At 45.0% G+C, this 72089-nt stretch overlaps 2 protein-coding genes and 1 pseudogene across 4 annotated transcripts; 2 read left to right on the top strand and 1 right to left on the bottom strand.

The window, feature by feature from the left end:
* Positions 1-34779: 34779 nt before the first annotated feature.
* On the bottom strand, positions 34780-38127 carry LOC136500615 (uncharacterized). 3 transcript variants are annotated; one of them, XM_066496011.1, is made up of 6 exons: positions 37999-38127; positions 36617-36816; positions 36259-36535; positions 35971-36189; positions 35575-35890; positions 34780-35486 (listed from the first exon to the last, which is right to left on the bottom strand). In XM_066496011.1, the coding sequence occupies exons 4-6, from the start codon at positions 36061-36063 to the stop codon at positions 35329-35331; spliced, it is 567 nt and encodes a 188-aa protein (XP_066352108.1). In that variant the 5' UTR covers positions 36064-36189; positions 36259-36535; positions 36617-36816; positions 37999-38127; the 3' UTR covers positions 34780-35328. The 3 variants fall into 3 exon arrangements, with proteins under 3 accessions (XP_066352108.1, XP_066352110.1, XP_066352109.1); XM_066496013.1 differs by having other exon boundaries at positions 36617-36809; positions 37999-38097; XM_066496012.1 differs by lacking the exon at positions 37999-38127 and adding an exon at positions 37116-37488.
* LOC136500026 (DEAD-box ATP-dependent RNA helicase 21-like) lies at positions 37364-39869 on the top strand (annotated as a pseudogene).
* Positions 39870-58790: 18921 nt separating this feature from the next.
* On the top strand, positions 58791-65960 carry LOC136500609 (fatty acyl-CoA reductase 1-like). Its single transcript, XM_066496004.1, has 6 exons — positions 58791-59149; positions 59297-59400; positions 63628-63827; positions 63967-64831; positions 64958-65085; positions 65547-65960. Exons 1-6 carry the CDS (start codon positions 59056-59058, stop codon positions 65698-65700), a joined length of 1545 nt encoding a protein of 514 aa, XP_066352101.1. The 5' UTR covers positions 58791-59055; the 3' UTR covers positions 65701-65960.
* Positions 65961-72089: the final 6129 nt, after the last annotated feature.

Raw genomic sequence — 72089 nt, 5'->3', positions numbered from 1 at the left:
TCAAAGCTAGCTCCTGAAATCCTAGCTCTTAGGATTTACCATGAGAAAAGAGGGCAGGCATAGAGAATGTTCGCAGGATAAATGTACTCATACCAGCCTCTGAGTGAGGCCCGACCCCTCACATTTGTAGGGGTCGGATGTCACAAAAGATCAGAGATTTTGATGACAAAACTGATAAGAGGAAGTATGCGTTTATTTATGGGTAAAAATGATGTAGCTGCTCGATGTTCTAGGCATTGGTGAAGATCTTGCCGTCGATGGTTTTGAGCTTTTAGGCGCCTAGATGAAGCACCTCCACAACCACGTACGGTCCCTCCCATGGCAGGAAGAGCTTGTGGCAATCCTTGTTGCTCTAGACGAGGCGAAGGACCAGGTCCCGATGTTTAAGGCCCGTCCCCGCACTTGTCGGCTATGGTACCATCGCAACGCCTACTGGTACTTGGTTGAGCAAAGGAGGGCGACATCACACACTTCATCTAGCTGCTCCATGGTGTTCTCGAGGGCCGCCTTGGCTCCCTATTCATCATATGCCTTTGTCCTTGGTGCTCCATAGTCAAGGTCGGTTGGGAGGACGGCCTCAGAACCATAGACCATGAAGAAGGGTGTGTAGCCTCCATCAGATATGAGCGGGATCCTATCTGCTCCCTACCCATTCCTCGGCCATGGCTAAGCCATCTGGTCGACTTGTGTTACCTACCCAGGCAAGACTTTCCTGCCTAGGCAAGACTTTCCTGTGGAGATAAAGGATGAGGACATCCTGTGCAAGATTTTAGTTAGGTAGATATGCCTAGCGGAGAAAACTTGTAACAAATGGACAAGCTCTTGAATTTCGGTGTAGCAAACGATCTCTTAGCTCTTCTCCCCTTTTTGTAGAAAGAGTTAGTGCATTCTGACCCTTTCTGTCATTAAGGTCGTAAAAGCTCGGAGTGTGGGCGAGCCAATTCTGATCACGCTCTTGAGCAAAGACACCATAGCCACTGGGGCATAGGTATCCCACAGTCCGACCAGTTATACTCAGAGCTTGTGCCCATAAACCTAGGTCCTAGGTCTTAATGTGAAATGGGGGGCATGCATAGAGAATGTTTGCCGGATGGATATGCTCATTTTAGCCCCCGAGTGAGGCCCGACCCTTTACCGTTGCTAGGGTCAAATGTCACGAAAGATTAGGGAGTTTGATTACAAAACTGATAAGAGAAAGTGTGCATTTATTAAGGGTAAAAGCAACATAGCTGCTCGATGTTCTAGGCATTGATGAAGACTTCACCGTTGATGGTCTTGAGCTTGCAGGCGCCTGGCCGGAGCATCTCCATGATGACATACGGTCCCTCCTACGGCGGGGAGAAGCTTGTGGCGGTCCTTGTGTACTTGTCCAAGCAAAGGAGGGTGCCATCACGTGCTTCATCTAGCTAGGCTCCATTCTCTACTCCCCCTTGTCGGAGCCTCCAAACAAGAACCACTTCACAAGGATGTAGTCTTTGTATAGGTGCTTGATGAGGAAAGCATGGTTCAGGCATAGCCCTTCAAGTAGCCTCTCTAAGTGGCCTAGGGTACCCTTCGCGGGCTTCTAGCCCCCTTGCGATCAGTGTTGGCCATGAGCGAGCCCTCGCATCGCTGTTTGTTCTTCTTCTTGTTGGGATAGTTGGAGGTGCCCTCGCCGACGTCCTCGTCCTGCTTTGCCTTGCCTTTGAGGACGTGTTTGCCAAAGGCCTGAGGTCTCAAGAAGCTAGGGCTCAGACTTTGGTCCTTGCTGCTATCGTAGTGTCTGCCATGATGTGGGTGGTAGCCACAGCTAGCCCCCTCCCTTGCCTATGGGTGTTGAGAACATTACGTGCATCGCGGTGAGGGCCAAGATGCTCATGCACTAGAACCGCGATGCTTGACCCACATGGGAGCGTGGTCAGGATGCTCCGGATGAGGTATTCTAGAGAGAGCGGCTCTCCTCCGGCAAGTCATGTCATGATGTTGGTGAGTGAAAAAGTGAGGTCACGCAGGTCCTCCTAGGATGGTTGGGGTCCCAGGAAGGCACTGAGCTGGCGCTCTAGCTTCCTATAGTTGAAGTTGAGGAGCTGGTTGCTTCTGGCAGTGCGAACCTCTGGTGCATGCAGCTGTAGTTCCTCTAGTGCCTTGGCAATTGCATTGAGACCGGTGGAGCGAAGAGGTTGGGAGGCGGCAGGGGTCCGCGCCAACTCTCCTTCCACCATGGCAATGAAGTTTAGGTACCCGAAGCGCACATGCGCGCCCGGGACCCAGCTATCATTGTGATTAGCCATCCAAGGCCTGGTGTTGATGTCAGAATGCGCAAAAGGTCCCTACCTGGCGCGCCAACTGTCGGTGTTTCGAGTAAACACCAATGAGTAAATTTGTATTATTATGCATTAGGCCCGGATGGTATGCTAAAAAGACACAAGGTTTATACTGGTTCGGGCAGAATGTCCCTACATTCAGTTCATGGTTGCTGCTCATGTTATTTGCACTAAAAGGTTCATAGTAGGGGTTACAAACAGGCGAGAGATGGATAGGTCCCAAGTCTCTGAAAGGTTGAACGAGCGCTGAGAGCTTGGTTGCTGCTCAGCTATGTGTGAAGTGGTGCGTGATGTGTTGAATTGATCTGTCCCCTTAGTGAGGTGCCCTGCCCTCCCTTTTATAGATCAAGAGGGAGCAAGGATTACAGATGGGAGAAAGAAGAAAAACTAGAGGCAAAGAAGGTCCTTCGATGGTGCCGAGTCTTCCTTTTCCTTTGAGCCTGCCCTGCTGACATGGTAGATGGTGCCAGGGATAGCACGTTCGGTGATCTTGATAGGGCCGTGCTTTGGCTTTGTTCAGCAAGTGGTCACGTCCCATCCCGCCCCATTGGGCATCGCAACGCACCAGGGTGCTGAGTTGTGACCCTACGAGGAGCTAGGGGCGTAGAGGCCCCACATTTGTTACTGTAGATGACATGAGTTTCCTCCTGGACCATAGTGGTTGTCATTTGTTTCCATCAGGATTCATGTCCGAGGGCAAATGCCGGCGCCCATAACACTGTAGGACAAATATCGGTGCCCATAACACTATTTGGGCTCTGACATGCCTGGAAGGGCTTAAAGTGCCTGTCTGGTCATATCCTGATGGTACTTTCCTATAGGTCTGTAGGGTATGGTCCTCGGTATTGCGGTTGACTTGAGTGCCCCGCCTTATCTACATGTGTAGTTATGAAGGAGTAGCGCATAGACATTGGGCGAGGCAGAGTCTGCCCTTAGACATCGAGCAAGGTGAAGTCTGCCCCTAGACGTCGGGCAAGGTAGAGTCTACCCCTAGACATCGAGCGAGGCGAAGCCCAGCCCCTGGACGTTAGGCGAGGTGGAGCCTAGCCCCTAGACGTCGGGTAGGGCAGAGCCAGCCCTCGGACATCGAGCGAGGCAGAGCCTGCCCCTAGATGTCAAGCAAGGCGAAGCCAGCCCTCGAACGTCGAGCGAGGTGGAGCCTGCCCTCAGACATCGGGTGAGGCAGAGCCAGCCCTCAGTCGTCGGGCGAGGCAAAGTCTGCCCCCAGACATCGGGCGAGGCGGAGGTCCTGCCCTCAAAGGTCGAGTGAGGCAGAGCTAGCCCTCGGACATTGAGTGAGGTGGAGTCTACCCCCAGACGTTGGGCGAGGCGAAGTCCATCCCTCAGGGGTCGGGCGAGGCGGAGCCAACCTTCGGTCGATGGGCAAGAAGTGTAGTTGCGTTCTTGTCTGTTTAGAAGCATCAACGTTTGATGGTTATTAGCTCCTCCTCTTTGGGTACCCCAGTATTCGGTCCCCGATAATAATATTGTCATGTACATAGTTTTAAAAGCCATGTTTTGGTTTTAAAAAGCCTATTTTGACTAAAACTTTAGCTACAGGCAAATTTGTCAAAACTCATTTGCAAAACTATGCTAGTGACATCCTCCGTTATGCCTAGTTAAGGACTATTAGGTGGCTATCTAAGTACTAACATGGGGGTTTTACTTTCATCGTCCATACAGCGTGCTATTGTATGGATGCCATTCACTTGAATGGTAATGTATGGATCAATTGCCTCTATGCCAAGGTAAGTGTGAGTTGTGAGAGCATGACCGTCCAACTATCGGTCTAGGGGAGAGTTAGCTGTGGTTACTGGAATATTTACATGTTATACACATGTATATATGAAGGTACTTAATTGTGGGTATATCTATTGGGTAGCTATGTATACCGAAGTATATATATCTAAGGATGTATATATGGAGAGTATCTTAGTTTACTGCTTTTATTGTGTGCTTATTTATCTCTTGTGGGGATGGGCTGCAATGAATTTGCCTATAGGTACGCTAACCACAAATGCGTAGATTGAATGTAGCTGACGACTAGCTATATATCGAGAGAGTACGTGTTATGCCACCGACATAAAACATGATTGCCACCTTAGGCAGGCAATTTCATGAGAACGAATAGGATGAGCATGCATCATGATTGTGCTTGTGCATAAATATGCTTCCCTCACATTGTTCTAATACTAAGTAACTTGTAATCAATGTGATGTTACTATCTTCCCTGTGTGAAGCTAGGCAAAATGCCTTGTTCCATGCCGCTTGAATAGCTATGCTTGAAGATAGTGTGTGATTAGCTTTGCCTTGTATGTTTGCTTCCAAAGGAAATAGATCGCAAGTTAGTAGTTAGCAAAAACTTCATCCCTTCGAAAACTAATTTGCTAAGTATAAGTAAATCTTGTTCCGAAGATATGTTCACCTACTTAGTAAAAGGAAATAAAAGATAACAGTGCCTTACCACCATGTTTTGCATGATATGTGTAGTGGTGTTGCTGTAGGTGACTGTTTGTTGTGTGCGAGCTTTGTGCTTAGTAATAGTCACTTAAGCTAATTGGATAGAGTGTTTCGAAATGCTCGCTTAAGACCATGATGTAGGTGTGGATGCTCGTTATCTAGTTAGTGCCATAGCTATCACCCATTTTGTCCTCGATAAGCATACGAGTGTGGAAGAGCGCTATCCTGGAATAGCGTCCAAGTTTTGATAATCTCATGGTTGTCGTCTCCAATTAAGTTCTCTCTTAGGAGACCGAGCCTATACACGTGGTTGCTAGCTCTTGAATGTTGCGCTTCGAAGACCTTTATCTATGCCTTTGCTTGACCTTAGACCCAATCTTAGTGCCCTTGAAGGCTTGCATGTTTCGGGGTTGTCCCGCTCCTGTGTGGGAGGACCCTACTCAAAAATCCTTGTCAGACCTTATTGCTCCTTCACCTACAGATGATCTAGTGCAACGCTAATCGCTATCTACCCTGCTTTGGAACCTTTTCCTCATAGATTATGTCATTGCTTTATCAACTGAATCCCTAGTCAGTGCATTGGCTCTGTCCCTCGAATCTTATTTGTTTTGTCTCCAACTCTTTCAAGTCTCTGGATGTTTATCAGTCTTGATCTCATGTTGCTGCTCAGCAAGACCAAATCTCATGTTAATCTTTACCTGGTAATCACCTTGGTGGACACAAGGCATATATGGAAATTAAGCAAGAGTCCCCTGCTTAGCTGGGTTTGGCAATTAGGCTATGTTCTATTGTGCTGTGTTTTAATCTTTGGATCACCTCCTTGTTGACTCCTAACCTTGTGACTACCTTTATTTACTATCCCTCCTTCGCATGGTGCTTGCTCCTATGCAACCAAATTTGTGCCACGTGAAAATTCTTGTGGGTTGTATGTTCAGTAATAGTGCCACGATTAGCGATCTATGGTGCCACGATGAAACTAAGAGCCTCCTATGGGTGCACACACAAGGCTGTGCTGCTCGACATGCGCTGGTATTGGGTTCCTAGTCATGATCCATTGCAGAACTACACTGATGTGTTATTTTCACGTAAGCTCCTCCTTTGTTGTCTCTCCTTATCTTGTCAGAAGATCTGTATGTTGAACCAGATACAATAGGATTTTCCTTCTAGAGTCATCCAAAGGATAACCTTTGAAGAATATGTCACTGACATGAACATAAACAGACTGCAAGAGATGGTAGACAAGTGACTCTACTTGGCTATCCCTATAATGACATCGGTCAACTAGTGAGCAGCTTATGTCATTCTCGTTGGATCAGAAAGATGCACCACACTTAAGGTTGAACAAGTTATCAGTCAGATGATAAATGGACCAGGATATTATGTGCTGTAATAGGTCACCTGATACTCATGAGTTTCCTGTCCAAGTTCTCAATCTTTAGGTGCATAAGGATCATGTAGACAAACCGACCTTCTTCGGTGTTGCCCCTTTTCTGCTGACTTCTAGGGTGACTGTTTGTTTGCACATCCACTACAATTGTTGCCGTCAAAAAGAAGTTTTGAAGCTTTTATATGTTGAGAGGCAACTACTTGGTTACCAATAGGAAAGTTAGTCTCTAGCTAGGTAATAACTCCTTGGTAGCTCCAAAGGATATGTCTCACATGACAATGCTAAGCGAAGAAACAGCAAAGCCGGTCAGCAATGCTAGTACTGCTTTCTTCTCCAAGCTCTATGTCATCAAGTCAATTCCATCTTGGACAAACACACGGGTAGTGCAAGATGCTGCATCAGCTAAGTAAAGAGCTAGAGGAAGCACGTCCTTAGCTTCGGTCAGCATCATTATGTACATGGTGTTATCAAAGGATTTATTCAAGACCCTATTGGAGGAAGTATAGAAGGGTAGTTGTAAATGGTCCCTTATCCTATAGGACTGCCCCTCCATGTGAAGTATGCATTGTGCCCTGCAAAAATAGGGCACCAGTCCAATGCTGGAGGAGTCAAGGTGTTCTACAAGTCAATTTGTGCCATTACGAGTAAAAACAATTCAAAAAAGTGTCAAACAATAGATTTTAGACTTTGATTTTGAGTTGTTGATTGACATTAGACAGGAAGCCTCAATGTCAAAAGTGGTCCAACCGGCTAATTTTGCAATAGTGCAAGTCAACCCAACTTACTGTGCCACTACACCATGAAGGCAAATTGTGCTCAACCTGCTAAGTAGTGTACTATTTTTCCCATTGATGTATACTTGCAACTTTCGTTGACCTTTAGACCTCGCTATCATCCTTCTTCAGCAATGTTTTCCAAGGTGGACTTGTCCTTGGTACATTCTATGTGTTTTTACCCAAGAGGTTACCTTAGATTCAACCCAGATAGCTGTTGCCACTTGGATATGAGGATTCCCTCAAATAATGATCGTAAAAATGATGGGTCAACAGAGTCAGCTATCACATTCACCGCTCACTCAATGGACTCAGATAATACAGTGTTATCATTAGAGAAAGAGAACCGCACACATGGAACATTATGTAGTTTTCCATTAGTTGGCATCTGAGTGATTGAATGGTTACGACCGGCATAGATATTGTATATTGGTTACTCAGTTTCTCACAACCTTAGAGGATGTTTACCCCGTCTGTGATCTCATCCCTTATGAAAGGTTGTACTCAAGCTACTTTGATAGAGGACTGCTTTTCAAACTTTGTGAATGAACATGGAACCATTGTAATGAGTAGCTTTCAGAAGCTTGCAGTCTAGTGCAAAGTTCACATGGTCCAGGCTATATTCACTAGGGAAATAGAGATTATGGGTAATTAGTTTATGCTCCGTAGTACTCTCCGGATCCTAAGAACAAAGTGTTGTGCTGTCTTGGATTCCTCCCAAAGTAACAATGCTTCATAAAAACCAGCGAAGGAAATTCTTCAAACAAAACTTACTATGAAGGGCAAGTATCAAAAAGTGTCTTGACCAAATTAGCATCTCTGATACCCCGAAGTTAAGTAGCCTAAGGCTATCACTGATGTTGGAAAATGGATGACATGCTTCTCTTCCCTTAAAAGTCTTTCACACCGAATCTTGGGGCAAGATTCTCGTAAGGGGGGAGGGCTGTAACACCCCAGATGTTTGTCACTAGTTAAGCAATGGGTTTGAGCTCAAACATGACATGTTAAGTCGTGATGAAGGTGAAAGATCAAATCTACAAGAGTGAGCTCCAACTTAAACTTGGACAACACACCTTTACTTACATGTGGACCCTTGTTAAGATTATGCAAGAGTAATGTTAAACATGCTTATTTCATGTACATTACATCAACATGCATCCATCTTGACCCGTGGAAAAGTTTCATAAAGTTTGGAATCAAGAAGTCACATGAAATGATAAGTTATAATCTTTCTTGGATTGCTTTATTAAGTGAATGGAATTATAGATCATCAACCAAACCTTGATACCTTGCTCAAATGACTCTAATTGAACTCTACAATAAAAGTCATGAAGGGTTCGTGTCGATCAAAGGTCAAGAAAATGCCTCAATCGGTCTAACTCTAATTTAAGCTTTACCATTATGCTATTTTGACCGGTGTTGCCCAATCGCTTACATTACTTGCATGGAGTTGCACCTTAAATAAAAGTTGAAGTTTGAGTGGAGTAGAATAAACTTTGTTTTTGGACCAAGAGCTAGATCAACTTGAAACTAAGTCAAACAAAGGCTTGAAGATTGAATCAGCTACTGTCTTAGGCTCTCAGAAAAATATTCTAAGTCCCCGATTGACAACAGCAAGTTGACATGTTTGTGAATTTTTATCCTCCAAATTCATGTGGTAGCTCAATTGGATTCCTTAAGATGAGTTGAAGTACTTTTCATGGTGAAAACAATAGATTAGGTCTCATCAAATTTGGAGTTCATTTCAATCTTCAAAAATAGTTTCCAAAACAGCAAAGGTTTACTTTGTCACTTAACTAACATCGACATTAGCATTCTGTGTTCTCCAAATTTTGTTAAACAACTCGATTTGGTGCAAAGATAAAAGTTGGAGTATACATTGTGGAGAAGAGCATATAAAAAGTTGGACTAAGTTTGACTCTATTTTGGTCCTCAATCTTGGGTTTACTTAACCGTTGTCAACACACCGACACTGTCACATTGGGGCTTAATTACCCACTAACCTGTAGCCCTAATGGCTAGTTACCCTTAACAAAAGTTGGAGAGGACTTAGAGAGAAACAACTTTAGTACAGGTACCCAGGTCTGAATCCAAGTGGAATATGCCAAAAACAGGATCCAAAGTAGGCCGGTTTGCGCACACCAGGTGTTCGATGAATTGCCTTCGTGGCGACCATGCACCGGTCATGCCCCCACCATTGTTGCTGCGTGCCCTGTGCCCCAACACTGATTGGGAGACACCCGAGCGCTCTCTCCTCACTTGCCCTCACTCCCTACTCCCTGGCGCTCGCTCTCGCCTCTTGCTCGCCCACCCTTGCCTCTACCGAGCGCGTAGAGCGCGCACAACCATGGCCACCCCCGAGCTTAGCTCTACATCCATCATGTCCCTTTGCAATAGCCCTCTAGTGCTGCCACCGAGTATGCCTTCGGCTCTGTGACCGCCTCCCCAAATCCTAGGCAGAGCCAAGACCCACCGTGCGCTATCATCTGCCGTCGCCGTCATTCTGGCCGTCTGGCCATCTGGCCGCCTGCCGCCATGGCCCTACCACTGCTGGCTACAGCCGGCTAAGCAAGGGTCTGGCGCGGCCATAGCTGGACATGGATGAGCCCGACCAGCACCTCCCCGTCGCTGCCGGTTCTCACGGCCAAGCCCGGCTGGCCCCAAGCAATGTGCTGCTCCCTTGCTGTAATGAAGAGAGAGCGAAAGACAGTGGACGGGAATTCGAAGAAGTGGGAGGGCCTAAGTGCGAGGCCATGACTTAGAGGAATAGTACTGAGAAGGGCCGGTTCGCTGATGTTTGATTTATGTTTTCTGCAGGGACCCCAGTGCAAAAGCGTTTTCCTTTTCTTTTTCATTATATGCATATAATCAACTAAATTTTGGAAAATTGTAGTAAACTGTAGAAAAAATCCAAATATAGCAAATGAGGACTTTTTGGAATCCTTGTGAAATTATCTATGCAGTAGATCTATAATATGGCATGATTTTGTTTAAAGTTTTTGTTGTAAAAATCAATTTATGCAGTTAGGTTTTTAATACTAGTTGTGTTTTGTCTTTTTCATAACTGCAGTTGGTGTGCTCAAATAAATGTGAAATTTTTATGGAGTTCTACTCAGGTGATGGTTGATGTCTGGTAAAAATTTTAGAAGTTTAGTCTTGATAGTTTAAGAGCTATAAAAATAACAAATGCCATGTATTGCTTTTCTCCTATTCTGAATAGGACTGCATGTTTGTATTAATTGGCTCAGTTAAGTTATGAATCATGACTTAATGACAATACATTAGTTGTATTACTTTTATTAATATTTTCAACAAGCTAAATATCATAATTTTTGGTTAAGTAGATTTTTAGTTATTGTTGCTTAAATTTATGTGGTTGTCTCTGCTCAAACCCAGACAGGGTTGCCTTGTTGGTATTATGGGGACTTTTTAATAGTAGAATTAGCTTTATGTGTTTATAACAAAGTTGTTTATAATTTGCTAAGATTTCTAAAAAGTCTAGAACTACATTTATTGGACATGTAGAACTCTACTTATAACTGTTTAAAGTGGTATTTCAGATTCTGTCCATGTTTTGGACAAAGATGCAATTATAGGATTAATTGACCTTGTTAACTGTAGAATAATCTTAATATAAGAATAATAAAGTTGTAGGTAACTTCATAATATTTTCAAAAAGTTATTATTTAGGTTTGTTGGAGGTCTAGAACTCCAGTTATACTTCTCTAAAGTTCCTATCAGTTTTCTGTACCACTGCTGCTTGGGCTGCATGTGCAGTTTTGCTTTTACAATTATTTTCATGGTGTAAATGATGTTTGCTGTGGTTGTGGTGAATACCAAAGTTTCAGGTAACTTCATAATCTAGATTTTTTTAAATTTTCAAGACCATAGCCTGATAATTTAGGGGCTATAGATTTTATAATTTCCCTTTCAGGTTTTGCATGCTCTCTGTACAGATCTGAATGATTGTGTTGTTTGACCCAACTAAGCTTTGAATCATGTCTTGGATATAATATAAGTGTATTGCTTTTCATGAGCTTTCCAAATTGTTAAATATCACTCCTTTTGGTGGTCTAAATCTCCAATTATAAGCATGTGAAGTTGCATGGTAGAATCTGCCAAGTCTGGACAGTGGTGCTCAATTGTGCTTGATTGACCATGTTGATGGTGGAATCATCTAGTGACAGTAATAAACATGTTTTATATAATTTAATAAGCTTTCTAGAAAGTTAAGGTTCATGCTTGTTTGATGTCTGTAGCTCTAGTTATGCCATTTTGAAACTACTACTACTTTTCTATCTTAGTTCTGTGCAGATCTGAAACATTGGCATGTTTGACCTTGTTAGCTTTGGAATAAGCTTTTGGTGATAATAACAATGTTGTAGGAAATTTCATTAGCTTTCCATAAAGTCTAGGATCACCTTATTTGGATGTTTGGATCTCCAGTTATAGATAAAACAAGTGACCGCTATGCTACTGTCTAGATTTCTATACATGTACTAGGTGATTGCTTTAGCTTGCTCTTGTTTTGGCCAAACATGTTGGTTAGTTCTTGATCGATGCATGTGTGCAATATCTGAACTTAAGTACACTTGTGTGCCATGCCTAATATGCCTGCTATCCCTCTATAATAGGTTGTGTGATGTTTAGTTAAATAACTCTATGTGCCTATGTCTTGCATGATCTTATGTTTGCCTTGAATGCTATTATGTGATGCATCTCATATTACCATTCTTCATATTCATGCACTTGCATCTTGCATCTCATCTAGGTATGCTAGATGGACCACATGAAGGACATGATGTTGGAGCTAAACCCAAAGACAGTGTATGGCGGACCTATCCTGAAGATGAAAGGACTAGACAAGTGCTAGGATGGGAGATACTCACCAAGCGAGTGTTATCTAACAAACACTAACCTAGTGTTGGATTCTAGGCAAGCCCCGAAGCATTCTAAGCCTCCTACATTTTTATAAAAATCACTTGAGTTCTTTATATTTGATGCATTAGGTTATAAGAGTTGATTGGAACCACTTGATGCATAGAACTACCTTGTCCAGAAATATACCTTAAATCCTATGTAGGTCCAGGATCGAATGTATGCTTAGCGATGCTTAGACTGGTAGAAGTCGGGTGATTTCCTGTCACCTACGAGATATAGGTGGATACTAAAGCACGGTTGGCTATATTTGCTATCGTGGAAATAACCATGTGTTAAAAATAAATGGAGACAGGGCGGGATGTCAATAGAGAAGCAACAAGACATGGAGGTCTTGGGTGTGGATCTATCCCCGTCTGTGTTGTTTAAGGACCGAAGCGTTGTACGTCCTCATGTCATGTTGAACGCATGCCTATCACTTAGTTGGCCGGATAACTCATTCCAACCATGAAGCCGAGTAGCTCAACTCAGGCCGGAAGCCGAGAAGTGAAAGTGCACACTCTGGCGATAGTAAGGATGTGTGGAGAGCCATTGGTGTAAGTCCAAAGGAGAGATTGACCTCCTGATAGAGTGGACACCTTGAGAGTGCGGCGCTGCACAGACCCATGAATTTGTTCCTGAGTTGTACCAAAGGTGACCCGAGGCAACCACTTATCAGGTTGATTGAGTTTGTGTTAGGAATAATTCCCCAGCTGGGTAGGAATCAATTCAAACCGCCGTCTCTCCCGGATAGTGAGAACTAGACTGAGCAGCAGCAATGTAGAGACACTTAATTGAACTTGATGGTTATAATGATGATGATGATGTTACAAAATTGTACCGGCTATGGTTACTATTGCCTGTTACTAAATGATATCCCACATGTTTGGCATAGGTTAGTTGCTAATCTAGAGATGAATAGCTATAATTAACTTGGTTACTGAATTGTAAAAATGTATAGCTCAACTCTTGGCTTTTATGCAAAATGTTGTCAAGCTAGCTCCACCTATAAAGCCTTGCATACTCTTTGGTGTCACATTATTTCTGGTTTGTGACGGGTAAGTCTAGCTGAGTACAATCGAGTACTCAGGGTTTATCCCACCATGTTATAGGTGAAGTTCTCGGCCTGCTGAAGAAGGTGGCTAACCGCCGGTGGGCTCGGTGACTCTATATTTATTTCTCATATATATGCTTTTGTCAGAGGATGTCACTTATGCTAGCAATGTATTTGGAATTTATATTAATGTAATCATTTGAAAGCTATGTTGTAATCACGAATCGGTTTTGAAACCCAAACTTGTACTATTATTTGTGAACCCATTTGTAATAGTATTTCCGCTGCAACTCTACGTATGTGATGTGTATTTGCTTAATCACGCGATCTTGGTTGTGATGTTGATTTACCGAGGTCCTTCGTGACACTCGGTGGACTACCGGGTTTATATAAGTGAAAGTATGTGCATGTCAACGTGTTAGCGGGGATAGCTGTACTTGATCTTGTATAAATTGGGTGGTTCTACCACAAGTTTCATTCAACTCCAGTAGTGTAACGACCCAAAAATCTATACACTAAAAAAATACCAACTATAAAAAATTTTCCTAAAAACTCCCATGTGTTGATGAGTGTCATGTATAGAAACCCAACCTAAGAGATGCATTAGGTATAACCCCAACCCAGGTCAACACATAAGCATGGCATGTCAATTGTTAGTTATGTTTATTAATTTCCAACAAATAAAGTGTTGCATACATTGTTAACTCAAATTGTGATTTGGATTTCCATTTGCTTTATGTTATGCTTAACAACTCCTTTAAAGAAATACACCATAAAGTAATTATTACTCAAACCAAAGAATAAAGGTTTAAAGAGAAAACTAATTCTATTTTTGTATAACAAAACCACACCTATTTTTGTTATACAAAATAGCTAAATAAATTCCTAATATTTATAAAAGAATGTTGTGGGCCTCATATCTAAAACTCCAATGAATAAGGTGCACCAATTTGGAATTCAAATTTCAAACCAAATTTGAATTCAAACAAAGGAGAAGAGAAATAAAATAGAAAAAGAAAAAGAAGAGGGAGGCCTTGCAAGCCGCCTCGGCCTGCTCGGCTTCACGGCCTAGTCAGCCCAACCGCACCTGCCATCCACCCAACGCACACGTGCGGCCCAGCTTGCAGCCCAGCATGTCACCCATGCCCGCGTGCCTCCCCGCTCCCCTGCTGCCGCTGCCACTGGACCCCACCTGTCAGCCTTCCAGTTCATCTTCTCCGCCCACACCTCAACTGCCGCACAACCGGAGGCCAACAACACTGGCAGGAGCAGGCCAGGGGGTCACACCCAGGGCATGGCCCTGTCCCCATGGCGCCGCGCCCACGCAACCACGCGTGGGCCATTGGATGCAATGCACGTGCCTCCGATCGCCCCTCGATCTCCATCCACTGTTCACCAAGCTCCATGGCTGAGCTTTGGCTATAAAAGCCCTGGCCCTGGGTGCCCCTGAGCTCTCTCATCGCCCCGCCACCACATTGTGGCTATCCACAGCACACCTGAGCCAAGAGAGAAGAGGGAGAAGAGGAAGAAGAAGGGGGAGCGCCAAAGCCGCACGACGTCGCCGGTGTCGCCGGAGCAGAGGACATCGCCCCGATCAAGCACGTCGACGCCACGCTACACTGCACTACACTGCGCTACTTCTGGAGCTACATGGCCACAACTCGCCACTGCATCAACATCCTATCTTCCACGACACCAAAGGTGAGCCCTGGTTTTCCCCTGCTCGCCGCTGGACCTCGCTGTGTCGGCCATGGTGCTCCACACTGGGAGCGCGTAGGCCAAGGCCGTCTTCGGCCTCTGGGTACACACGCACCCACATGCACATCTGCGACCACACCGTGACCACCCCACCGGTGCCCCGTAGTGCTCCTACGTGCCTCACCGTCGCCACCATGCCACCATGGACGCCATGGAGCCCCTACCAGTCACATAAGGACCTGAAGCCCCACCTTGAGCCCTAGACGCCCTCGCCGTGCTCCCACAGACCCATAGAAGCCTTATCCACCCAGCCAAGTCACTAGGAAGCCTGCACATGTGACCTCACCATCGGCGAGCACCGCCGAGCCGCTGACCGTCGTGGCCAGTGCCCTGGAAAGCCCCGACTGCCACCTAGACACCACCATCATGTTCGCCATGGCCTGGGGAAGCTTTCCCCCACTTTAATTGGATGCCAGCGCTGTCGTAGGACCACACCGGTGAGCACATCACCGGTGGGAGCGCGCTAGGGACAGAAGCAGAGTCCTCCCCTCACCGACCGCATGCGCCTGCACCTGGTACACGTAGACCACAGAGAGGAGAAAGGAAGGGTGGACACGGTTCACCGGAAGGAGATGCGGTCCACCGTAGACCAGCGCTTGCGCCCACCGTGGACCATGCCTGTGAACCAAGCCCAGTGGAGGCCCACAGCTATGATGTGGCAGCGCCACAGCTTGCCATGTGTCCGGGCTGGCCCAGCCCAAAACCAGCCCAGTCGAGGCCCAATCTAGTTGACCATTGACCGGTCAACGTTGACGGTTGACCTGGCCCCACATGTCAGTGTCACAAAGACTCCGGACCCACTCGTCGGTGATTGACGTCATGCGGGCGTCATGACGACGTCACGCGGGTCCCACCTGTCAGTATCAACACAGCCGAGGTGACGTCATGATCATGTCAGCTGCTAACGTCCACAGCATTGGCCCCACACATCAGTGACCCTGATCCATTGACTGTTGACTCACCCGTTGACTTGATGTTGACTTTGACCGGACCCACATGTCAGTGACCTAAGAGCCCCTGGTCCCACCTGTCGGAACTGATGACGTTGATGACGTTATGCTGACGTCATGATGACATCAGCAGGACCCCCCCACTTATCAGCTTAGAGCCAAGCCAATGATGTCATGCTAACATCAGCATGCCACGTGGACCAGTCACAGCGTGACACGTGTCAGCCTAGGATTAATTCAGCCTTTTCCATTTTCAGAAATGATTTAAACTTTAGAAATTCATAACTAATTCATACGAACTCAAAAAAATGCAAGACTAGGACCAAAATTCATCTAAAATCAAGCTCTACGCAATGAACCCATGTTTAAGTGCATTTGGCTCCTTTGAATTTTCATTGCTTCTTTATGCTATTCTATAGACGTCGCTAACGTGACTATAATGCGATCGTTTGCAGACTCGAAGGAGAACCAGACGGACGAGGATCGTGAGTACCGTGACGAGTACAGAGACGACTACATTGAAGGTGCCACATCCCACCCAATCTCGTAACACCTATTACGCATGGCTAATATAGAACCGCTATTGCTTTACTTTACTGCTATAATCATACTATGATAGGACTTGCATGGTAGTATGCTTACTTGAAGGCCTTTACCATGACGCAACCTTACCCCTGCATACCCTGCTATTAGGTTAGACACACGCTTACTGCTATATTTCATTTGCTTGTACTTCTACTATGCTTATACTACATTAATGCATGGTGTATTCTGGACTACGGGGAGAGTGCTGCGTGTGTGACTTGGGTGTGTAGAGGGTGAGGGTTGTGTTGACCATGTTGGAGTATATGATGAGCCTAGGGCAAGTCTTGCCATGTGGTGCTACCTAGGCACCCCTGGAAATGGATACCTGTGGTGGGTAAATGGTATATGAGGTGGTCCTAGGTGTGAACCTATGATGGGAGGAGCCCGAGGTGGAGGTGCTATGGTGGCACGACAAATGGAAACCCTGATGAATACATTCTGGCTTGGTCAACCCTAAGGACTTACTAGTACTCAGATTCACCGGGAAGCCTTACGTACCACTCGCCCTATATGGTGCGGGATGGCTGGACTACTTGGTAGGATATTGCCACTACTGCTAGGTTGATAGCGGATAGTGTAAGGAGGTACGGGGCGCGGAGGATTTCCCCCACACCCTTCCAAGACTTCATGGAGACCTTGTGGACCCAGTTCATGACTCATAGTTTCAGCCACCCCCGACTAAACTTGGGGTGTACCAGGGCTGAATGGTAGGGTGGCATTATCCTTGGCTAGAAAGCGGCCGAAATCAGCCCAGTTGATGATGGTCAGCGAGGAAGGTGGATCTTGTGGTTATGTAAAACCTCTGCAGAGTGTATGGTTGATCGATCGATACATGTGCCGACTTGTCAGCTATGGACCTTTCCTAGGTTTCGCTTAAACTAGATAGCGAGATGAGTCCTTCTCTTCTTCCCCCGTGAGAGAGTGTTGGTTGTAGCCAGGGGCTACGGGCCTTGAGATAGTGCCGAGAGGGAGTTGGCCTGTCGACTGAGCGATGGTATTATGGTGATGTGGTGATGACATGGAGATAGTGGTATATTGGTCCCAGGATCGAAACCTGGCTCTAGACAGGAATGGGGAGGAATGTGTGGGAATGGTGTTAAAACTTGACTATACTATTATGTACTTGATATACTAATATATATATATATAGGAAACCCTATCCTTATAGGTTCCTTTTGATTATATCCAACTTGCATCCAATTTCCACAAAGCAATGCTCATGGGGTGGGAGTGGCTAGTACAAATCGTATTGATAAATTTTGGCACACAGGTTCTGCTGAGGAGTATAGCTCCGAGGAGTTTGATGGTTGTGGGGTTCGTGCCTACGCTCGAGTTTGGCGATCTTATCTTCAAGCTATTCTGAATGAATGCTACTTTTGATTCCGCCAATGTGGTGATGTAATAAATTATGTAATTCCGCACTATTTGTACTCTGATATTATCATTGTATAGATATGGTATTCGACTAGAAATTTGGGTAATATGATCTACAACGGTCTTATTACACTTCGACTCTGTGGGTTCCCCTTCATGGAAATCAGGTCATTTTAGTTGGTATCAGAGCCATACTTGACCATAGGACGAAACCCTTAGAAATGGATGATAGAATAGGACGTGAACAACCCTTCTTTCGGTTATATACCGACCCTGCATTTACTTTTATGCAAGGCTTATCTATTATTGACCTGCTAACACCTATTCCTTAAAATATGCAGATGGCAACGAACGTCGATGGGCCACCTCTAGGACCGCTACCTCTGGACCACGCCAAGCTCACCTTCGACCTATGTGAGCTCGGGGGTTTTGCATAGACCCTCTCCCGAGTTCTCGTCACGTTAGGTGTCCTCGACAAGCTTGTTAAGGTCACCTGCACCAGGAAGCCTGCTCAGGAAGGAGGAATCGAAGGAATGATTGTCACCTCAGTCGAGTTCCTAGCTAGCACTACCTTACCTTCTGTCCCAGCTTTCACCGAGTTGACTATAGAGGACACAATCGAGGAGGGACTGCAAGCTATCGCACATAAGGCACTTCATAGAGTGATGAGGGACCACTACGAGCACTTGAAGATGACAGAGTTCCATCTACTTCCCCAGGCCCTCGACCCTAGCCTTACCCCTAGTGAGTAGAGTTTTGTAGCCGGCAGAGTTATCTTTGCCAAGGAGGATAGATGCCTTCGTGTCTCAGCTATCCACCTACTGGAGCAGGACAGGTACATGACCCAGCTGGAGCAGAGGAGACGTCAGGACCAGGCCCTTTTGTGGGAATACCAAGAGCGAGACTCATAGGGAGCACAAGAGCGAGCTAGTCTACTTGAGACAGTCGCCAAGCTGCAGGACAAGCTCAACCGTTGTGAAGAAGTCCACAGAACCGAGGTCGCTAACTTATAGGACAAAGCCACTGACCTAGGCAATAGGAACTGCTACCTCGACAGCAAGGTCTTGGAGTTGCAGAGAGAGTTGGACGACAAGAAGGCCGAGTTCAACCGTAGAGGAGACAGAGAGAGATCCAAGGGGATTGATATGCTGAAAATCCAATCTCGGAATAAGACCATGACTCATGAGTTAGAGGAATTCAGGAGGAAGGTCGTTCGCAACCAGGGTCACCTGATCGAGGCACTTAGGCAGACTAAGTACCTACAGGACAAGTGTGAGAGGACATGGCAGGCTTGGTAGAAGTCTAACAGGAAGCGCCTTAGGGAGATGAAGGGTATGTGGGATCAGCTGCCCAAGGAGATTCGTAGCAAGACGAAGCCTAGGATAGAGGAGTTTGAGTTAGCCTCGACTCGCCTCAACCTAGATGCCTGCCCAACCCTACCTAGAGCCAAGCCTACTAAGGAGCTCACCGAGGCCTTGAAGTACGTGTCCTGACTTCACAAGTCTAACGAGGAGATCGAGATCGAGAACAGTCGTATCCCAGCTGCAGTGTACAAGTTAGAGTAGAATGACCCTGCGTGGTCATGAGTCATGTCAGTAGCTTCCGTAAGTTGTACCCCATGATGTACCCCTTATGAGATGTATTATGAGGCATTATGCGTAGTACGATTCTCGCACGTCTTCAAGTGTAACTACTGGAGATGATGCTATGTAATAAAACCCATGTAATGAATGTTTTGGATCTTATTGCATCTTATGAATCTTATTGCTTCTTTGTAATGAGTGTTGGATAGTATAAATGTTTTTATTTAAATCATCAAAATCATGTAATCATATTGAATTATAAGCACTTATGGCACAAACACTAAATTCTCTATGATCCGTGTTGCAGATGCCGAACCATCGATCTAATCGCCTAATGAACTGTGGATGTGCGCCCACCCCCGAACCAGTCGAACCAAATGGGGGGCGTGGTGGCAACAACCATGGCCGTAGCCATGGCCATGGACGTGGAGGGATACCCTTCAACCTAGAGAGTACCCCACCGCTTGAGGAGAACCTTCCTCCGCCACCACCACCAAACCTGGCAGAAGTGATGGCACAATAGACCCAACTTCTTGCAGCTTTGGTTAACGAAGCAAACCATCGCTAGGGAGGTTAGCAGAATGACTTCCAAAGGAAGCTGGAAGGATTCCTAAAGCTAAGCCCACCTACCTATGATGGCACCGACCCTGACCCGCTTATAGCCGATGACTGGCTCAAGGAGATAGAGAAGAAGCTTGACCTCACTACTTTCACCGACGATGAGTGTGTTGGAGCAGTCGCACACCAGCTCATAGGTGCAGCACACGCCTGGTGGGACAGTTTTAGTGATTCCCATGAGGACCCTGCTAACATCTTGTGGGATGAGTTCGCTGAAGCATTCATTGAGTATCACATTCCTAAGGGTATCATGGAGGCCAAAGCTGAGGAGTTCTGCAACATCAAGATGGGAAAGGACAGGGTGACTGAGTACACTACTTGTTTTACCAATCTTCTTCACTATGCACCTTCCTATGTTGTGAACTCTGAGAAGGAGAAGTTGTACTATTACCGCAAGGGACTTAACCCGCACATCAAGCTGAAGTTTGGCGGTATTGAGAGTAACACGTTGCATGCTCTGGTGGATTGCTGCATCTAGATCGAGAAAGATCATGCTGAAGCTGGAGAGGAGTACAGGGAGAGGAAGCATAAGCCTGAGGAGTCCTTCCATGGCCATGATCGCAAGAGGTTCTACAGAGATGCACCATCCAAGGAACGCTCTCGCCATAATAGGGATGACAACCCTAGATCAAGTAGGGGTAGTGGAGGCTACACCACCAAATACTCCCGCCCTGCTTAGGATCGTTACACCCAGGACCGTTATGCTCAGGACCGCAACACTCAGGACCATTTAAACCATTCCCGCTCTATGAATGAACGCCCAGCACAGAACCACTTCGCACCAAGCACTGGAAACTGGAAGGCAGCCGCACCAACCCCTACAGGCGGTACGCCTTTCACCTGCTTTGCTTGTGGCCAATCGGGTCACAAAGCCGCTGAGTGTCCTCAAAACTCAGCTACTCAAAAGTCTCAGTTCAAGAGATCTACTACTCGTGGATGTCTCAACCATCTAGACGCCGAGGAAGTATAGGCTGCCCCTAACATTGTGTACGGTATGTTTTTAGTTAATGGCAATACTGCATCAGTTCTATTTGACTCTGGAGCAACTTGTTCTTACATATCATCCAAGTTTGCATGAGAGCATGACCTGCCTGTAACCCCATGCGAGAAGCCTATCATCACCAACTCACCTTTAGGAGACCTAAAGTGCACCCACATCTGTAAGGGAGTGAGTCTTACCATTGAGGGTCTTATCTTTAAAGCTAACCTAACCTTGTTACCTTCCACAAACCTAGATGTCATCTTAGGTATGGATTGGTTAACCATTCACTGAGGTATTATATCATGTTCACCTAGATACGTCCAAGTGACCCACCCATCAGGCCAAGTTATTAGATGTGAACCCCAGTCCGAAAAGTCTACTTCTATCTTGTGTGCCCTTAAAGCGAGTTTAGAATCACAGAAAGAGGAGAAGATAGTTCATGATGTGCCTATGGTCAGAGACTATCCCAATGTATTCCCTGAAGAATTATTGGGCATGCCACCAGACTGTGATGTAGAGTTCATCATTGATCTTTTGCTGGGAACAGGACCTATTGCTAAGAGACCCTATCGCATGTCAGTTGATGAACTGGCCAAGCTTAAGAAACATCTTGATGAGCTCATCTTGAAGGGATATATCAGACCCAGTGCTTCACCCTGGGGATTCCCTGTTCTGTTTGTTAAGAAGAAGGATGGCTCAATGAGAATGTGCATTGACTACCAGAACTTGAACACAGTCACCATCAAGAACAAGTACCCTCTGCCAAGAATCGATGATCTACTTGATCAGCTTTGAGGTGCCAAGTATTTCTCCAAGATTGATCTCAGATCTGGCTATCATCAGATGAAGATTTGAGAGAGTGACATCCCAAAGACAGCTTTCGTAACTAGGTATGGGCAGTTTGAGTTCACCGTGGTGTCCTTTGGACTCACGAATGCTCCTGCATACTTCATGAACATGATGAATAAGGTTTTCATGGATGAACTGGATAAGTTCGTGGTAGTATTCATTGATGACATCCTTGTCTATTCATCCACCGTTGAAGAACATGAACATCATTTGAGAATGGTGCTTGAGAAACTAGCCCAACATCAGCTATATGCAAAGTTCAGCAAATGCGAGTTTTGGCTACAAAAAGTTGCCTTCTTGGGCCATGTACTAACAGCTGAAGGTGTCGTAGTTGACCCAGCTAATATTGAAGCTATGAAAGAGTGGGATCAACCCCGTAATGTAATAGAAATCAGAAGTTTCTTGGGATTGGCTGGATATTATCGCCGATTCATTGAGAACTTCTCCAAGATAGCCCGTCCGATGACCAACCTTCTGAAGAAGACTAAGGAGTTTGAATGGATGCCTGAGTGCGAACAAAGCTTCTAGGAATTGAAACAGCAGCTGACCACAACTCTTGTGCTAGCATCGCCTGATATCAGCAAAGATTTCATAGTCTATTGTGATGCATCTCGTCAAGGACTTGGTTGTGTACTGATGCAAGATGGAAGAGTGATAGCATATGCGTCTCGGTAGTTGAAAGAACACAAGAACTGTTACCCAACCCATGATCTTGAGTTAGCAGCAGTTGTGCATGCCTTGAAGATCTGGAGACACTACTTGATAGGCAACAAGTGTGATATCTATACGGATCATAAGAGCTTGAGGTACTTTTTCACTTAGGAAGATCTAGATATGAGGCAACGCTGATGGCTAGAGTTGATCAAAGATTATGACCTGGAAATTCACTATCATCCGCGAAAAGCTAATGTAGTCGCAGATGCTCTCAGTCACAAGAGTTACTGTCACCTTTGATCACTGATTCTATACCACCTAAGCTTAAGGAAGAGATTGATGATTTCCAACTAGAGATACTACCGCATGGCTTGTTGAATGAGCTCCGCATATAGTATGATCTCACAGATCGCATCCGTCAAGCTCAAAAAAGTTGTGAAGAGATCGAATATCTTCATGGTCTGATGAAACTAGGCTACAAGACCAACTACCAAGAAGATGAACAAGGAATCATTTGGTTCAAGAACAGAATCTGTGTTCCATCTAACCCAGTACTACAAGAGGAAATTCTATCAGAAGCTCACGATTCCAAGTATTGTATTCACCCTGGAGGTTCAAAGATGTACCAAGACTTGAAGAAACACTTCTAGTGGAAGGGCATGAAGATAGACATTGTAGGACATGTGGCATGTTGTGACACCTGCAACAGAGTTAAGGCTAAACATCAAAGGCCTGCAGGATTGCTAAAGCCTCTTGATGTTCCTGAGTGGAAATGGGAGAGCATATCCATGGATTTCATAGTTGGAATGCCCCGTTCATAGAAAGGCAATGATTCCATCTGGGTGATTGTTGATCGTCTGACCAAGATTGCTCACTTTGTACCAGTTAAGACCAAGACCAATGCCGAAAAATTAGCAGATCTATATGTTGAGCATATTCGCAGACTGCATGGAGCTCCTTCTAGTATTGTATCTGATCGTGGTCCTCAGTTTGTGTCTCGATTCTAGGAAGCTCTGCACAAGTCCATTGGAACTAAACTTGATTTCAGTACCGCTTATCACCCACAGATAGATGGATAGATAGAACGAGTAAATCAGATCTTAGAAGACATGCTTCGCGCTAGTGTACTAAATTATGGCTCTGATTGGGAGAAATGCCTACCCTATGCAGAGTTCTCTTACAACAACAGCTACCAAGCCAGTATTAAGATGTCACCATTTGAAGCTTTGTATGGCAGACCTTGTAAGACACCTTTGATGTGGTCTCGACCGGGAGAAAGATCGTTCTTTGACTCTGCTAAGATTTAAGATGCCGAAGAAGGAGTTGCTCAAGTGAAGGAGAATTTGAGAATTGCCCAAAGTCGATACAAGAGCTATGCTGACAAAAGAAGAAGAGAACTTGAGTTCAATGTGGGAGACTTCGTCTATCTCAAGGTATCCCCACTACATGGAACTGTCAGGTTCCATGTGAAAGGAAAGCTTGCCCCTAGATTTGTTGGCCCATACAAGATTTGCAAGAGGATTGGAAAGCTCGCCTACAAACTTGAGCTACCCGAGGAATTGATGGGTGTACATCCCATATTCCATGTCTCACAGCTACGCAAGTGTTTGAGAGTGCCCGATGAAGTCGTTCCAACTGATACACTTGACATTCAAGACACTCTCGAGTATAAGGAACATCCTATCAGAATTCTGGGTAGAGATACCAAAGAGACCCGAAGCAAAACTATTCCTATGTGCAAGATCCAATGGAGAAACCACACGGAGAGAGAAGCAACATGGGAGAAAGAGTCTGACCTCCAGCTACGATATCCTTACCTCTTCGAAGAGTACGTTACGCTTTAATCTCGGGGACGAGATTCTATTAAGGGGGTAGGACTGTAACAACCCAAAAATCTATACACTAAAAAAAATACCAACTACAAAAATTTTTCCTAAAAACTCTCATGTGTTGATGAGTGTCATGTATAGAAACCCAACCTAAGAGATGCATTAGGTATAACCCCAACCCAGGTCAACACATAAGCATGGCATGTCAATTGTTAGTTATGTTTATTAATTTCAAACAAATAAAGTGTTGCATACATTATTAACTCAAATTGTGATTTGGATTTCCATTTGCTTTATGTTATGCTTAACAACTCCTTTAAAGAAATACACCATAAAGTAATTATTACTCAAACCAAAGAATAAAGGTTTAAAGAGAAAACTAATTCTATTTTTGTATAACAAAACCACACCTATTTTTGTTATACAAAATAGCTAAATAAATTCCTAATATTTATAAAAGAATGTTGTGGGCCTCATATCTAAAACTCCAATGAATAAGGTGCACCAATTTGGAATTCAAATTTCAAACCAAATTTGAATTCAAACAAAGGAGAAGAGAAATAAAATAGAAAAAGAAAAAGAAGAGGGAGGCCTTGCAAGCCGCCTCGGCCTGCTCGGCTTCACGGCCCAGTCAGCCCAACCACGCCCGCCATCCACCCAATGCACACGTGCGGCCCAGCTTGCAGCCTAGCGCGTCGCCCGTGCCCGCGCACCTCCCCGCTCCCCTGCTGCTGCTGCCACTAGACCCCACCCGTCAGCCTTCTTGTTCATCTTCTCCGCCCACGCCTCAACTGCTGCGTGACCAGAGGCCGACAACACTGGCAAGAGCGGGCCAGGGGGTCACGCCCAGGGCATGGCCCTGTCCCCTTGGCGCCGCACCCATGCAACCATGCGCGGGCCGTTGGATGCAATGCACATGCCTCCGATCACCCCTCGATCTCCATCCACCATTCACCAAGCTCCATGGCTGAGCTTCGGCTATAAAAGCCCCAGCCCCGGGTGCCCTTGAGCTCTCTCATTGCCCCGTCGCCACTTTGTGGCCGTCCACAGCACACCCGAGCCAAGAGAGAAGAGGGAGAAGAGGAAGAAGAAGGGGGAGCCCCGAAGCCGCGTGACGTCGCCGGTGTCACCGGAGTGGAGGACATTGCCCCGATCAAGCACATCGATGCCGCGCTACACTGCACTGCACTGCGCTGCTTCCGGAGCTACATGGCCAACACCCGCCACTGCGTCACCATCCTATCTTCCACGACACCAAAGGTGAGCCCTGGTTTTCCCCTGTTTGCCGCCGGACCTCGCTATGTCGGCCATGGCGCTCCACACCGGGAGCGCATAGGCCAAGGCTGTCTCCAGCCTCTGGGTACACACGCACCCATGCGCACATCCATGACCACACCATGACCACCCCACCAGTGCCCCATAGTGCTCCTACATGCCTCGCCGTCGCCACCATGCCGCCATGGACGCCATGGAGCCCCTACCGGTCACATGAGGACTCGAAGCCCGCCTTGAGCCCTGGACGCCCTCGCCGTGCTCCCATAGACCCAGAGAAGCCTTATCTGCCTTGCCGAGTCACCAGGAAGCCTGCACACGTGACCTCACCACCGACGAGCACCGCCGAGCCACCGACCGCCGTGGCCAGCGCCTTGGAAAGCCCTGGCCGCCACCTAGACACCACCATCGTGTTCGCCATGGCCTAGGGAAGCTTTCCCCCACTTTAATTGGATGCCAGCGCTACCGTAGGACCACACCGGTGAGCACATCACTGGCAGGAGCGTGCCGGGGACGGAAGAAGAGTCCTCCCCTCGCTGGCCGCACGCGCCTGCACCCAGTACACATAGACCACAGAGAGGAGAAAGGAAGGGTGGACGCGGTTCACCAGAAGGAGACGTGGTCCACCGTAGACCAGCGCTTGCGCCCACCGTGGACCATGCCTGTGAACCAAGCCTAGTGGAGGCCCATGGCTACGACGTGCAGCGCCACAGCTTGCCACATGTCCGGGCCAGCCCGGCCCAAAACCAGCGCAGTCTAGGCCCACCAAAGCCTAGTCGAGGCCCAATCTAGTTGACCGTTGATCGATCAATGCTGATGGTTGACCTGGCCCCACATGTTAGTGTCACAAAGACTCTAGGCCCACTCGTCGGTGAATGACGTCATGACGACATCATGCGGGTCCCACCTGTCAGTATCAACACAGCGGAGGTGACATCATGCTAACGTCATGATCACGTCAGCTGCCTGACGTCCACAGCACTGGCCCCACATTTCAGTGACCCTGATCCATTGACTGTTGACTCACCTGTTGACTTGATGTTGACTTTGACCGGACCCACATGTCAGTGACCCAAGAGCCCCTGGTCCCACCTGTCGGAACTGATGACGTTGATGACATCATGATGACGTCAGCAGGACCCCACTTGTCAGCTTAGAGTCGAGCCAATGATGTCATGCTGACGTCAGCATGCCACGTGGACCAGTCACAGCGTGACACATGTCAGCCCAGGATTAATTCGGCCTTTTCCATTTTCAAAAATGATTTAAACTTTAGAAATTCATAACTAATTCATATGAACTCAGAAAAATGCAAGACCAGGACCGAAATTCATCTAAAATCAAGCTCTACGCAATGAACCCATGTTTGAGTGCATTTGGCTCCTTTGAATTTTCATTGCTTCTTTGTGCTATTCTATAAACGTCGCTAACGCGACTATAATGCGATCGTTTACAGACTCAGAGGAGAACCAGACGGACGAGGATCGTGAGTACCGTGAGGAGTACGGAGATGACTACACTGAAGGTGCCACATCCCACCCAGTCTCATAGCACCTATTATGCATGGCTAATATAGAACCGCTATTGCTTTACTTTACTGCTATAATCATACTATGATAGGACTTGCATGGTAGTATGCTTACTTGAAGGCCTTTACCTTGACACAACCTTACCCCTGCATACCCTACTATTAGGTTAGACACACGCTTACTGCTATATTTCATTTGCTTGTACTTCTACTATGCTTATACTACATTAATGCGTGGTGTATTCTGGACTACGGGGAGAGTGGTGCATGTGTGACTTGGGTGTGTGGAGGGTGAGGGTTATGTTGACCAAGTTGGAGTATACGATGAGCCTGGAGCAAGTCTTGCCATGTGGTGCTACCTGGGCACCCCTAGAAATGGATACCTGTGGTGGGTAAATGGTATATGAGGTGGTCCTAGGTGTGAACCTGTGATGGGAGGAGCCCAGGGTGGAGGTGCTGTGGTGGCATGACAAATGGAAACCCTGATGAAGACATTCTGGCTTGGTCAACCCTAAGGACTTACTAGTACTTAGATTCACTAGGAAGCCTTACATACCACTCGCCCTATATGGTGCGGGACGGTCGGACTACTTGGTAGGATATTGCCACTACTGCTAGGTTGATAGCGGACAATGTATGGAGGTATGGGGCATGGAGGATTTCCCCCACACCCTTTTGAGACTTCATGGAGACCTTGTGGACTCGATTCATGACTCACAGTTTTAGCCACCCCAGACTTGACTTGGGGTGTACCAAGGCTGAATGGTAGGGTGGCATTATCCTAGGCTAGAAAGTGGCCAGAATCAGCCAAGTTGACGACGGTCAGTGAGGAAGGCGGATCTTGTGGTTATGTAAAACCTCTGCAGAGTGTATGGTTGATCGATCGATACATGTGCCGACTTGTTGGCTATGGACCTTTCTTAGGTTTCGCTTAAACTAGATAGTGAGATGAGTCCTTCTCTTCTTCCCCTATGAGAGAGTGTCGGTCGTAGCCAGGGGCTACGGGCCTTGAGACAGTGCCGAGAGGGAGTTCGCCTATCGACTGAGCGATGGTATTATGGTGATGTGGTGATGACATGGAGATGGTGGTATATTGGTCCCAGGATTGAAACCTGGCTCTAGACGGGAATGGGGAGGAATGTGTGGGAATGGTGTTAAAACTTGACTATACTATTATATACTTGATATGCTAATATATATATAGGAAACCCCAGCCTTATAGGTTCCTTTTGACTATATCCAACTTGCATCCAATTTCCACAAAGCAATGCTCATGGGGTGGGAGTGGCTAGTACAAATCGTACTGATAAATTTTGGCACATAGGTTCTGCTGAGCAGTATAGCTCCGAGGAGTTTGACGGTTGAGGGGTTCGTGCCAATGCTCGAGTTTGGCAATCTTATCTTCAAGTTGTTCTGAATGAATGCTACTTTTGATTCCGCCAATGCGGCGATATAATAAATTATGTAATTCCGCACTATTTATACTCTAATATTATCATTGTATGGATGTGGTATTCGACTGGAAATTTAGGTAATATGATCTACAACGGTCTTATTACACTTCGACTCTGTGGGTTTCCCTTCGTGGAAATCAGGTCGTTTCAAGTAGGCTGTATAAGCAATGACTTCGATGTGAACGAGTTCGAACGGGAAGAGGAGGAGGAGGATAGGATAGATAATGTAGTTAGTAGTGATTCAGATGATTTAGATGATGACCAAGGAGGTAGAGATGCTATGCCAACACCAGTTGATGCCATGCCAGTACCGGTTCATGCTATGCCATTACTAGTACCAACTAAGCTACTTCATGCTATGCCAGCTCAGGGTAGACTAGTCACAGATTTGACAGAGGTTGATACCCCCTATGATTCATGGGGTAGGATTAGTGAAGCACAACAGTACATTCCATCACCACCTTACATAGCGATAGAGCATATGCAACTGAGGTCGATGAATGTACCTTTCAGTGGTGTTCTGGACTATAGGGATGTTAGCATGACAGATATGGTAGTTTATGACACCGGTCTACAGATGTGTAGGAAATCATTGTATGACCATGAGAATGTAATCCTTGAGAAGGGGATGATATTCAATACAATGTCAGAGATGAAGTTGTTCCTTTAGGACTATGCTATCTATGACCATAGGCCCTACAACCTTACTCATTCTAACAAGGAGTTGAGGTACCACATGACATGCAAAAATGGTTATATATAGAGGTTAAGTGCACAAAAGAGATAGAGTGATGGCAAGTGGAGGATAACTAAAGTGGTCCAACCCCACACTTGCCTATCAAATAAGGGGAAGGAAAATCATCAACAGCTCACTACATGTTACCTTACCCATCGTATATTGGGGTTCGTTGATAACAATAATGACATTTTGGTGTCTTCCTTACAAGAGTCCATATCTAGATTCGTTAAGTATGATGTGAAGTACGAAAAGGCTTGGCATGCTAAGCAAATTGCCTTGGCTATTCATTGGGGTAGCAGGGAGGAAGCGTACAATAGGGTTCGCCGAATATTATGTGCAATGCTTTACTACAACCCTGGCTTGAAATGGTTTGTAGACACTAGAGGGATGTATTTCGAGAACCCATTGAGGCATGTCCTACATCATGTGTTCTGGTCATTTGCGTAGATGGAACATGCATTCCGATATTGTCGCCTAGTTGTACTTGTTGATGGCACTTTCTTGATCAAAAAGTACTGGGGCACCTTGATGATAGCTATTGTTGTTGATCCATAGGACCAGATAGTACCCATGGCGTTTGCCTTGGCAGAGGGGAAGAACAATGAATCTTGGTCATGGTTCATGCGGCTTCTACGTGTACATGTGCTTGGTCCATCTCGCACTATATGTTTGATCTCGGACCGTCACCCAAGGATTCTTAATGCTGTAGGTGAATATATAGATGGGTTTCCACCTCTAGTGCGCAGATGGTGCATGCGATATTTTGCCGCTAATTTCTGGTGGCGTTAGAGGGAAAAGGAGGTTTGTGACAAGGTAAAGGCTCTATGTTGTGTACGTACAGAGCACCAGTTCAAGGAGACAAAAAGAAAACTAGATAAGATGCTAAACGAAGTGGGCAAGGCCTGGTTAGAGGCACAGATGGAACAAAAGGTTAAGTGGGCATTAGCATAAGACAAGGGCGGTTTCAGGTACGGCATCATGACCACCAGCTCGTTAGAGTCTTTCAATTCTATATTCACCAGAGTTCAATCATTGCCTATGTCTAGAATTATTGAGTTCTCCTTTCACAAGTGTAATGAATATTTTGTCAAGAGGTGGGAACTTGAGAAGAGGAATATAGCTGAGCTTGGGCAATTTGGAAAGGCTAAAGCAGAACATTTGAAGGAGGCTGAGGAATTAGCCAAGCAGCAGACTGCCGAGCTGTATGGACCTTCCTGGCATGTCATTAGTGTACGGGGGAAGGGTGGCACAAGCTTGGGCGGTGAATGTTATGGTGGACGGAACTACCAAGTTGATCTTGACAAAGTAGAGTGTAGTTGTAATGTCCCTCAGATCATGCATGCCCCTTGCTCTCACATGATCACAGCCTGTAGGGTCCACGGATATGACTTTGAGGGTCTGCCATATATGTCATCCTTGTATCTTCGTTCGAACACCCTTAGTATATGGGAGAAGAGCTTCGAGCCATACCTTGACCCGACACACGGGACCCCTTATCAGGGTTATGACTATGTGCCACATCCAAACCTAATGAAGGTAGGGAACGATAGAAGGAAGAAGAAGTGACTCAAGGGGGACATGGACGCTATGAGAGGATATAGCAAAGACATGTATGGAGGGAGAGACTATGGGGGGTATAACCCCAAATACCCATGGCAATGGACATGGGCCATAGCACCAGGGGTGGTCCAGCCCATAAGAAGAAGGCATGTGATGCAAGACAATGATCGGCATGAATCACACGGTTTTAGGAAGGAATCTTGAAGATAGAGTAGGATCTGTTCGGATATGATAGATATCGTATTCTTTGTAAATACTTACCACATACCCGAATAGATCTAGATCTAACTGACTTGTAACCTTGCCCCCAGACTATATAAGACGGGCAAGGACCCCCCCTCGAATTCATCTTATATTCAATACAATCTAACAAAGACACAGGACATCGGGTATTACGTCGATCAGATGGCCTGAACATGTCTAAATCGTTGTCTCTATGCCTTGTGTCACCATCTAGTTCTGATTATGCGCACCTCCACCGATCATCTACTACCATGGGTATACCCCTCGGTAGACTGCCGACTCGATTTCATCGACAGAGACTTCAACGAGACCCGTGGCAGGAATCTTTGCTCCGTTTGCAAAGAATCTGGTCACAAGGCTAGCAAGCATAGAAGATGAGGGCAGTAGGTCCATACATAGAACTTGCTTATTTTCCTAGTGAAGTTGTTTAATATGTTTGTTAATGTTACTTTTAGTATGTACATGTGCTTTCATATTGTGTTCATGTTGCATAACATGTAGTTTAAATTTTGCAATGCTACTTAATGTTAATTTCAATATTGTATTATTCATCATGTTTGTTCTAACCCTTCGTTTATCAATTTGTACCATGATGGCCCCTCCCACGCAGCACCCGTTGTACCCCATTCTTGAGGTGGAGTACGACGACAAGCATCGAGCTCACGTGTTGACCGACACCGACGTAGAGGTGGCCTTGCCTCCTTTGAGGCCACGCACGCACAGTAGGGCACACAAGTGGGACGAGCATTACACGCCGTACATATGGTGTGCTGGCTTCCTCGAGCTTGTCTGCGTTGTCAACTACGGTCTTCCGGCCCTTGACCCCACACTTCTCACTACAGCTGTAGACAGGTGCGAGTCCCTTCATTCTCCATAAACATTCTTATAACAAAATTGATGTAACTGATAGTCGTTCTATTTTCATAATGCAACCTCACAGGTGGACGCCTGAGACCCACACATTCCACCTACCTTGCGGCGAGATGACCATCACCATGCAGGACGTGAAGGCTATCTTTGGCCTTCGGTTGGGGGGACTTCCAGTGATAGGTATAGTTGACAACGATCACTAGAGAGAGTTGGTGGCTCAGTTCTGTGGCTTTCTTCCACCGAACAACGAGGATGCAAAAAAATAAGTAAGCAATTGAACCCTATTTAATACTTGCATTGCTTTCCTGAATCCATCGTGTCTCATTGTCTTTTTTGAATTTTAGGAAAACTTTCGGTGTTTCATCGTTGTGGATCATAGAGCGCTTCGAGAACTTGCACCCACAAGCTGATATGGCTGAGATCGATAGGTTTGCTAGAGTGTGGCTCTGGCACTTCCTTAGCACTTTCCTATTCCCCGACGCGTCGGGCAACACCATCAGCTGGATTTTCCTTGACATACTACGCCAGCCGTGGGAGAACATAGCGACGTATAGCGAGGGTAGTGCGGTCCTGGCATGGACGTATCGACAGCTATGCGTTGCCTGTCGTTGCACCTCAGGGTTTGCGAGCCTTGTTAGTTGCTCCTATCTACTCTAGGTTTGGTGTTGGGAAAGATGGCCCGTTGGGAGGCCCCTTCTTAATGGTTTGTCTGTAAGTACTTTGGTTCACTAGTTACTTCGAAGCTGTTACATATCATGAAATTATGCTTGGTTAATTCATTATCGTGTTCAATGTGGCATTGGAACGGGCAGGATACACTGCCAACTGCTCTGTATATCTGGAAGAAAGCAGAGTTTGTTAGAGGGAATGCAAGGCACAAGTACAGGGATTACATGGACTATCTCAACATCTAGACATAGCACCAGGTTACACTCTCTTTCATATCATACATATGTCTTGTTAGATGTACACTATATCACAAGCAAACTAAATTATGAAATGTTTAGGTCACTTGGTGTCCTTGGGATGCTTCGGAGCTCTAGAAGTACCTGAGTCCTGTCACTAGGGAAGAGTCTAACGAGGAGACACATATCAAGCCCCCAACACTAAGGACACGATTGACAAGGACTTAGAGGAAGATGGCATTAAAGATGTGTATGACATTGCCACTAGGGAGGAGACACAATCACAGAGAGCCCCGCTTCAGAGATACGTGGTAAGATACTCAAATGCCACAATTTGTTATCCATTTGGCATTTAGTTAGTGTACTAAAATGGTCCAACCATGTTTTTGTACCTAGGCCACATAATTGTCAAGGTTGTCCAATGAAGTAGTGTTTCGACTTCATGAGTCTAGAGGGCAGGGCCCAGGCATTCTATAGGCCTTTGTGGAGGTACACACAAACTTGTCCATTATGAAAATGTTCTTTTAGTCTCAATGCATTATCTTTAATGTCTGTTCATGTAGAAAGTGAAGAAGAGCTGCAGGAAGCTAGCTCAGAAGTTGAGCTGCATGGACACTCCACGGGAGGAACCTGAGTACCCAGCGCAGTCGGGTGGCATGGCTTCGGCCTCTTTGAGGACACCAGTTGGCTCTTCTGAGCCAGTGACAGGTGCGACTTCTATCGTGTGTACACCACCACACTATAGCGCTGAGAAGGGTCCTACAGACGAGGACGGCGACAATGCCTTGGGCTTCCACATACACCACCACCAGTGGGACCCTTGGTAGTAGGATGAGATTGGCATGTCTCAACTAGGTGGTGCCCCGCTTGGTACCCAAGGAGACGAACATGTACTAACAAACCTACTTTTTTTAAATACCTAGCATGTATGAACTAGCAATAATAAAGATTGTAACTAATCTTGTCTATCTTATTCTTGCAGGGTATGAGCCGTACGCAACAGTATGGCCGTCAGCCCCGCCATCGCGACCGCACCGACATTGAGTACACTCCTAATGTGTTGCCTACAAATTCGAGGAGATAGAGGCGTCTAGGGACCCTTACACTCCTGGGACATAGGGTCTAGGTAAGCATAGTCCATGTTTTTTTGAAGTTTCCTCAATTGCAAAACTTGATGTCTTGCCTCCTTACTAACTGTTGTGACGATAATGTAGGTATGCCTTCAACAAGGCCTGCAGATGCTCAAGATCTTGAAGGATCATGTCAGCAAAACGTCCATCCTTCATGACTTTGCCTTATTTTGGAGTTCATGTAGTACCCAAATTATGTACTTCTTGCACTTGTGGTTGAAGGCTTCCGTGCCAATTTGTATTTCATATTAAGTCATGAACTTATGGAACATGTGGTATCGATGAACTTATGTCAAATGGATCTCCTGTGGTATCAATGAACTCATGTATCGATGAACGGACCTTATGTACTATCGATGAACTCCTGTATCGATGAACTTATGTAGTATCAATGAACTTATGTACTGTCGATGAACTTGGTCGACTACTTTGCTTCATGTCCAAATGCATTGAATTTATGTATTCATGAATGAACTTGGTTGACTAAGTTGCCTCATGTCCAAATACGTTTAAATTACACCGAGAAAGGGGCTGTTGCATGAACTATGTATCGACAAAGTGGTTGGAGGGTGTTGTTTAGCGCGCGGCTGCTAGAAAATTGTTCCATGTCTTGCCGCGCCGCTAGGCTTGGCACGTCAGTTTGCCGCGCCAGCAGTCGTGGCGCGTCAACTTTGCCACGCCGCCAGGGATGGCGCGGTGGGCTTGGCGCGTCGTCAGGCATGGCGCGGCAGCAGCTAGGCCATACAAAGGTGCAACCATTAACTAACGACTATAGGAGGAAGCTTTTTAACTAACAATAGAATTTATAAAAACATAGATTACACGACTTAGTCACTACGTTACACAATTTGCCTGATGCTTCAAAAACTGAAGATGTTGTACTGCTTATGAATATTTTTCAGTGCTTGAGTAAGTTTCTAATAGCATTTTTTGTGGCGAATGACAACACAATGAAAGTTTCATGGGTACATTGTAGGTTACATGGGTACAATACATCAATAGTTCAAATGTAACACTAGACAACACAATGAAAGTTCTAAAAACTCGTCATACAGTGCATCACAACTTTGAATCAAATATATGACAAATGGGACACAACGAAAAGTTCAATACATGACAGGATAATGAAATACAGCACATGTAATACATGCATGCCTCAGTCAGAAACATACTGAGTAAGCAACTCGTCGTCCGAGTATCAATCCTCTACCACAACCTCCTTGTTGTGGCTAGGCTCACCTGTATTGCCCTGATCTGCCTGTCACCTGTAGTAAGCGGCCTCCGCTTCATCTGTGGCCTGAGACAAGAACACGTTCTCCTCTGCCTCGTTCATGTGGCTAGGGTCACCTGCACTGCCCTGATCTGTCTATCGCCTGTAGTAAGTAGTCTTCGCTTCATCTGCGACCTCTGCTGCCTGAGAGAAGAACGCGTCCTTGTCCTCCTCTGCCTGGGAGCCCACCTCTGTTAGACCGATGAGCTCACCCAATCTGCCAGTGTCGTCCTCATCCTCCTACGCTTGCAAGCTCGCCTCTGCTAGAACGATGAGATCGCTCAACTTGGTAGCGTCGTCGTCATCCTCGTCCCCCTCATCGTCCAACACAATTGGAGATAGATCGCTGCAACCAGCTCACGTTCTGTACTCATGTAACTTTTTTCCAAATACCTTGCTTGGGTCACCTCTGTGGCATGCTCCTCACTGCATCCAATCCCTTATGTATAAAAGGCAACAAGTTAGCAACGCGACTATATTACATTTTAAAGCAGGCAACGAAAATAACAAGGCTACAAATGACTCACTGGCACACAATGCAGCAACATGATCATTCAAGACATGCATCTGTACTTTTTCCTCCTCCATTACACCCTTCCTTGCCCTCTTCTCCTCTAACGTCCTCCGTCTCTCCAACTCCCATTTATCACACCTGACACCGATCGGGTTACGAATACTACGCTGTCTAGCAAACTCACGCATGTCCTTCTTCCGTTGTTTAACGAAGAGGTCGACGTACTGAGGTCCATATCCCCTCTTCCGTGCAAGTACTTGTCTCTCCTTCAAGTCATCCAAGAACTTAGCTTGACCATCATAAGATTCCCACTTGCATTTCCTAGTGCTCTGTTCAAATGAAAAAATTAGATCATAACTCTTTGCAAAAGAAAAAAAATGATTTCATGTTTTCCACAACAATAACTAACCTCATCATAGTCAACCATATGGCCGCAATAATGGCCTACTTCAAGCTCTGAAGGGACTAGGCCGTAGCTGGCATTAACACCACATTCGCACATGACAGGAGGTGCTTTGAAAATTACCCTTTCTTTCTTCTTTTCCTTTGTCTTTGGCGGCTCTTACGGCCATTGATTCTTAGGATCATAGAGCCACTCCTTGAAACGATACTTCACAAATGCAAACACCTAAAAGAGGTGACATTAGTACATGAACACATTGAGCTAAACATTTAAACAGATACACTTTCCACTTACTTCGTGCTTGTTGGGACACACAAACTTCAACGTATTATCAGAGTTTATCACAACTCTGATCTCTGCAATCGCACAGAGGAGGTTCCTCGAGTAATCCAACTATGGCTAGGTGCTTCTCCTTAGCCGTCATTGGCGGGGGGTTAGGAGGAGGTGGAACCCACCGCTCAAAGTGCTCACATGGATGTCTCCCTCTCCATCAATCGTCGAAAAGGAGGTACCTTGAGTTAAACATGTCTAGACCGTCGATCCATTGAAAGAAAAGGCACCTCTCATAGACCTACACAACAAGATTCCAACAAAATATTAGTAACCTACTAACACGAATGAAGAAAAAAAGAAAGTAGAAATAATTACTTACATTAAAACGACTGCATGTGTAGAAGTAACGCGCCACTGTGTCTGGATGTCTTGATTGAAACACGTCGGTCGGACGACCACAGTCATAGTTATAGACAGGGAGGTCAGGAGGGACGAGGGCATTTTTGCTAGACGCGTTGGGGTATAATTCTCTAGGACGACCCATTTTTGCCAAAACTCCTCCCAATACATGTCTTGCATCTAACAAAACGGTTGTAATTAAACATCAATCAAAACATCATAAATTAATGTAAAGAAGAACCATTTGCACTATAACTAAAATAATATAACCAACACTTATAGGGACAAAAATAAACCTTACACTAAACATGTTAAACATACTTCTAACTAACTAATTAACCTTCACATTGCTAAAATCGAACTAATATTTTTCTCCAAATCCTAGCCCATAGTTCTCAAATATACTTTTCCTCCAAACCCTAGCTACCGTTCATAATTTTTGAATCCGCCATTCAAATGATAAATAAGAGCATCATTACCGTGACCGAGGCCGAGACGCTTGGGGGAAAGGAGGGACGGAGACGGGCAGGGAGCACCGGGCGGCGGCAGCCCTTGGGAGAGGCGGAAGGGGGCGGCGCAGGCACCCTCCAACTCCGTTCGAAGGCAGAGAGAGGGAGGGAGGCTCGCGGCGCGACATATACTCGGCGCTGTCGCGCCGCGACAGCGCCTACCACGTCACTGGCCAAGCCCCGGGGCCCTGCCACGTCATCGCCTCTGCCACGCCGCCATGCATGGCGCGGCAGCGTTGTTTGGCTACGTCATGGCAGTAGGCGTAGCCAAAAGTGGTAGATTTAAAAAAATACAGTGTCAAATTTGAAAATAGTTTTAAAAAAGTGTTAAAAATAAAAAAAGAAGCCCATCTTCCTCACAAGGGCTCGTTTGGCTGGTTGAAAAACCAGCCAGATTTCACTGTGTACGAATAAAAAACGCTGTTCACTCCCTCGCAAATTACTCCCGCCCTCCGAATTCTCTCAGCGAACGGGGCAAGTCTGAGCGGGAGCGCCTCGCCCTGGAGCGCCGCCAGGCCGCCGTCTCCGACAGGCGCCACTCTGCAACAGATCTGTTCCGGTCCGTTCCCCACCCACCCCACCCCCTCCCCCCCTCGCCGCCGCCACTGTCAACTCACCCGTCCGGTGACCGGGACAGAGGCTGCCGCCGTGACCGCGATTCTCCCGATCGGGACCGGGACAGAGGCCGCCGTCGCGGCCGCGATGACTCCTCCCGCCGGGATCGGGGTAAGGAGAGGAGGGTCGTCTGGGAGCGACGCCCGGCAGCCACATGGAGCTGGAGCAGGACGGGAACAGGGAGAAGATTGCGGAGCGGGAGCGTGAGAAGGAGCTGGAAGCGATCAAGGAGCAGTACCTGGGTTCCAAGAAGCCGAAGAAGCGGGTCATCAAGCCGTCGGAGAAGTTCCGCTTCTCATTCGACTGGGAGAACACCGAGGACACAAGCCGCGAGATGATGAACACGCTTTACCAGTCGCCGCACGAGGCTCGTCTCCTGTTTGGCCGGGGCTTCCTTGCCGGTGTGGACCGCCGTGAGCAGAAGAAGGTGGCAGCCCAACATGAGAAGGAGATCCGTGCAGAGCTGCGGCGCAAGGCTGGTGCTGGGGAGAGCCTGGAGGAAGATGATTTCTTGGTAGATAAGAAGAAGGCTGCTGCTGCAGCAGATTCGTATGATGCCTTTGCCATGCGTGTGGACAGGCACTGATCTGAGAAGTCGGCAGAGGAGATGACCGAGCGGGATTGGCGTATTTTCCGTGAGGACTTCAGTATTGCCTACAAGGGGTCTCGCATTCCGCGGCCGATGCGGAACTGGAGTGAGAGCAAGCTTGGGGCTGAGCTGCTTGATGCTGTTGAGGCGGCTGGATACCAGAAACCTTCACCAATCCAGATGGCTGCCATTCCACTTGGTTTAAGCCAGCGCGATGGTTATTGGCATTGCCGAGACAGGTTCTGGTAAGACTGCAGCTTTTGTGCTTCCCATGCTGTCTTATATTACCCGCCTGATGCCACCCACAACTGATGGAAATGAGGCGGCGGGGGAGGGTCCTTGTGCTCTTGTCCTGGCACCTACTCGTGAGCTTGCTCAACAAATTGAGGATGAGACTATGAAATTTGCATCTTATCTGGGCATTCGTGTTGTATCAGTTGTTGGTGGCCAGCCAATCATTAAGCAGCCTTCCAAGATTGAGCAGGGCTGTGAGATTGTAATTGCCACACCTGGTCGGCTCCTCGACTGCTTGGAGAGCAGGTATGCTGTGCTCAACCGGTGCAACTTTGTCGTGCTTGATGAGACAGATAGGATGATTGACATGGGTTTTGAGCCACAGGTTGCTGCTGTCCTTGACGCAATGCCTTCGCGTAACTTGAAACCTGAGGGTGAGGATGAGGAACTTGATGAGAAGAGGATTTACAGGACTACCTATATGTTTAGTGCCACCATGCCACCTGCTGTGGAGCGTCTTGCTAGGAAGTATCTCCGGAACCCAGTCGTCGTGACAATTGGTACACCTGGCAAGGCCACTGATCTATTCACCCAGAATGTGATCATGGTGAAGGAGTCTGAAAAGATGTTACGGCTCCAGAAGATGCTCAGTGATCTTGGAGACAGGACAGCCACTGTCTTCTGCAATACTAAGAAGACGGCTGACCTGCGTACCAAGGATCTGGAGAAGGCAGGCTTCCGCGTCATGAGCATTCATGGACTGAAATCACAGGACCAGAGAGAGATCAGCCTCGATGGTTTTAGGAACGGGCGCTGCAATGTTCTTGTGGCTACTGATATATTAGCGCGTGGTATTGATGTTCCTGATGTTGCACATGTGATTAACTATGAGATGCCAAACTCAATCGAGGCATACACACATCACATTGGAAGAACAGGACGTGCAGGGAAGAAGGGTGTGGCAACTTCATTTTTAACTCTGGAGAACACTGAAATTTTCTTTGATCTGAAACAGATACTTATACAGAGCAACAGCCCTGTGCCACCTGAACTTGCAAGACACGAGGCATCAAAGTTCAGGCCAGGCTCAGTTACTAGTAGACGACCTCCAAGACGGAAAGACACTGTCTTTGCAAATCACTGAAGCTACACTTGATGACTGGAAGGAGTTGAAAGGTCTTTGTATTATTATTATTATGAGGGCAACTTCTTGCAAAGATATTAATCTAGATTAAACGCATCTGAGTTTGAGAACTTAATTTATATTGCAATTGTAAGTTTATTATATTTTTATGATAATTTGGCTCTGGACCTGTGTATCGGATTGTCACCCTTTTTCTATTTTGCAAGCTGTGTCATGATTTTAGTATTTCCATGCATAATTTATAAAATGCTTTTGTTATATCGGATCTGTATCTTGCTTAACGATCATTTTTTTTATCATGGCATATCCTATATTTGATCTTCACTTTGGGAGTTTATTGCATATGTAAGCGGTTCATATACCATTTTAGTATCAAGATATGTTGTTTGTCATGTGGAGTTTGGCGAAGCCGGGTCATTAGTTGCACTTCCTAGCAAACATCCATACCATTATGAGTGCATAAACCAGTGGCTACAGTTAAACAAAGGTTTGAGCACCACCATATATATTCTGAAATCCTTCTTTGAATATGATGTTTAAGCTTCCCCACAAACATCGGATTTTGGAATGGTTTTTTTATTCTATCCTTTTTTAAGATACACCATTTAGCATGATAAAAGAATCAAGAACAGCATGACGGAGGCCCCTCGTTGAAAGCTTCTACCAGCGTGGAGGAGAATGTTGGAATACTGTACTCATGGTTCGCAAGCGCCATTAAACATGTCAGCACATCTCCAAGATTTGTACGACCTGACTTGCTCACCCCACCTAGCGGCAACGACGATAGAAAAGCCAATTCGACATTGCCAGCCACTCGGTATAGGGAATCTCTCACATTGATCTCTTTAACACTGAGATTTGAGAGTGTCTCTTCGAACCAGTCAAGCAATTGAATTGTCTATGGTACATTTAAGAATTATATATATGGGAAAAATATTTATAGAGGTGTCTTTAAAACATATTAATTTACTGAAAACATATTGCTTAGTAGGCTTGGACATGGATACTCTGCATACGTCAATCTTGGATGGAATCCATTGTCATATATATAGCCGAAATCCAGCGAGGGCAGTTGTCTGCCATCTCTTTTCCTTAATTTATGTGTAAATATTATTTATTTTGTTTTGACTTTAATTTTATTTTGTATAAACACGAGACTTATTTTATTATTTGCAAAAAAACTGAATAAGAAAAATGGTGAAACATGATATCTTAAAGGCAAAAGCGTCATCTATTTTGTCCAAGATTGATAATAGATAATGGAGGGAGTACCTACATGTATACACGTGCGGATTTACCATGAGATTCATGTGCTAGTTAGACTGTCGTAGCCTACACATGCATTTTGTCCAAGATTAATACAACAAATCCACTCGTGTCTTACCTTGCAATGGAGGGAAAGAGTCCACTAACCAGATCGGTGATCACCACGTCGTCGCTGCCCACTCGCCACCGCCATCGGTCAAATCCACCGCAACGCTCGTTGTGGTCACGCTAAATATGGCGGTCTGTCGTAACCGCGCGCGTGGTAAAGAATGGAGGTCCTAAGTGCGTGGAACGCGTGGGGGGTGAAAGTAACTTTATGGAGACAACTCCAGCAGTTTTATTAAGATAACCGCCTCTAAAAATCATCAAACGATCTCTAAAAAATAGTTCTTGGAGCGATTATCTAGTAATGTTTTGCGGTTGTTTTTCTTTTTTGGATGACTTCCTCAACACACTACCCAACAAATAATATATATATTTTTATAAAATTCCACTCACATCAATTTTCAGTCAATGTGCTGCATGGTTCCAATATTCCTACACATATGTTCTAGACATAAATTATTAATTAAGCTGTTACGATTTTGCCGTCCGCATCAATACGCAGGTATGGAACGATATTTTCATTTTTCCACCTGTGCTTCCACATGCTTAGGGGGTGTTTGGTTGCCCCTCCTAAATTTTAGTCGCTGTCCCATCGGATGTTTGGACACATGCATGGAGTATTAAATATAGACTAATTACGAAACTAATTGCATAGTTTGCGACCAATTTATGAGACGAATCTTTTAAGCCTAATTAGTTCATGATTTGACAATATTTTACTACAGTAAACATGTGCTAATGACGGATTAATTAGGCTTAAAAAATTCGCCTCGTGAGGTACTGACGGATTATGTAATTTATTTTTTTTATTAGTATCCAAACACCCCATGCAACATTCTCCCGACATACCTCCTAAATTTTAGTAGCGGGATCCAAACACTCCCTTAATCTTGTTTGGTTGGTCAATGAATAGTTGCATTTCGTAGTACTTATTGTGCTCCTCCAAATCCTATATGCCATCTACTCCAAGGATCCTTTGTTTACCAGAAATAACCACATGCTCCTTTGGATTCTCGGGAGCATAATAGAGAACATGTGGCACACGATCAGCAAGCACCCACATATCATCCTTGTAACCTACATTGTTGAGGTTAACATGTGTGAGTCCAAATTTCTCAACCTCCACACCACCCAACTGTTTGATCCATTGGCAATATCTAGATAAAACACTTGCAACATATATTTGAAACACTTGAAATATATGCTTAACATGTGTGCATAGTCATAACAATATATGCAACATCTAGATGGAATACTTGAAACATACGTCTGAAACATCTAAAACTCTTGAAATATAGGCTTAAAACATACGTACATAGCCATAACAACATATGCAGCATCCAAATAAAATACTTCAAAACATACGTATGAAACACATGAAACATAGGCTTGTAACATACGCAACATCTTAGATCTACTTTTACAACATCCAGATGAAACACTTGAAGCATAAGTATGAAATGCCTGAAACACTTGAAACACGATGTCACTGTCACGGCCTATCTGATAGGAAACTGCAGTAGCCAGCAAGCTCGGGTCAGGCGAGACGTCGTAGAGAACAACAACCCAGCATATACCCAGGCGTAGGCCTCCCCTTCCTGCCGCGGTGTCTTCGGCCGGCCATGGGACGACGATGTCTAGATCGACGACAAGACGACCTCCTCCTAGTGTCGACGGGGTGGTGGTGGTGCGGTGAACATCGTGGCCACGGTGGGCGAGGCAGACTGGGGTCCGGTGCGGGATACGGCGCGGCGTGGCGGGGGATGGGGCGTGGCACGGTGTAGGATGGGCATACGCGGCGGGGGTTGGCCGTGGCGATGAGGTGGAGTGGGGCGGGCAGACGATGGCACTGCACGGTGATGGCACGAGGCGGAGTTGGGATTTTTTTTATGAGAGAGATGGACGAGATGGTGTGGGAAGCCGCATCGGAACGGGACGGACACCCACGTCTAAGTGTTTTCGGGGTTTTTTTTTTACCTGGAGGGAGTATGCTTAACGGAAATACTACTACTCGATTCATGTGCTAAAGTAAAAAAAAAATTGAGTCAAACGCTTGCTTGTTGGTGCGATGGGCTCATTTGGTGAAAGACTTGCTCGTTTGGTGCGATGGGCTCATCACTCACGACATCACCTTCTTGCATTGGCAGGCAGATGATGCCACCCCGTAGGGATTCTGTTTGCGGAGCCGTCCAATTATAACGCGCATGAATGCAATGCACGCCGGCTGGGTAGTTCAGCAGATCACAGCAGCATCCCAATTCGCAACGTACACGTGCTCAGATCGATATGATATCGATCCAGGTAAGCTGGTTGCTGGTACCACTGGTAGTAGCTTGAAGCAAACAAAAGTTCCTTTCAGTGTCTGCTGGCTGGTGGTGTGGCAATGTATAGCAAGATGGCATAATGCAAGTACTCGTTCAGCTAGCATCATATCTCTCCTGACGCAATAGGTGAGGATTGCATGCATTCATCTGTGAATCTCATCAGCCAGGCAGGGAGCCAGCCAGCCACACACATTCCAAGCCTTGGGACGATTTAGGCAGGCTTCTCTAACACACACAACACAAGCTATTGCTAGCTAATTATTAAGACGAAGGCAAGCCTTTTTTCCCTCTCTATGTGCTAGACAAAGGAAGCTTCGTCATTCCGGTATAAAATCTAATGTATCGCAAAAGAAAATAAAGGATCAGAAAATTTTGAGTGCAAATGTACTAGAAACTCGGTATGCACAAAGAGATAGTGACCGAAGGTCCCTCCATTTGTGGGCCTGTTCGCTGGTTGATTTCTGGGTTGGTTTGGGCTGGCTGAAACCAACAAGCGAACAGGCTGACACTACGCATGTATACCATTGATTGGGGATACATTGAGCAACAAACTAACAACAACAAACCAACCGGCAGAATGAGGATATATAATCTTAACATGATCAGTACTACTTGTCAAGAATTCAGTTGCTATAGACATGAAACAAAGAAAGATCGACAAATCAGGCGGGTAACAGTAAACTGCGTGCGGCAAGAGCGCAGGACAAAGTCTCTCTCTCTCTCTCACACACACACACGTAGATCCATCCATAAAAGACTGAAAAGGATTGTCAAATAAACACTGCTAATTATGATACTAAACATCATTAGGAGCATCAAGCGTGGAGTGGCAGAGCAAAGGCAAAGCATTTCTACTTCAGCTAGATATGACTGAAAAAAAAAGCTAGCGATGCATTGTTTGGGCATTCATAAAGGACTGTGTTACACTTTCAGTTCCACAAATAAAACCGCTGTACGGGAGAAGCTTCAAAAAGCACACGGGCTGAATATTGATCACTCACTGTTGGTACGTAAGGCCAAGCTTGTTGGCATTTTCAAAGTTTCAGTTCTGCGTTATGAGTAGGGGCCTGCATGTGTGTCCGCTGGACTGGTTTGATGAGGCCCGGCCTGGCCCCAAGTGCTAGCTCCCAACAGATAGCTATATCACCACACTACTGTCGCTCCTCTTATTATTAGCTCCGCCGATTTATGTAGATTACCAACCAAGACCAATCCAACACCATGCATTTGGCTTTAATTCAATGACTCCATCTCCCAGCAACCCCGAAACATGGAATGGCATGCCATGCTCCATCACAGAGGAACCACAGGTGTCATGCTTGACATGGCAGAAACACCAAGCAGTGGGGATCACAGATGTGAACGAAGTCGGCAAAGGTGTCCGATCCATATATCTCATTATGCTCTTGCTTATCATATAAGCCATATTAATTGCACATGCTATTGTGTGCTTACTATAGTCAGTCACCAAATTAAAGATAAAATAGTGCCATGAACTCCAAAACGGTCTCCTCATATAGAGCAAGTACAAGATATATATTACTGTGAAACTTGAAATTGAAAACATTTGCATATATTGTTTCAGCATGTTCAACGTAATATATAATTTTGTCAACAAATAAAGCTGCAAGAATGGCCTTGGCCACCCCAGTAACGTGTCGTTGCAATCAAGGGCCTCATCAACCTAGAGTTGGAGCTCCTTGCCCTTCAGGTCTGGCACCCCTGCGCCTGCCTCTCGTCTTTCATCTTCCATTCATAGTCCTTCGTCCTGCGAAAACAAGGTTGATATATGCCCTTATGTATCGAGTTGTGATGAGTTATTATCAAGAGATGATTAAGGCTTCGGTTGAGTTTGAGACTAACCCAAGCGTGAGTGTACGTGCAACCAGGGCGAAGCTAGTGGGTGCAAATACGCACCACCCAAAATTTATGAAAACTATGGTTTTTTTTCTAAAATTTCACCATATATGCACCACCTATAGCACAAGTCTATGCATTGACAAGGCAAGTGCACCACCTTCTGATTTGCTCTAGCTTCGCCACTGTGTGCAACATTGTCAACACAGAATTTTTGTCTCGTGCCGAGGACAAACGTAGCAAGCAGGAAGGGTCCGCTCGATGGAGCAGATCCGCCTAGCTTCAGCACAGGGGTGGTCGATCCTGCGCAATCCTCCCGAGGCATGCCAGTCAATTTGACCCTGCAATTGACAATGAGAGAAAGTTCATCAGTAATTAAGAGCGAAACTTGCTGGTGTTGCCAGACAGTTCCGAATGTACGACTGTGAGAGCCGATATGAGAGGAAATCGGCTAAATAGCCGATTCTAGTATATTCATGAGAATAAGTCAGTTAGAGTTCATGGGGTCGTATGAAGAAAATTGGTTATCATTCAGGATAAACATCATTTAAACAAATATTAATCAATGGCAATAAGATATCAATGATGATCGGTCAATACTGAGCCAATGATTACGAGTAACCGAACTCCTTATAAAGAAACAATTCAACATCCCTTAATTGTTTAATAAAGATAAATCTAATAAATATGTTAGATCTCATCTATCACCATGACCAGTGGGGCATGCGGCAGAATCATATAGGCCGTAGAAACAATAATAGACTCGACGACCCTAACTCATTACTAATATCAGTAGGGCATGAGGCAGAATCATGCAGGCCGTAATACAATAACAAAATTATGGGGCTAACACATCTTTCAACTTATCCCTACTTCAACGATCTCGTGATGTGAACTGTTCGTGAAAGCATTCGATATCGGCTAAACAGCCGATTCAGACATAGCGCACAGTTAAGGTCATGCCTTCTCAGGGGTCTATCAACCAATGATCCCCACTCCACGGTGCCAACAGTGGGGTGAGAGGCCGAATCCCATAGGCCGTGATGATGGGCCATGAAATGGTTCTCGCTAACCGATAGATCTACTCAAGATCGAATATGTCTTAACCGCACGCTATGCACGATTAAGATTGATGCAAAACAGCCGATAAAAACATAACTCGTCGCTTAAGATGCAGATTAGATCGGTTCTAGATTAGCAAATGATAAGTTACACAAGATATAAGGCCGATCCAGATCAATCTCAATTGGACAAAGTGATATTATTGTAATTAGATAAACAATGAAAGCAATAAGCAATATCGATAACTTAATGAATCTATCAAAGACAGTCACTCTAAGATAGAGCCAATAACTTGACCTTGATCTAATTCAAGCAGTGGGGTATGAGGTAGAATCACACAGGCTATGCTTGAATTAGACAAGAGTCGATAACTAGCTTATACCAGAGCCGTAGTGGGGGTCGACCGGATCGATGCAGCCATATGAACAGAGATATAAACTATGACGGTACTTACAACAAGCAGTGGAGGTCGACCAGATCGATGCAGCCGTACTTGTCGAAGAACTCACCGAGATCTACTCTACTCCTACTCCTAAGGGGTGGCCGGAGTCAAAAAAGGTAATTGACTTGTATTTGATTGATTGGTTGTTTTTATACAATAGCCGGGGTTTGGTATTTATACCCGGAGCCTAAAACGAACCCTACTCGAGTACGACTTAATACAATCTTTGGCATAATGAAAACATTCCTAATTTAAGATAACTTGGACTCTAATCTTTTCCTTTTTGTAGAGTCCGACATGTAATTTCCTGGTGCCAACCGTAGTTCATCATTGTTGTCTGCTGTCGTCACCCTAATACATCCGATTCCAGAGTTGTATTTGAATCGGCTGACATCGATCTTTCTTGACTGGCACAACCTTGAAAGCCTACGAGTTCCCGCGTTCTTTCTCCCTAATTTTGGTGTAAACACATGCCCCCCAATTTTGGGATAAAAATGGTTTTATCCCAAAATTCCGACTCATCGGTTTACCGTGCCGCAACCGTCCTTATCCGAGAAATACGCATAACTCCTGACTTTTCGGCCTGAGCCACACATAACATCAATAGTGCCTCTTTCGATGCACTCAGCCTTTTTGTTTTCCCCTCTTTTCTGGAGCCAACTTCAACAGCCGACGCCGCCGTCACCGGGGACCCAAACCCTACCAAATCCGTCGTTCCATCAAACTGTTTATTCGAGCTATCTTTGTTAGATCTGGACTTGCTCTGGCTATGATGGCGACCTACGATCATGTTCCTGAGGTATGTTTCCAGTTTTCGTCGTCCAGGTGTCGGCCGTTACCCCGCATTTCTGCTCCTTTTGAATTTATTTTATCTGATTTCTAGGAAATGAAGAACGAGATCTTGATTCCATCGGCTGTTGTTCTTAATGTTTACTTCCTCGGGCCGATGGGAGACCCTAATCCATCTGATTTTATCCGCCAAGAAACCTACCAGATCCCTTTTAAAAGGTCCGTAGTGGACTTGTCTTCTTGGAACAAAACTCCCTTCAGAAACTAGCCTAAAGCGCCTAAGAGATGGAGAGACTGGTTTTGTAGGGTATCCACAAAAAAGGGTGGAGATTGGGAGCTTTATGATCTGAATCAGTGTCTGACACTTTCATTGTCCGAAATGGAGAGAAACGATTCACTCCTGATCTCTGCTTCTTTTTTTTGGTCCAATGCTCTAAATGCTTTCATTTTTGGCCATGGCCCGATGACCATTACCCTGGTCGATGTATATATGTTGACCGGCCTTAGAACTACTGGATCAATGCAACCTTATGAGTATTTGAGTGCTGGTTCCAAAAGACTGGCCAAGATAGTAGACTATACCGGATGGGCGAGTTACATTCTGAATCATGTTGAGGATGGATCATCTGTTAGTGAATGAGAGTACATGGCCTTTCTGAATATGTGGCTGGAGAAATTTATCTTTTGTGGGTCGTCTTGTGGCCCGACTTATAATTACAAACTTATGGCAGAACACCTGACATTAGGTAAGGATATCCCTCTTGGAAAATATCTGCTGGGAGCTGCTTATCATCTGATGTACCAAGTAGTTGCTCAACTGCTGAAGAATGAACCAGTACAGACTATCAGCGGCCCTTCGTGGCTGATACAATTGTGGCTCAATCTGTACATGCATAAGTCAGAAAGGCCTGATCTCAGAGATCTGAGTTTTCCCTCCTCCAATTTTGATGAGGAATACAGAGGCGAAGAAGGAAGAACCCGACAGTGTGTGAATTATGGTGAGGCTGCATCGGCCATAACCATTGACTTCAATGTTGGCCACTTCTTTAAAAAGCTTTACAAAGGGTTTGATGTAGCCGTCCTGACTTGGCTACCTTACAAGGAGGATGATGAATTGATCTTTCCATTCAAGTTCCGATTTGAGTCTGGCTGCTCGGACAAGATAGCGGCCACGATCTTTAATACCTTTATCAAGCCCTGTGTTCTTCAGGCCGAATTTCATCATGGTCATGGAAAAATGGTCAAAGGCTCCTCCACCCCGGGCAATCCTCCGACCTACGAGTTTTATAACCCTTCTTTTATGGCCCATCAGCTCAGCCTCGGCCAACTCCCCCCCCCCCCCCCCCGCCTATTCTTTGAGAACATCTTGAAGCCAAGAGAACATGTCAATGACATGCTGGAAGCTTCCAGAATCTTTCAATTGGGGTCAGACCTTCCTTCTTTTTCCTTACATGGCTGAGTCATAGCCAGTTTCTCTTCTAGCCTCTTTGACACCTGCTGGCAAGAATGGCATTCCCATCTTTTCTATGGGCCAGTCCACCCTCTGTGTATAGCTCTGGATGAGGAATTTGCTTCTAGTAGTGAGGTAATCTTTTATTTCCCTTTTCAAATAGACTACTTGGCGAATCCTTTTGCCAATCATTCTGATTGATCCTTTCAGGACGTCGAATTCGACCCTCCAAGCCTGGATAGGAGAGGGCGTCCCATAGATTATCAACCCTCATGCCCAGTTTCAAGGATGGGATTAGCTACACCTTCCTTGAAGAGGTTGATGAGAACCCCTGCTGCTCCCACAATTGTGACACGTCACCCCCAAAGCGCAAGGCGTCTCTAGGGGTAACTCAGAAAGCTACTACTGGGAAGAGACTGCGTAGAACGAGACCATCAGCTGTTTAGGTAATCAATTCGCTTTTTCCTCGGATTGGTGTTTAACTTTCTAACCTCGTTCCTTCATAGTTATCGAGCATTGCGTCACAGTCTACTTTGGGCGCTGGACTGCTATCCTAGGCTTTTGATTCAACCCCAACTGAACCTTCATTGGCTGATCCACGAGTGGAGCCGATCTTGGCTAAAATAACCGACACTCCCATAATGACAGAAAATGTAAGCTCCATCTTTGAAATTTACTGGAGCATCCTTCTTGATTTCTTGATTCATTGTTATCCCCACCTCTTATTTGGCTATTCATTATTCCAGACATCTTTTGATGAAACATTCATGTAAGAACAGGAATCTGGTAGTTCACCTATTGGCAATGATCCAATTGACATTGGGAATAATCCAGTGGTCGGTGTTTAGACTGCCGATTCCCCAATCCGACATACACGTGATGGTAAGGAAACTATATGTCTTTTCCATCGCGACGATCATGAACTGAAAATTTTCCCTATCATTGTAGATGCCAACGCTAGAAGTTTAGAGCCGACTCAGTTGGATGTTATTGGAGCATCATCAGCTGCCCCTTCCCCCCGACAAAGGCCGCTATAGAGAAGGCGCCATATCTTCTTCGTTGTTCACTTTGCGATAAATTGAGCCAAACCTTCTAATCAAGTTTTCTCTTGTACACAGGCATCCAATCTTCCAGCCCAAAGCCATTCTCTCAATTTTGAAGAATATTTTGATGAGGATGAAATCAAATCGTCAGCTACTTCTCCTAGTGAAGCCCTGTCGGAAGAGACCAGAAAGCGGCTAAGACATATATTGCCAATGCTCGAGAAGGACATAGCCGATCTGATCCAAGACACCGACTTGATGTAGAGAGTCTTCTTGGTTGTAAAGGGTGATCCATCTCCAACCCTCTCCAGAGTCTTGTTATATTTGTCTTCTTTTGAAGATTAAGCTCTGAAGGTGAAAAAGATTCAGAGAAACCTATCCAACAGCAAAGCTTTGATGGCCCCAGATAGCGCCAACAAGCGAGAGGCTAAAGAGTTGATGCAGCTAATTGATGATCTGAAAAATTCCTCCTCCAGGACCGACCCAGAGCTTTCCCAGCTAGAAATCAAACATGCTGAACTTGAGAAGGAACTAAAAACCATGAAAGCTGCCATTGACCGTCACAAGTTTACTCTGGCCCAAATTCCCGATGCCGTCAAATAGAAGAAACAGGAATTGCTGGCGAAAGAAAAAAGAAGCAGAGCCATTCATAGCAGCCTTAAGAACACTCCTAGAACAGCCGAAGAGTATGAGCAAAAGATTGCAGAAGTTGATGTCGTCTGGCTAGAACTATTAAAAATTATCCAGGATGTCTTGAACTTGTAATTCATAAGTTAATGCATGTATGACCATACTTTCCTATTGTCTTGTTGTATCTTTGTCTTGACTAAAGAGCCGATTTAAGACAACCGATCTTATACTTCTGATCTTAATCCAGTTGAGTCTGCAAACATGGCTTCTATTAAGAGAATCCTTCTATTTCCCTCCTTCAGCCGTTTGGTACCTTTGCGTATGACTGCTTTTTCTTTTGTCTTTGTTCTATAGGCGATACACACCATATCGGCTATTACTGTCTTTGAAGATTTTTATTTTTTGAACTAGAGGCAATACCCTTCTGGTACCGGCTATTAGAGCCAAGAATGAATCAGCTATCAAATGTTGATCAGACGCCAGGATAACGTCCCGTAGAACTTTCAATATCAAAGGTCAGACAAGTAATTAACCCAGGTCAAGTGTCCTATTAAGCGAAACAGAACTTCTCTTAAGAAATTCATTAACTCTGAATCGCACTTACACTTTAACTCAGCATTCACATACGTCGGCCTAAACCCATCTCCAAGACTTAATACTCGTTTTTCTTTTGATCCAACGACCGACGTGAAGTTGTGACTCTTCCACTAAAAAAACTCTCAGAGTCGATCGCCTGCATCGGCTATTGGCTTTTATTACTGATTTTAATAAAGCCTCCTTCCCATGTCTTGCCAGAGAAACATTCGAAATCTCCTAGTTCCCAAAAGACTGGATCGGTTGTTGCGATGCTTACGGACTCATCAGTATGAACTAGTTCGACATCATCTCCATGCCATTGAATCAAACACTGATGCATGGTCGATAGTATGTAGCAATTCGCATGAATCCAATCACGACCGAGGAGTAAACTGTATGATCCTTTCCCATCAATGACAAAGAACGTGGTGAGCAGAGTTTTACTCTTGATTGTCAATTCGACGTTTATTGCCCCCCGGGTCTTGGATGCATTTTCTCTGAAGTCTCTAAGCATCATGTCGGTCTCAAGCAAATCTTCTGGTCCCTTGCCAAGCTTACGGAAAGTGGTGTATGACATAAGATTGATAGAAGCACCTCCGTCTACCAACATCTTGTTCATCGGCTTCCCATCAACAAAACCTTTCATATATAAAGCCTTTAAGTGCCGATGCTTGACTGGCTTATCAAATATTGCTTGTTGCACAACTGTTAACTTGGCAACCATCTCTTCATATTCTAACTCATCGTAGTCTGAATAAACTTCCTAATCTATTGGAACTCTGAATTCTGATGGTAACAGAAAAGCCATTTGGATATTAGCCGATGGTTGCCTCTTATCAGCTATCTACTTGGTACGCCATACTTGAGTTTTACCGAGTGCCTGAGCCTGTTTCATCTCTCTATTCCTTAGGCGCTGCACCATCCTCTTTTGGCTTCTCGTCAAATCTCCTATGCACCACTGGCCTTCCTGCCATGTGTATCTTCTTTCAGTGCCTTTCTCTTCATGATCAGCCCAGTCCTGTCCAATGACTCTTTTTTCTAACCAATCATGAACACTTTCATTTTTTAAGCGGCGGTCCATGTTGTTATGATGATATGCATCTTGAGCATGGATAGACCGGTGGCTGGTTCGAGATTGCCTATACTCCCGATATTGATTGCTATATTCTGGATAGTCGTGTTTGGTAGGCAACTTCAAACCTTCATTCCAGCAATGTCTAAAGAAGGGACAATTCCAATGTATTTCAGCTTGTTCCCTTTCATACCTCTCTTCTTCTAATTGATGCTGGTATGCTTGATTTTTGAACCAACGTTGATAATCCTTTTCCTTCTGTCGCTGCCATTTATTCAATAGAATCCAAGATGTGACCCACGACTTTGATGTCTCTGCTTTTGACGTCTTCCTCTACTCGTATTAGATCTTTTGTTCAGCACGACGTCTTCAAATCTCTCTGTACTCATCAACTGATATTTGCATTTTGGGATCGACTGTCCCAGCTTCTCTTGATTTGGTCGATGTTAGGACCTTGGTTTTTCCTTTAAACAACCTAGCATCAACCATGTTCTGATCTCCTAGGAAAGGATTATCATCGACTTTCATCTTTCGAGGTGTATTGAATTTGAGCCTCCCTTGCTAAATAGCTCTCTGTATATGCTGTCTGAAGATTCTGCATTCATTAGTGGAATGAGAAGTAGCGTTATGGAATTTGTAGAACTTCTTGTTCCTCAACTGATCAGGGGGCAACATGACATGACCATCGACCAATTTGATCTGCCCCTTCTCAAGCAAGAAATCAAAGAGCTTATCCGATTTGGTAACATCAAAGTCATAACTCTCCTCAACTCCTCTTTCCCAAGGATTTGGCACCATCACTGTCTTCTTGCCCTAATTCCATTCAGCTGCAGCAACCTCTTCTTCTTTGTCTTCATGGCTACCATCGATTGAATATGGATCATAAGCTTCGGCTACTGTGGTGTTCTTTTGGAATCGGGTATCTATGCACATACTCTGGAATTGGCTATTGAGCGCTACTACCCGTTGAGCCAATTGTCCTAAGTTGTTAAACTCTTGTCCTAGCAACTTTTCTTTCCACATTGGCAGCATTCCTTGGATGGCTAAAGCATCTAGTTGATCATCGGCCAAGCTCAATGAGAAACATAGATTCTTAGTCTCTTAGAATCTCTGAAGAAACTCAGTGCCCGATTCATTAGTCCTCTGTCTCATAGTTGTCAAATCGGTTATTTTCTTCTCTCTAGTCCTAGTGTAAAAATATGTATAAAACTTCTTCTCTAGGTCGGCTCAATTGGCAATGGAGTTAACTGGTAATGACGAGAACCAAGTGAAGGCCGGCCCTGACAGGGACAAGGAGAAGAAATGAATTCGATGGGCATCCTCAACTGATGCTTCACCCAATTGTGTAAGATACCGACTGACATGTTCTATTGTGCTTGTACCATCTTGAATAGTGAACTTGGCGAACTCTGGGAGTCTGTAATTTACAGGAAGAGCGACCAAATCATACCATTTCGGATATGGGCGTTTGTACAAAAAAGTCATTCCTTTTGGCTTCAGACCGAACTGATTCTTCATCATCTCAGTCACCTTGAGCAGCAACTCGTCAGCTTGCGGATTTGGATTTCTCGGTACTTGCTGACCCATCTGTGGATTGAAATCCCATGTGCCTTGATATCCTGGATTTGGTATCATGTGGAGGGTGTTATAATCCGTGCCATAATGATAGCCTTGTGGAATCTCAATATGTTGGGTCCTTTGCTGGCTTGCTGCTTGAAGTCTCTATTATAGACATAAGGATCTATATCTCTATAGACCCTCTGAACGGATGGTGCTATCTTATGAGCCGACGACGGTATGTGGCCTGATGTGCCAAAATTGATCATCTGGTTTTGACTTTGCCCCACCGGCTGCTGCACATGTTGTACTGATGGTCTAGGACTGTATTGTATCTGATTTGTAGCAGTACCCGGAGTTTGCTCAGATGAACCTTGAAGTGCCTGGACGTCACCATTACTAGTTGGTGCTGCTTCTTGATGACTGGTACCGACTTGATTAGTTCCTTGGGTTAACAGATCTGGAATATTATAACAAGTTGATCTAACCCGACCAACTAGAATTCCATGAATTGCCTCTTTCATGGCGTTGTGAAACATGTCAGCGAAAGCTTCATTGCGGCTTGATAGAGCATCACGAATAGACTTGTCTATGGCTTCTGTGAAGAAATGCCTTTCTTCAGCTTCGACTATATCTGTCTGCCCATGTAGTAGAACTCTTGGTAGTGGAAATTTTTGAATAATTGTGCTGTCACATGTTTTGGTGTGGGACAACAAACACTTCTTCTGAAATTCTTCCGTAGCTTTGTTGATGGTATCCTTATCTTCATCAGGTAGGTCTTCATAATGTACCATAAGGATGCTGTCGTTGTTGTGAACCGCCATGACGATTGTGGTGTCCCACCGGGTGTGCTAGAAACATGCGTCGACACAGAATTTTCATCCCGTGTCGAGGACACACGCAGCAAGTCGAAAGGGTCCGCTCGATGGAGCAGATCCGCCTAGCTTCAGTGCAGGGGTGGTCGATCCTGCGCAATTCTCTCGAGGCGTGCCAGTCAATTTGATCCTGCAATTGACAAAGAGAGAAAGTTCATCAGTAATTAAGAGCGGAACTTACCGGTGTTGCCAGACAGTTCCGAATGTACGGTTGTGAGAGCCGATATGAGAGGAAATCGGCTAAATAGCCGATTCTAGTATATTTATGAGAATAAGTCAGTTAGAGTTCATGGGGTCGTATGAAGAGAATCGGTTATCATTCAGGATAAACATCATTTAAACGAATCTTAATCAATGGCAATAAGATATCAATGATGATCGGTCCATACTGAGCCAATGATTACGAGTAACCGAACTCCTTCTTATAAAGAAACAATTCAACATCACTTAATCGTTTAATAAAGATAAATCTAATAAACATGTTAGATCTCATCTATCACCATGACTAGTGGGGCATGAGTCAGAATCATGCAGGCCGTAGAAACAACAATAGACTCGACAACCCTAACTCATTACTAATATCAGTGGGACATGAGGCAGAATCATGCAGGCCGTAATACAATAATAAGATCATGGGGCTAACACATCTTTCAACTTATCCCTACTTCAACGATCTCGTGATGTGAACTGTTCGTGAAAGCATTCGATATCGACTAAATAGCCGATTCAGGCATAGCGTACAGTTAAGGCCATGCCTTCTCAGGAACGGGTCTATCAACCAATGATCCCCACTCCACGGTACCAATAGTAGGGTGAGAGGCAGAATCCCATAGGCCATGATGACGGGCCATGAAATGGTTCTCGCTAACCGATATATCTACTCAAGATCGAATATGCCTTAACCGCACGCTATGCACAATTAAGATTGACACAAAACAGCTGATAAAGACATAACTCATCGCTTAAGATGCAGATTAGATCGGTTCTAGATTAGCAAACAATGAGTTAAACAAGATATAAGGCCGATCCAGATCAATCTCAATCGGGTAGAGTGATATTGCTATAATTAGATAAACAATTAAAGCAATAAGCAATATCGGTAACTTAATGAATCTATCAAAGACTGTCACTCTAAGATAGAGCCGATAACTTGACCTTGATCCAATTCAAGCAGTGGGGTGTGAGGCAGAATCACACAGGCCATACTTGAATTAGACAAGAGTCGATAACTAGCTTATACCAGAGCCGCAGTGGGGGTCGACCGGATTGATGCAGTCATACGAACAGAGGTATAAACCATGATGTACTTACAACAAGCAATGGAGGTCGACCGGATCGATGCAGCCGTACTTGCCAAAGAACTCGCCGAGATCTACTCTACTCCTACTCCTAAGGGGTGGCCGGAGCCAAAAAAGGTAATTGACTTGTATTTGATTGATTGGGTGTTTTTCTACAATAGCCGGGGTTTGGTATTTATACTCGGAGCCTAAAACGAACCCTACTCGAGTACGACTTAATACAATCTTTGGCATAATGAAAACATTCCTAATTTAAGATAACTTGGACTCTAATCTTTCCCTTTTTGTAGAGTCCGACATGTAATTTCCCGATGCCAACCATAGTTCATCATTGCTGTCTACTGTCGTCACCCTAATACATCCGATTCCAGAGTTGTATTTGAATTGGCTGACATAGATCTTTCTTGGCTGGCTTGGATGTGTTCATGTGCAGGTGGAGCACAGAGACGGCCGACAGACATGTTGAAGGTCAAATAGATGGGTCGTACCAATGGAGTGGGAGTGGTGAAGGATGGACGTGAGGTTTGGACCGAGGGACCAAGATGGCCGGAAGACCGGGCATGGGTGGCTATCACTTGGGGACCTCGACGCGCAAGAGTACATGTGGAGGAGTAGACCATGTTGACCAAGCAGAGGTTCAAGAGGACTTGGTGAGGACGGTCGAGGACTATGCGGGCACGTGTCGAGATCGTGGAGGAGGCGTAGCGAATACGCGTCTTTAGGAAGTTTGGTGGTTTGGGCCTCAAAACCACCGTCGGATGGTTTTCGGGTTTGGATCTCAAAACCCAGTTGAAGTTCCGACAGGAACGGGAGTAGTCAAGTGGCGTCGTCGCGAAGCTCGTGTCGAAGCGAAGCAAAGTCGTGAAGAGCCCATAGCCATCGGATGTTTGGATCTCAAGTTGCACCATTTTGGCCCTAGAGTTAAGTGGTTCAACCAAAATTTTTAAGGGCATATTAGAGTTTGTGTAATAACTCTATAATAAGAGGATGACTGCTTCTAACCCATTCATCTCTCCTGTTGTCTTTCTCTAGGTTTTCTTAGCCTCTAGTCCCTAGTTTGACTAGCACGAATCTTATAATTATGGCCTTGTTCGTTCCACTGAAATTTGGCTTATGCTGATTTGTTGTGAGAGAAAAATATTGTTCGTTCGCTGAAAAGTACTGCTGAAGTAGTGCAGTAAAACAGGACAATATTTTGAAACATAAATATTAATACTACTCATAGTAAATTTGATAAACATGAGCTTATTTTACTGACACGAATATTATAACATACTCTTCTTTGGACACAAGGAGTGTATAACTGTATATAAAGTCCCCGTTCGGCTGATAGAATTTTGGCTAAAACTGGCTGAAAAACACTGTTCTGGCTGAATTGTTGTGAGAGAAAAACATTGTTCCGGCTGAAAAAAGAAGCCGAACAAGTCGAATATGGGATAAGCCGAACGGGGCCTCAACCGTTACCTAAAACCAGACCTATTCCACGTTTAGATAGCGCTACAGGTAAATGGTTCAATATCCATTTTCAGTCTTCTCCAATAATAAGACCTAAAAAAGAACCCTTTCTACGAATGGGTCTTCAGAAGAAATGATACTTAGATTTAGGTTATACCTTTTCTGACACTTGAAATAGGTCTTTTTATATATATATATATATATATATATATATATATATATATATATATATATAGGGAGAGGCTATTCAGCAGCCGGCTACAAAATAAGTTATTCTGTAGCCACCTCTATTTACCATAATTTTATATACTAATTTACCATAATGTCAATACATATTTACGATAGTTACTATAACACATGGGAATATTTACCATAACGTTATAGTAAACCACTTAGTAAGGAGTTACTGTAAATCTCGTAAATTAACATAGTAATTATCGTAACTCAAAGTGGCTACAGAATAAGTTATTCTGCAGCCAGCTATAGGATAGTAGTTCTATATATATATATATATATATATATATATATATATATATATATATATATATATATATATATATATATATATATAGAACAACTACTCTATAGCTGGCTACAAAATAACATATTTTGTAGCCACCTTGAGTTACTATAATTACTATGTTAATTTATGAGATTATAGTAACTCCTTACTAAGTGGTTTACTATAACGTTATGGTAAATATCCCTATGTGTTATAGTAACCCAACTATAGTAAATATATATTGACATTATCGTAAATTAGTATATAAAATTATGGTAAATGAAGGTGGCTACAGAATAACTTATTCTGTAGCTGGCTACTGAATAGCCTCTCCCTATATATATATATATATATATATATATATATATATATATATATATATATATATATATATATATATATATATATATATATATATATATATACTCAATTGAAAGCTATAATTATTTTGTTGGACCATTTTAGGTTTGGGTGTCGGACAAGGCGCTCCTCAGGGTGCAGTGGTGCAGCTACGTACTCCGTATGGTGAGCCAAAATTTAATCCGGTGCAGACTGCAGAGACGGTCCTCGCATGTTACCGAGTGACTGACCCCACACGCCACCATGCACAGTACCATCATTACATTTTATTTCATGCAACATGCCTGCTGGGCTGGCAACCTCCTCCTCGTCTCATCTGTGCGTGTATAAATATTTTTGTGCAGAAGCGTCATATTTTTATTTTTTTATTTATTTGGTGCTTGCATTGCATTGCTTCTCCGTGTCCTCTATCTGCCCTCCATCTCTTTATAACTTCTCTTCTCTCTCTCTCTCTCTTCTTCATCTCTATCGCCATACAATTATCTCACACAGGAACGCACTAGCTAGCTAGTGAAGTGCAGTCTCTCTCTCTCTCTCTCTCTCTCTCTCTCTCTCTCTCTCTCTGCTGCCTCATCAAGCAGTCAAGGCCGAGGCCGGGTTCGCTAGCTTGAGAGTTGAGATCGATCGTAGGCAAAAGCAAAACGATCGTCGGCGGCGAGGAGACGATGGTGGTGGATAGCATGGACGCGGCGAGGATCGTAGACTACTTCAAGGGCAAGTGCATCCTCGTCACCGGCTCAACAGGCTTTCTTGGAAAGAGTATGTGTAGTTTCTATACCTACAGTGTATATATATATATATATATATATATATATATATATATATATATATACACTTCTTCTTGGGTTACATCTGCAAAGATACAGTACACATTTATATCCATATCCATATGCATGCCTAATGCAGTTCTTGTGGAGAAGATACTGCGGGTGCAGCCTGACGTCCACAAGATTTACCTTGTTGTACGTGCGATCGACGAGGCATCTGCAAAGCAGCGCGTCCAGCAAGAGGTACACGGCCGGGCCGGGGCACATATACACACTATCACATATGCAAGCTAGTCTGATCTTCTTCATTTTTAACCTGCATGCACACTACTCATCGTCTTCGCGTCAACGATGTGTCTATTACTGCTAGCTATTATAGTTGCCATCGCGTTCTTCCATTCCATCCTGCTTAATTAATTTATGTCTCCATTAATTGTTACAGTGATGCGCAGTAGTGTTCCTTTTATATTCCTTAATTAACTTAAGAAACGAGTGTGCACGTACGTTAATTTATTGCTACAGTGTGGTCAAACAGTAGTGCAATGCAAGCTGCTTGTTCAAACAGTTGCATTGCATGCATGAGGACTGATGGTTACATACAGTGACATATGCTGCTTGCATACGGCCGGTAACCATCGCTTTTATTTCCCAACTGGCCAAGACCAACCCAATTCGAAACGCATACATGCCGGCCGCGACCTAGCTGAAGCTAGCTGATCGATCAGTATTCAGATCAGGTACGGTCTAGTGTGGGAAACCAGCGCCACCAGATCGATGGATCTATTTTACTACGCCTTGTTCGCTTTACAAGCCATATTTTTTCAATCAACGAACAGTATTTTTCTCTCACAACAAATCAGCTAACAGTACTTTCAGCCATAACTTATCAGCCCAGCGAACAGGGCAAAGAACTTTTGAGGTGGTTTGCTAGTGTTTATGAACCACATTTATAGATTGCTACGTACTACATAGGGCACTTCACAATAATCCGTCTTACACGGCATAGTTAATAATTGCTCTCCACATATACAGAAATACTCCATGCTGCTCTCCACATATACAGAAATAAGAGGTACTACGACCTAACTACTGAAGTCGGTTAATTAATTAGCTGGGTGTTGGGTCGTTGCATTTGTCATCTCACTCTCGACTGTTGTCGCGTCGTCCTCATCCTCGAAGACATCTGCTGCTGCTGCTGCTGCTGCTACGTACTATGAAGCACAGTGCAGCATCGTTGCAAGATGCAATGCCTGTCTACCAGGCAAGTGCCTGAATAATGAATATATATACACTCCTACTCCATAATATTTGTATACAATCCATCCATCCGAGGAATGGATTAATATAAGGGAAACATCATGAGCCACGTAGTACCATAATTTGGCCATCCAGCTAGCACACGTCCGTTCCGCTGTGCATCGATCGCGATCCTATTGATGATCGAGATGCATGCATGCATGGTCTCCAGATGGATGCATGAGCTACTCCCTCCGTTCAAAAAAAAAATACACAATTCTAACTCTAAATCTGAACACACGTTGTGTTCAAATTCAAATCTAGAACTATTTTTTTTTCTGGTCGGAGTGACCAGGCAAAGGCACGATGAAGCATTTTGTCAGTTGCCCGTGCCGCGCACGGGGAGGACCGACGGGGCGAGACCGGAGGTGGCAGTAATTGCGACGGATCAGAGCCGGCAGGCGGCGGGTGAACGCAACGCAACGCACATGGGACGGCCGCCGGGCCGGCCGGCGGCGGCAGCTGGAGCGGACCGATCAGAGCTACTAGCTAGTACGAGCTAATAAGTAGCTACATGACTGCATGCTCCGTACGTACCTTCTCCTTCATGGCACCACACCAGTGTTTGGTTCCGGAGAGTAAAGTTTAGTCTAGGTTCTGTTTGGCTTATTTCATATTCGGTTTGTTTAATTTTTTTTTAATTGGAAAAGTGTTTTTCTCTCACAATAATTTAGCCGGAACAGTATTTTTCAGCCAGTTTTAGCCAAAATTCTGCCAGCCGAACGGGGCCTATATCATATCAGACATTCAGATGCTAATTAGAAGGACTAAACATGAGTTAATTATAAAACTAATTACACAGACGGAGACTAATTTATGAGATGAATCTATTAAGCCTAATTAATTCATCATTAGCACATATTTATTGTACCACCACATTGTCAAATTATTGACTAATTAGGCTTAATAGATTCGTCTCGCAAATTAGTCTCAATCTATGCAGTTAGTTTTGTAATTAGTCTATATTTAATACTTCAAATTAATATCAAACATTCGATGTGACATGGACTAAAATTTAGTCCGTGGAACCAAACACCCTAGCGGCGGCTAGCTAAGGCCTGTTCAGCTGGCCGAAAAAACCGTTGATGCTAATGCTAATTTATTAAGAGAGAAAAACACTATTATTTCATTGAAACGATATACCCGTAAATTAAGCAAACAGGGCCTAGGTTTTCTCGTCCGGCAGGCTCCAAGCAATGCGATGCATATGGCTGGATCTGACTTCTCTTGCGCGCGCCTGGCAGAGTCACCGTACTGCGCGGCCGCAGTAGCCCAGCGGCTCTTTTAATTTTGCCTGTCCTAGTCCCAGTAGTTATCTTCATCTTGCCGATGCACAAAAGCCAGTCAAGTAGTACTAGTGCCCCGCTGGGTAAAGCTATGGAGTAGTTTCACGAGCAACTTATTTTAATAAAAATATTTATTTAGCTAAACAATTTCTCATCGTCAATGGCTGAGAGAACACAAATGTTCAGAGAGCTGATAAAAACTTGTTTTTTCAGCTTCACGCGCATCAACACACTTATAGATACATCTTTTAGGGTCCTTTGGGTGGAAGGATTCTGGGAAGAAAAATGGAGGATTCGGGTTCCTATAGGAAAAAGTATTGTTCACCCCTTTAGAAGGAATGAATCGCGTGTAGGAAAAATAGAGAAAAGTTTCCTATAGCGCTGATTCTACGGAAAAACTATTGAAAGAAAACATAGTCCGACCTGTGGCATAGGATCAAGGCAAATTGAGCTCTAATACCCATTGTTTTTCTTTCTGTCGCTTCCTATACTTTCCTATATGGTTCATCTAAACACCCATGGTATAAGATTTCTATGTTTCTAAATCCTCTGTTTTTTATATGTATTTCTATAGTATTCCTGTATTTTTTTTCTATTCCTCTGTTTTTCCATTCTGTCTTCCAAAGGGGTCTTAAACAGTTTCGGGTAAGAAGCTGCTGAGATCTTGCCTGTTTAAGGCCTCGTTCGCTTCGTGGAAAAAACAAACCGAAACACGGTTCTAACTAATTTATTATGAGAGAAAAATACTGTTCTGACAAAAAAAAAAGCTAAAAAGTATGAATTATAAGAGAAACGAATAGAGCTTGAGTATTTAGTAAAAAGGTGTACTGCTCCAGGGCCTTGTTTAGATTGCAAATTTTTGCAATCTGAACACTGCAGCACGTTTCGTTTGTATTTGACAAAATTTGTCCGACATAGACTAACTAGGCTCAAAAGATTCGTCTCGTGATTTACAACCAAACTATGCAATTAGTTATTTTTTTACCTACATTTAATACTCCATGCATACGTCTAAAAATTGATGTGACGAAGAGAGAGTGAAAAAACTTAAAATTTGGAGGTGATAGGAACCGGACGGCGTCGACGTATACTACCAGTTGCTACAGTACTGCAGCAATCAGGAATATTGAATGAGCCATATGCTGGCTAGTTGGTTGGTGACTCGGTGTGTAAATGAGAATTCATTTCTTGGCTTGACTTGCTATGCTTCCTGCCTCTGTAAGGTCTCGCTCAACCCACATTATTCAGTCCGTTCGTTTCGTCGTAAACGATTGTGGATTATTTACTGTTGGCTGATTTGGTGTGAGAGAAAAATACTATTCTAATTTATAATCCACGATCGTATACCAGCAAGCGAACAAGCTAATTATGCATAGGACAACAACCGCCAATAATTCATCAATCAATTGGGTAAAAGTAAAAAAAAAACATACTAGTAGTACTGTACTAGAACAGAACATATTTACTATTTGCCTGTATGTACCTAGCTGGGAGTACACAGCATGTGTATAACAAGTCATGGGCCATATACTATATATGACAATGCTTCAGTACTTTTCACCGAAGAAATAGTATTTTTCTCTGTAAAAAATCATCATCAACAGTATTAGCTAAATTTTAGCGAAACAAACAGAGCCCTGGTATCTACTTCATGATTTTTGTAGCACTCGCTCTCTGTCGTCCTAGAATAACTGCGTAGTATCTTGTTTTTATGATGAGTCAATTTATTTTAAATTTAACTAGATTTATAGGAGTAATATTTTTGTTTTGCGCTCATGTGTGCTGAAGTGTGTGAAACAATTCTCAGCAAGAATGGTTTATTAATTTATATAATTTATATAATGTTGATAAGCCGGAATAGTTCCTGACTAACTGAAGGGCCCTACAGGTGATAGACACGGAGCTGTTCGGCCTGCTGAGAGAGAAGCATGGCAAGGGGTTCCAGCAGTTCGTGGACGAGAAGGTTGTCGCTTTGGCCGGAGACATCATCTACGACGGCCTGGGCCTGGAGCCACCCGTGCTGGACGCGCTGGCCAAGGACACCGACGTCATCGTCAACATCGCAGCAACCACCAACTTCTACGAAAGGTGACGAAGTATATTTGAATGCAAGAGAAAAATGTTATCTTTTTTTCGAACGATATTTGAATGTATTTATGTATATGTATATTTTGAACTTTTTTTTTTGCGAATGATATATTTTGAACTTTGATGCATATGGATGCAGATATGATGTTTCGCTGGATGTAAACGTGATGGGAGTGAAGCACCTCTGCACGTTCGCCAAGCAGTGTGCGAGGCTCAAGATGCTCATGCACGTCTCCACTGCGTTCGTCTCGGGCTTCAGGGAGGGCCTGATCCTGGAGAAGCCCATCAAGCCCGGCGAGTCCCTACGCGAGGGCACGTACCTGGACGTGGACATGGAGCTGCGCCTCGTCAAGGAGGTGAAGAAGTCGCTGGCGATGGCGAACGCCACCAGCGACGGCGACGGCGACGCGCACACCCACAAGACGACGGAGCGGAAGGCGATGAAGGAGCTGGGCCTTCAGCGGGCGCGGCACTTCGGGTGGTCCAACACGTACGTGTTCACCAAGGCCATGGGGGAGGTGGTCCTGGGCCAGCAACTCCGCGGCGGCGGCGCCGGCGGCGACAGCGACATCCCCGTGGTGGTGATGCGGCCCAGCATCATCACCAGCGTCCGGGACGACCCGGTGCCCGGGTGGATGCAGGGGACGCGCACCATCGACAGCATCATCATCGGCTACGCCAAGCAGAACCTGTCGTGCTTCCTCGCCGACCTCGGCCTCGTCATGGACGTCATCCCGGGGGACATGGTGGTCAACGCCATGATGGCCGCCGTGGTGGCGCATTCCGGGGAGCGTGGCGCGCCGCAGGTGGTGTACCATGTCACCTCGTCGCTGCGTAACCCGGCCACCTACGACGTGCTCTACCAGTCTGGACGCCGCCATTTCTACGAGAACCCGCGTGTCGGGAAGGACGGCAGGGTCATCCCCACCAGGGAGATGTACTTCTTCAACACCATCGCTAGGTTTCACCTCTACATGATCCTCACCTACAAGATACCACTAGAGGTAACACGGTTATATTAGACATATATGCATGCGTGCCTTGATCATTGTGTGCTCATAGATGTACCGGTATTACGTTCTCTTTTTATTACTGTTTTGCTACCAAACTGATGTATGATAGTGATGCAGATTCTGCACTTGGTGAATCTGCTGCTCTTTGGGCTTTTCTCAAGGCTTTACAATGACCTCAACCGCAAGTACAAGTTTGTGATGCATCTCGTTGACGTCTACGGCCCCTTCGCCTTCTTCAAAGGATGGTAAAGATACATGATGTTCACATAAAATTAAAAAAAAAATTATAGGAGTATATTACTAGTCCTTCCTGTCCTGTCATAAAAACATCATATCTTTAAAACTCAATGACTTTTTATATTTATTTAGTTTGGAAACTTAAAAAATGGTATCATTATGTTATCATGAAAAGTAATTGTGACAAAAATAATTGTGATCAAAACCATATACTTAATACCAGAAACGAGCTGGGGGAGTAATTAATTTGATTGAGCATGATTCAGCAAATTAAACTAAACTGGACCGCGCATCTATATTCACCCTGTTCGCTTGATCGTTTCTGTGGCTTATAAGCCGGCTGATGTTGTTTTGTTGTGAGAGAAAAATACTATATCATGGCTGATAAGCATGGCTGATACGATCAAGCGAACATGGTGATTGTTGAATTAAAGAGTAACATTTCTTTTCTTGTGTGATGGTGATGAAGCTTTGATGACATGAACCTGGAGCGGCTGAGGCTAACGATGGCGATGAAGACTCCTGAAGATCAAATATTCAATTTCGACCCCAAGATCGTCGACTGGGATGATTACTTCACCAGAATCCACATCCCTGGTGTTCTCAAGTATTTGTGCAAGTGAAGCATTCTTTCAGCTTCTTCACCTTCTTCCTATAGATGAAAGAAATAGGGGCTATTGTGTTCTTGCCCCTACTTTGACGTCTAGTAGTGATTTTACCCATGTTTTTGTCATCGTTGTGATTTTACCTCTGTTTTTTGAAAACGAAGCTTAAGTTTACCCCTATTCCTTGAACAATAGGTAACGGTGTCAAATGGACTCAGTAAGGACAAGTTTGCCCATGCGAAATTGCCCATACTTATCTGAATACATTGTGATTTTACCCTTATTTTTTTTTTAAATGACAACATCATTACACAACTTGTTACATATGATTCCACACAGCATACAAATATAGATATATAATATCACATCAAGTGAAAGTGTAGCAAAAATATCCATACAGCACCAAGCCTCATCCAACGTACACAATTGTATTGTTCATGAGACAATAGAGACCCAGAAACATGCTACAAACTCCTTGAACAAAAGAATCTTACATAAAGTAGGTACTCTTGTATTGTTCATATTCGCATGGATTCAATTCCTCGTTCCCTTTGTTTTATACAAGATCATATAGGCTTTACACATTGATCTGCTGCCTGGTACAGCTGGAACCTATATGGCTCTATCTGAACTAAACCATGTAGATTTCAGAAAGCTCGCAACAATTGTGTATGTTGTCCCATACTTTTAAGAGATGCAAAGCATGCCCAAATCAACGTGGCAGCTGAATTGGGTCTCAACCATTTGAGCGCTCCCATTGCATCAGCAAGGCATGATCCATATCAGAATGTCGATGCTTACCAATGCATTAGCAAGACATGGTGCTTATCAGACTGTCGACTCTTACATGTTGGAAGAACTGAAGATTTGTACGAGTGACGTCCATGTCCCGGACACCGCGAGCGCAGTCTCGATTACGATGACGGCCACGTCGGCGACAAGCCCGGTCAACCCAATCTCGGAGCCGAAGACCTTGAGGTGGAACGCGGCGTGGGAGTCACCGACGGCCAGGCCGTACCCGAAGAGGTCCCTTGGCAGCGCGCCGGCGGTAGAGGCGTTCACCGCCGCGCCGACGTCGTCCGCACTTGAGCAGAGCGCGGCGCCAGAGGCGAGGACGGTGCATGCTCGGGAGCCCCCCGCGGCGAGGTACGGCGCGGCGGTCGCGTTGGCGAGCCCCGCCTGCACCGCGCTACCCTACGGGCCCCAGCATCGGACGGTCGCGGACGCATTGGTCTCGACGGCGCAGGTGAAGCCGTCCCAGAGATGAGCGAGCGGAACCCGCCGTCGGCCTGCGCGGGGAACCGGTCCCCGCCGCGCCACCATAGGACTCTCCCGGTCCCAGAGGCGGAGGTGTTGGCTTCGTAGGCCGCGACATGGTCCCCGCCGACAGCGAGGTCGGCGAGCGGGTCAGGACCATTGTAGAGCCGATCGTCGTCGCTGGATCCACCGCCAGAGATCGTGCCCACCATGGATCCACCGACGAAGGATGAGACCTCCCTGGATCCGCTGTCGGGAAGCGCACCGGCCATGGATCCGCCACAGGGGGGCGCCATGGATCTAGCCGCCCTCCACCGGATCCAGCCGCCGGGGGGCGCAACCCCATGGATCCGGCCGCCCTCCACCGGATCTAGTCACTAGGGGCGCGCCCACCATGGATCCGGCCGTCCTCCATCGGATCCAGCCGCCGGGTGGCACGCCCACCATGGATCCAGCCGGATCCGAGGTGAGGGAAAGGGGTTGCGCCCACCACGCCGCCGGAGGAGAGCCACGCCCGCCGCTGATGGAGGAGAGCCGCGCCATCCACTACCGGAGGAAAGCCGTGCCCGCCATGCTGGAGAACTGAGCGAGGAAGAGGGAGAGTGAGAAGGAGAGGATGGCAGCGCTGCTCGGGGAGGGGTGGGGGTGTGGCGCTGCTCGGGGAGGGGAGGGGGTGCGGCGCCGCTCGAAGTCGCGAGGGAGGGGCGCGCGCGGCACTGCTCTCAGCCGCTGGGCCCTGGCCGCCTGACGCCCGAGCACCTGCTCGCCCGACGAACGGTAGAGGATGGGGGATTGGGGAGTGTACGAGTGAATAAGGATATTGTTGTCCTTTGGTCTTACTGTGAAGGTTTTGTTGTTTTTTTAATTTTTTTTATTCTAGATATAACTAATAGAGTTAAAAGTAACGGTAAACTGAGTTATAGTAGTTACAAAGCAGGAGTAAAATCATAACGATGACAAAAACGAGGGTAAAATCATAATTGGACAACAAAGTAGGGGGCAAGAACAATATTCACAAAGAAATATTACTATGATTGTTGTACCTGTTCTGTGGACCGGGTGTTATCAAGAAACAAAAATAAGTCGGCTAGGTTGTATTGGAGAGGCCCCATATCTTAAATAGTGATCATCAGACGTGTGTATGTGTTAGGTGGCAGCCAATAAATCTCTTGATTGCGACCTTGTAATCTGTGTCATCTGTACATGTCAGTGACAATGAAAAGGATCTGTAGGCCATGTTTAGATTGCAAAAAATTTCAAACCGATAAATAGTAGCACTTTTGTCTTATTTGGTAAATATTGTCCAATCGTGGACCAACTAAGCTCAAAAGATTCATCTCGTGATTTCAAACTAAACTGTGCAATTAGTTATTTTTTTACCTACATTTAATGCTCTATGCAAGCGGTTAAAAATTGATGTAATGGAGAGAGAGTGAAAAAACTTGAAATTTGGAGGTGATCCAAACAAGACCGTAATATCTATATGTAATGGCAGTGACGTTGCCAAAGAAAAACTAAGGCCTTGTTTAGATTGTAAGTTTTTTTTATTCTCTCTCCATCACATTAAATTTTTAGACACATGCATGGAGTATTAAATGTAGATAAAAAAATAACTAATTATACAGTTTGATTGTAAATTATGAGACGGATCTTTTGAGCCTAGTTAGGCCATAATTAGACAATAATTGTCAAATACAAACGAAAGTGCTACAGTGCCCAATACTGATTCCTAACCTCAATATAAACAAGGAGAGAGTAGGGTTTTCTGATCTGGTTGGAGATATATCTTCCTTGCTCTTTTCCGAATGAAGACCTTTCTTGCAGCTATTTTTCACCAAGTTTCTTGTGGAGCTTCCCAATTCTGAAAGGATGCACACCATTTCCTTATTTGAAGGTTGGTAACTAGGAACCTTTTAATTTTGGGAAATTTTGCTCACGGACATGGCTTAAATGCGTAATATGTCGTTGGACACCGTCAAAAGCAAAATATGCCTAGTACCATTACAAAACCGTGGACATTTGCCATAGCACACCGCACTCATTATTTTATTCATTTCTCATGTTTTAGGAGAGAGAAGGTGGGGGAAATGACCTTTCTAGCCTTGTCTTTAACCTCTGGCTAGTCACTTATTATTTGTCCAAAGACTCCGAACACACCGCCGCCACCGATTCCGGACATCATGCCCCCGCACCAGCGCCTGTAGCTTGACGAGGCCCTTGAACGCCCGTAGCGTGCGGCGGGCGAGGTAGCCGCGGGAAGACGGTCTGAATGACAACGGCGATGTAGTGCCGCTGTCGATCTCCGTGTTGTCCAACACCTCGAAGTCCGAATCTGATGGCCCAGTCGAGGACCGAGCGTGGCGACAGAGATGAAGACGGGGCGGCCTTGGCTCGCTGGCGTCATTCTCACCGCTCTCACCAATTGCCGGATCGAGCGCATCTCTGAGACTGATGCCGACGCCAACGAGGCCATGCTCATGCGCGTGCTCTAGCTATGCTCGCTGTGCTCCTACGGCCCCGCCAACGCCGCTGCTGTCAGAAAGCTCCTGTGCACGGCCGTCAACACGTGTGCGTCTAGATCATGCAGCACACTACCAGCAGCCGTGGCAGCGAGCTCCTCCAGCACACAGCGCACCACTGCATGCACAAGATTCTACAGGCCGTCTTAGCGCGTCTGCCGGACATCCTTGCTGATGCTGACGCCGACGAACTGTCCCACGGCTTCGGCGACATGGTTATAACCTCGGATGGCCAAGGCGCCTTCACCTCCGAGGAGGATGTGATGCTCTTCTCCCTCGTGCTCGTCAACTCCACCATCGAGCTTGGCGGCGAGGCCATCGGCAAGAAGCTCACGTGCCTCATCCTGGACGACCTCTTCTTCTGCCTGATTCACTATACCACCAAATAGTACTGCTCTCAACCTGCAGCGTGGGGCATGGCCATGCCCCCACTTCCTGCAGGCGCTTGGAAAATAATAAGTGGCCAGCTGGAGGTTGAACATAAGGGTAGAAAGGTCATTTCTCTCACCCTCTCTTGTCTGAAATCTAAGAAATTAATAAAATAATCGGTACGGTGTGCTACGGCAAACATACATGGTTTTGTAATGGTACTGAGCATATTTCACTTTTGGCAGTGTCCAACAGCATGTTAGGCGTTTGAGCGGTGTCCATGAGCAAAATTTCCCTTTAATTTTCTAGCTTGTTTCTTTGGCTAAATATTGTATTTCAGATGAGTGTGAAGGAAAAGCATCTTTCTCCCTTTTATAAGGCTTATTGCACCAAATTGACCATGGAGGCTCCTAAATTTTGAAGGTTACACACCATACTAAGGCCCTGTTTGGTTTCTATAGGGTCTCCTAAAATTCCTGTCACATCGAATGTTTAGACACATGCATGGAGTATTAAATATAGACTAATTACGAAACTAATTGCACAACTTGCGACTAATTTGTGAGATGAATCTTTTAAGCCTAATTAGTCCATGATTTGACAACGTGGTGCTATAGTAAACATGTGCTAATGACAGATTAATTAGGCTTAAAATTTTGTCTCAAAAATTAGCCTCCATCTATATAATTGGTTTTGTAATTAATTTATATTTAATGCTCTTTATTAATACCTAAACATTTGATGTGACATAAATTTTAGGAGCGACTCAAGAACCGAACACCCCCTAACTTACTCTAATGTTGGTATGTAGCCTCTACGTAGCTTGTTTGTTTGGTTATGTTGTTTCCAATATATTGGGATGAATGTGATGGAGATCATCTTTAATTCATTTTTTTCATTTTAGAGGACTTAGTAAAGAGTTGTTCAAGGAAGCTCCCAAATTCTGAAAGTTACACATCACCAGTATTATTACTCTAAGGACATTAAAATTTAAGCCTTATAATTAATGTTTGTTCCAAAGGAATCTCAAAGACTACGAAGGTATAGCCATATTTGGTTGACACTAACCTTCTCCACTTATCAAGATGTTTGAATTTTTCTTCATGAAGAATTATATGTGTAGTAACTTTCTTATCAATCTAAAGTTCTTGTTGAATTGATAAGCTAACATGCATGAAAATTTTCCGTTGCTAGCTTGCAACGCTTTATGGTACATGTTACCAACGCATATGTATCTATTGCTATAATCCGAAGCAACGCCACCTCTAGCAATATGCATATGTATGCGTTGGTGTAGACCCTGCCAACACTTATTTGAACTTCTAGCAACACATATATGTGTTGCTAAAAGGGGGTTCCTTTTGTAGTGAAATCAAATGTCCAAAGGGTGCACACAACCATTTGTCGAAGGCTACTCTAAAAAATTGCTCCTCTAAAAAAATATTAAGTTACTCATACCAATCATGGTATGCGTCAACCATTGGAGATTACCCTAATGAAGAGAGAATAAGTTTAGAGTGAACAAGATAACAACTAAAGGCCAAAAAGTCATCTCCCCCTAACCCCTATGTAAGGATCATATGCCCTTTACATGATCACGTCTTTAGCTTTGTGATTTAGATGACAACACAAGCCTAGGACTAACATGAATGCTAAAGATATGTTAGACAGGTTCTAATAGGTCCTAGGAATGCAAGAGAAGACATCTTTGTAGGCGGCGGATCATTCGGTGCAATGTAGAAAAGTTGTAGGCTTTGTCCAACGACTATTCGAGGGGGAATATTAGTTCAATAGTTTGTCGGATGTTGTTTGAGTACATTGAGACTGCTAGAAGCTAAGGAAAGTGTTTCTACACTCTATCCACCCTTTCAAGTGCATCGAGATCATATCCAATGTTAGGATAGATACCATAGTTCATTCTTTGTGAGTGTTAGACTTTAGATGTTGAGATCTTTGTAAGTAAGGGTTGTTACACCCATTTATCTTGGTGATCCAGAGTGCTTGAGATTTATGTGACCCTCTGGTAAGGGCCTTGGTTGATCTTCAATATTCATGTGGAGCGGTAGCGAGTTGGTGTGCGAGGGACGAGCAGACCCCTTCCTTCATGGAGAAACTCTATAGTGGACACAACGTCAAGGCGACCAAAAGAGTAGGTGGCGATTCTGAGACTTGGTGACTCACGGCACTTGCCTTTGGTTGGCAGGAGCCTTAGTGCCAGTCCTGTGACCAAAAAGAGATCGACTTGGTGAACAGGAACATACC

The sequence above is a fragment of the Miscanthus floridulus genome, chromosome 13 (genome assembly GCF_019320115.1).
Source record: "Miscanthus floridulus cultivar M001 chromosome 13, ASM1932011v1, whole genome shotgun sequence".
Classification (NCBI taxonomy): domain Eukaryota; kingdom Viridiplantae; phylum Streptophyta; class Magnoliopsida; order Poales; family Poaceae; genus Miscanthus; species Miscanthus floridulus.
Note: the sequence above shows the minus strand (reverse complement) of the source record. Positions and strands in the feature narration are given on the sequence as shown.

What these genes read in the sequence shown, in the direction of transcription:
- LOC136500615 (XM_066496011.1), bottom strand. Translation starts at nt 36,063, where the DNA reads ATGTGCGAATGTGGTGTTAATGCCAGCTACGGCCTAGTCCCTTCAGAG. An exon ending in ATATGGTTGACTATGATGAG is followed by an intron (nt 35,891 to 35,970) that starts GTTAGTTATTGT and finishes TCATTTGAACAG; the next exon opens with AGCACTAGGAAATGCAAGTG. An exon ending in TGTTGCTGCATTGTGTGCCA is followed by an intron (nt 35,487 to 35,574) that starts GTGAGTCATTTG and finishes TTTATACATAAG; the next exon opens with GGATTGGATGCAGTGAGGAG.
- LOC136500609 (XM_066496004.1), top strand. Translation starts at nt 59,056, where the DNA reads ATGGTGGTGGATAGCATGGACGCGGCGAGGATCGTAGACTACTTCAAG. An exon ending in AGCAGCGCGTCCAGCAAGAG is followed by an intron (nt 59,401 to 63,627) that starts GTACACGGCCGG and finishes AGGGCCCTACAG; the next exon opens with GTGATAGACACGGAGCTGTT. An exon ending in ACCACCAACTTCTACGAAAG is followed by an intron (nt 63,828 to 63,966) that starts GTGACGAAGTAT and finishes ATATGGATGCAG; the next exon opens with ATATGATGTTTCGCTGGATG.